Here is a 72,089-nt window from a genome sequence, read left to right as displayed (position 1 = left end):
AGCGGGACAGTCTTACTCTGGGCGGAGGAAGGGATACCCTACGCACAGCTCTCAATCCTCGAGCTGGGGGGTTCCGAGATGTTCGAGCCGCGGCAGCGCCAGCAGGGTTGCAAGGTGGTTCAGCGAAGTAGGCCGCGGCAGCGCCAGCAGGCTCTCAGATGGTTCGACAGGATAGGCCGCGGCAGCGCCAGCAGGCTCTCGGCAGGTTCAGCAAGGTAGGCCGCGGCAGCGCCAGCAGGCTCTCGGAAGGTTCAGCAAGGTAGGCCGCGGCAGCGCCAGCAGGCTCTCAGATGGTTCGACAGGATAGGCCGCGGCAGCGCCAGCAGGCTCTCGGAAGGTTCAGCAAGGTAGGCCGCGGCAGCGCCAGCAGGCTCTCGGATGGTTCAGCAAGATAGGCCGCGGCAGCGCCAGCAGGCTCTCGGAAGGTTCAGCAAGGTAGGCCGCGGCAGCGCCAGCAGGCTCTCAGAAGGTCGTCGGGTTACGGACGAGTTCGTCTGGTGTCGGCCGTGCCAGCGTCAGCAGGGCTTCCAGTCCAGGATACAACTGAAGTCTTAATCCAGGGTTGCCCCAGATATAGGTCTGGAGGTCTTTGAAGTCCGGACCCTCGCGCCTGGGGGCCAGAGGGGCCGGGATGATGGTGTCCAGACACCCAGCAGGGGGGGGGAGCCAGCGCCCAGGGAGGCCGGAGGGCGATCGATACCAGGCGTCCGGGGACGGCTGGAGGCCCATCGAAACTCCCCTTCCTCCGGGATCTGTCGAGTGGCTACTCGACCACCTGGGTGGATTTTGGTGCCTCGATGTCGGGGCTTCGCTGGGGCCTGGGCTGGGGCCGAGGCCACGTGGTTGTGACGTGGCGGGTCCAAGATGGAGTCGGGCACGGCCTCGTGCTGAGGTCGTGATGGGCCTACGCTGGGGTCAGGCCTGCGCTGGTGGACCGGGATGGTAGCCGGCCCTGTGGGGTTGGGGCGTGCAGGATCGGGCCGAAGGGGCCGCCCGAGGTCTGGTGGAGGGCGGATATCGTCCTGGGCCCGCCATGCGGGAGGGGTAGGACCACGCCATGAGGCCGGGTCCAACACGCGTCCCCCCCAGCTGAAGGCAGGGGAGAGTCACCCATCTTCTTGGGGATTCTCCTCGCAAAGGCGGAAGAATCTGGACAGGCCGTCAGCATTGGCGTGGTCGTTGCCGGGGCGATGCTCCACGGTGAAATCCATTCCCTGCAGCGAGATGGACCAGCGCAGCAGCTTCGGGTTTTCTCCCCGCATCTGCATCAACCAACGCAGGGGCTGGTGGTCGGTCTGGACCCGGAAGTGGGTGCCGAAGAGGTAGGGCCGGAGCTTCTTGAGGGCCCACACCACGGCGAAGGCTTCCCTCTCGATGGTGCTCCAGCGTTGCTCTATCGCCAGCAGGCGTCGGCTGATGAAGGCTACAGGTTGGTCGATTCCTTCGGGGTTGACTTGGGACAGGACCGCCCCGATGCCGTGCTCCGAGGCGTCGGTCTGGACTACAAACTCTCTGCTGTAGTCGGGGGCCCGGAGCACAGGGGCGGTGCACATGGCAGTCTTTAGAGTCTCAAAGGCCGTTTGGCACGCAGGGGTCCAGTGCACCCTCTTTGGTAGCTTCTTGGAGGTCAGTTCGGTCAGGGGCACCACAATGCTCCCGTAGTCTTTTATAAACCGCCAATAATATCCAGTGAGCCCCAGGAAGGCTCGGACTGCGGTCTGGGTGACTGGGGGCTCCCAGTCCCGGATGGCGTCGATCTTTGGTTGGAGGGGAGCCACGTGGCCGCTCCCCACTTGGTGTCCCAGATAGGTCACAGTCCCTTGGCCTAGCTGGCACTTACTGGCTTTGATGGTGAGTCCAGCCCGCCGAAGGGCCGTCAGGACCGTCCAGAGGTGGGTCAGGTGCTCACCCCAGTGAAGGCTGTACACAGCAATGTCATCGAGATAGGCAGCGCTGTACTCCTCTAGTCCGGCCAGCACCTGGTTCACGAGTCTCTGGAAGGTTGCTGGTGCGTTCTTCATGCCGAAGGGCATCACCTTGAAGTGATAGTGGCCATCGGGGGTCGAGAAGGCTGATCGTTCTTGTGCACCCGGGGTGAGGCCGATCTGCCAATACCCCGCCGTGAGATCGAAGGTGCTGAGGAATTTGGCAGCTCCTAAGCGATCGATTAGTTCATCTGCCCTGGGGATAGGATGGGCGTCGGTTCTGGTGACTGCATTCAGCCCCCGGTAATCAACACAAAACCGGAGCTCCGGAGCTGTCCCGGGGGCGGCGGCTTTAGGGACCAGGACAACGGGACTGGCCCAGGGACTGTTGGAGGGTTCGACTACCCCCAGAGCTAACATCTTGGCCACTTCTGTTTGGATGCAGGCCCGAACCCGGTCGGGTACTCGAAAAGCTCGGTGTTTCACGGGCGGGCTGTCTCCGGTGTCCACATCGTGGACACACCACCGGGTGACCCCCGGAGTGAGGGAAAACAGATCCGCAAACTGCCCCAGCAGCTTCCGGCAGTCTTGTTGCTGCTCTGGGGTCAGGGTAGAGGAGAGCCGGACCCCTTCGAAGGAGCTGTCTTTCTCGGAGGTGCTGAGGAGGTCTGGTAGTGGGTCGGAGTCGTCTTCCGCTCCGTCATCGGTCGCCAGCAGCAGACTTAGTTCAGTGCGTGCAAAGTGCGGCTTGAGTCGGTTAGCGTGGAGAACCCGGAGGGGGTTCCTGGGGGATTCCATGTCCACTAAGTAGGTGACGGGGCTCTTGCGCTCCACCACCTTGAAGGGCCCCGTCCACTTGTCCTGGAGGGCACAAGGTTCGACCGGGGACATGACCCAGACCTGCTGGCCCGGCTCGAATTCGATGGACGAGGCGTTCTGGTCATACCAGCGTTTCATCTCCTCCTGACTAGCCTCCAGGTTGGCCTCGGCAAGTTCCCGAAACTTCCGAGTCTGATTGCGTAGGGTCAGGAGGTACCGGTAGACATCAGGTGGGGCATCTCGGGCTGCCGTCTCCCAGCCTTCCTTGACCAGGCTGAGGGGGCCTCGGACCGGGTGCCCGTACAAGAGTTCGAAAGGGCTGAACCCCAGGGACTTCTGGGGTACCTCTCGGTAGGCGAACAGGAGGCAAGGCAGTAGGACATCCCATTTGCGCCGGAGGGGCTCCTCTAGGCCCTTGATCATCCCCTTCAGTGTCCTGTTGAATCGTTCGACTAGCCCATTTCCTTGGGGATGATACGGAGTGGTGAACTTATAGGCGACCCCGCACTGCTGCCAGAGGGACCGCATATGCTTCGAGATAAAGTTGGACCCCCGATCACTCACGACTTCCCGAGGGAAGCCGACTCGGGAGAAGATGCTCATGAGGGCTCGGCCCACCACGGGGGCCGTGATGGTTCGGAGGGGGATGGCCTCGGGATAGCGGGTAGCATGATCCACCAGGACGAGGATGAAGCGGTGCCCCTGCGAGGTGCGAGGATCCAGGGGCCCTACAATGTCGATCCCCACTCGCTCGAAGGGGGTGGTGACCACGGGAAAAGGTTGGAGCGGGGCCTTCACCTTCCCCCCGCTCTTTCCGCTGGCTTGACAGGTCGGGCAGGTCCTGCAGTGGTTATGCACATCGTTCCGCATTTTCGGCCAGTAGAAATGGGTCACCAGGCGGCTGTAAGTTTTGTCCTGCCCCAGGTGCCCGGCAAGGGGCACATCATGTGCTAAGTTTAGGAGGAAGTCTCTGAATCGGAGGGGCACGACCAGCACCCGGCTGGCCCCTAGTTCGGCAATCTTCTGTTCACTGTAGAGAAGGTCGTTGTCCCAATAGACCCAGTGGGACCCCGCGGGGTCTCCCGCGGCTTGAGTAGCGGCTTGCTGTCGGACCCCCTCAAGGGAGGGGCAGGTTTTCTGCTCCTGCCGGAACTGTTCGCGAGTGGGACCCCCTTCTTGGCGCCAATGCGCGAGTTCGGGGAGGTGTTGGAGTTCGGGGAGATTTTCTTGGTCGGGCTCTTGGGAGCCGTGTTCCAGGCCAGGGTCCTCGGGGATGACGGGTGGCGGCGGTGCGGGCCACTCCAGCTCTTCAGTCGAAGCTTCCCCCGCTGGGGTGGAGGCTCGGGCGGACATGGAACGGGTGGTCGCGCAGACCCACTCGGGAAGGCCTAGCATCCCTAGGTGCTCTCTTCTTTCGACGCCTGCCCAGGGGGAACTTTCCAGGTCGTTTCCAAGGAGGCAGTCCACGGGGGCATCGTCGCGGACAGTCACTTTTAGCATGCCCGACACTCCCCCCCACTCGAAGGGGATGCGGGCCATCTGGCACAAAGTCTCTGAGTTATCTGCGGACCGGACTGGGCACAGGACGTTAGGAAGGATCTGTTCGGAGGTCACCAAATGGCAGCGGACTGCTGTTATGCTGGCTCCAGTGTCACGGAGGGCTTCGGTTCGGCGACCATTGATGGTGACCCACTGGCAGTACTTCTGGGTGTTGCCGGGGATCGGACCTCGGGGGATTAGGTCGTGAGTCCCCAGGCAGGCTAAGGTCATGGCGGCGGGCTCCCACTCGGCCTGCTCGGGCCGTTGTCCTCTTCCTCACTACCTTCTTCACCCAGGGCCGCGGCCATTATCTGGCGGGCTGGGGGCCCGGTGGTGCCGGGTCGCTGATTCATCGGGCAGAGGGGGTCATTCGCGTAATGACCCTGTCGCTGGCATCTGTGGCACGTAACATTCGGCCGGGGCCCTGGTCTGGCTGGGGGGCCCCCTCTCTGGCCCCAGGGTGGCGACGTGGAGGCAGGGGATGACCCCTGGGGGGCGTCTCGTCCCCGGCTCTGGCCTACTCTGCCGCCTCGGGTCGGTGGTTTCCCAGAGATCCCCGGCCGGAGCCTCCCGTCGGACCCCGGCCGACTCGGGTGCTCGCCCATCTATCCGCCTCGACAGCGAGTTATCGTGGCTCAGTCAGTTTGCTGTCGAGGAGGTGTTGCCGGAGTTCGATGAAGCAGTTATTGGATAGATGTTCCCACAGAATGAGGTCGACCAACTGCTGGTAGGTGGTGACCTGACAGCCCCGAGTCCACCCCTCGAAGGCTCTGCTGTAATAGTTCACGTACTCCACCCATGTGGTACCGGGGATTTTTTTGCAGTCTCGGAATCGCTGCCGGTACATCTCGGGGGTGAGTCCGTAGCGAGTGAGGAGGGCGGTCTTCATGTGCTCGTACGAGGTCATCTCGGCGTCGGGGAGCTCTAGCAGGGCGTCTCTCCCTTCGTTGATAAACTTCCCCCACAGGCCGGCGCCCCAGTCCTTGAGGGGTACTCGATGGGCGGTCATGGCGACCTCGTAGGCTTTGAACCACTGTTGGATGTCGTCGTTCTTATAGTACTCTTTGACGACATCCTTAGGTATGTGAACCTTTGTGTCCCCCGGGGGAGGTGAGGTCTTCCCCCCGGAGCGATCAGTCTCGTTTGCCTTGGCTTTAAATTTCATTCCTTTGAGGACGCGCTCATGCTCGAGCAGGAGTTTCTTCTCCTCGAGGTCTCTTTGTCTTCGCCTTTCTTCTAGGTCTCCTTCTAGCCGTAGCTGCTCGAGGGCTAACTTACTTTCTGCCAGTTGGATCTCTCCTTCTTGTCTGAGTCGAACGAGCTCCAATTCGTGGAGCCGGTTCTTCTCTCGTTCTCTGGCATCTTCGTGGGAGAGGCCCGTGTCTGGGTTCGCGGGTCTCCCTCCCGCTGGGTTCGTCGCAGCCTCCGTGCCTCCGTTCGGGCCCGGGTTATCTTCCCTCTGGGGTGGCGCCTCGCCGGCGTCCACCCAGGCCTGCAGGGCCGATTTAAAGTCTTCTTTAGTACTTAAGCCAGTGGTAGCGATGCCTAAGTCCTTGCAGAATTGCTTTAGCTCCTTGTGACTGTAGTCTTCCATTTTCTCTTTCTGGAATTCTGTGCTCATGGTTGCAGTGTTTTTTTTCTTGGTAGTGAGCGAATTACTCTCTGTACGATCTGCGTGGGCTCGGATCCCAGCGCTTGCCACCAATGTTAGAAAGGCGTCCCCGGGGGAGGCAGAAGATGTCTGACTGACCACCCCTAGGTCCACCTCTCCGTCGAGGAGTAGCCGAGCGGTTGCTGAGAGGCCTCCTGAATGAGGGTCCTCTCCTAGGATCGTACAGCAGAGTAATCACAACACTACAGATGGACACCACACAAGAAGTTAAGTTCTCAAGCTTTTATAGGGAATAAACGGTTGCTGGTTCTTGGCAGTATGTACAAGCAGATCGAGGGATCTGGAAAGTCTCTTAAAGGGGGGTAAGGTAGCGGGACAGTCTTACTCTGGGCGGAGGAAGGGACACCCTACGCACAGCTCTCAATCCTCGAGCTGGGGGGTTCCGAGATGTTCGAGCCGCGGCAGCGCCAGCAGGCTTGCAAGGTGGTTCAGCGAAGTAGGCCGCGGCAGCGCCAGCAGGCTCTCAGATGGTTCGACAGGATAGGCTGCGGCAGCACCAGCAGGCTCTTGGCAGGTTCAGCAAGGTAGGCCGCGGCAGCGCCAGCAGGCTCTCAGATGATTCAGCAAGATAGGCCGCGGCAGCGCCAGCAGGCTCTCGGAAGGTTCAGCAAGGTAGGCCGCGGCAGCGCCAGCAGGCTCTCAGATGGTTCAGCAAGATAGGCCGCGGCAGTGCCAGCAGGCTCTCGGAAGGTTCAGCAAGGTAGGCCGCGGCAGCGCCAGCAGGCTCTCAGAAGGTCGTCGGGTTACGGACAAGTTCGTCTGGTGTCGGCCGTGACAGCGTCAGCAGGGCTTCCAGTCCAGGATACAACTGAAGTCTTAATCCAGGGTTGCCCCAGATATAGGTCTGGAGGTCTTTGAAGTCCGGACCCTCGCGCCTGGGGGCCAGAGGGGCCGGGATGATGGTGTCCAGACACCCAGCAGGGGGGTGGAGCCAGCGCCCAGGGAGGCCGGAGGGCGATCGATACCAGGCGTCTGGGGACGGCTGGAGGCCCATCGAAACTCCCCTTCCTCCGGGATCTGTCGAGTGGCTACTCGACCACCTGGGTGGATCTTGGTGCCTCGATGTCGGGGCTTCGCTGGGGCCTGGGCTGGGGCCGAGGCCACGTGGTTGTGACGTGGCGGGTCCAAGATGGAGTCGGGCACGGCCTCGTGCTGAGGTTGTGATGGGCCTACGCTGGGGTCAGGCCTGCGCTGGTGGACCGGGATGGTAGCCGGCCCTGTGGGGTTGGGGCGTGCAGGATCGGGCCGAAGGGGCCGCCCGAGGTCTGGTGGAGGGCGGATATCGTCCTGGGCCCGCCATGCGGGAGGGGTAGGACCACGCCATGAGGCCGGGTCCAACAGCAGGCAACCCAGATATGTGGGGCTACTCACACTCGGACAACCCAGATATGTGCAGAACCCACACTCAGCGCAGATATGCGTGAGATACACTCTCATACAGACAACTCAGGTATGTGTGGTACCCACACTCAGCTCAGATATGTGTGGTACCCACACTCAGCTCAGATATGTCCGGTACCCACACTTGGACAACCCAGATATGTGTGGTACCCACACTCAGCGGAGATATGTGTGGTACCCACACTCGGACAACCCAGATATGTGTGGTACCCACACTCAGCGGAGATATTTGTGGTACCCACACTCGGACAACCCAGATATGTGTGGTACCCACACTCAGCTCAGATATGTGTGGTACTCACACTCAGACAGACAACCCAGATGTGTGTGGTACCCACACTCAGCTCAGATATGTGTGGTACCCATACTTGGCCAACCCAGACATGTGTGGTACCCACACTCAGCTCAGATATGTGTGGTACCCACACTCAGCTCAGATATGTCCGGTACCCACACTTGGCCAACCCAGATATGTGTGGTACCCACACTCAGCGGAGATATGTGTGGTACTCACACTCAGACAGACAACCCCGATGTGTACGGTACCCACACTCAGCTCAGATATGTCTGGTACCCACACTCGGACAACGCAGATACGTACAGTACCCACACTCAGCTCAGATATGTGGGGTACCCACACTCAGACAACCCAGATGTGTGCGGTACCCACACTAAGATCAGATATATCTGGTACCCACACTCGGACAACGCAGATACGTACAGTACCCACACTCAGCACAGATATGGGTGGTTCACACACTCAGCTCAAATATGTGTTGTACCAACACGCAGGCAACCCAGATATGTGGGGCTACTCACACTCGGACAACCCAGATATGTGCAGAACCCACACTCAGCGCAGATATGCGTGAGATACACTCTCATAGAGACAACTCAGGTATGTGTGGTACCCGAACTCAGCTCAGATATGTGTGGTACCCACACTCAGCTCAGATATGTCCGGTACCCACACTTGGACAACCCAGATATGTGTGCTACCCACACTCAGCGGAGATATGTGTGGTACCCACACTCGGACAACCCAGGTATGTGTGGTACCCACACTCAGCGGAGATATTTGTGGTACCCACCCTCGGACAACCCAGATATGTGTGGTACCCACACTCAGCTCAGATATGTGTGGTACTCACACTCAGACAGACAACCCAGATGTGTGTGGTACCCACACTCAGCTCAGATATGTGTGGTACCCATACTTGGCCAACCCAGACATGTGTGGTACCCACACTCAGCTCAGATATGTGTGGTACCCACACTCAGCTCAGATATGTCCGGTACCCACACTTGGCCAACCCAGATATGTGTGGTACCCACACTCAGCGGAGATATTTGTGGTACTCACACTCAGACAGACAACCCCGATGTGTACGGTACCCACACTCAGCTCAGATATGTGTGGTACCCACACTCAGTTCAGATATGTGTGGTACTCACACCCAGTTCAGATATGTGTGGTACTCACACTCAGTTCAGATTTGTGTGGTACTCACACCCAGTTCAGATATGTGTGGTACTCACACCCAGTTCAGATATGTGTGGTACTCACACTCAGTTCAGATTTGTGTGGTCCTCACACACAGTTCAGATATGTGTGGTACCCACACTCAGTTCAGACATGTGTGGTACCAAAACTCAGCTCAGATACGTCTGGTACTCACATTCAGACAGATAATAATCAAGATATGTGCGGTACCCACACTCAGCCCGCATATACGTGGTACCCACACTCAGTTCAGATCTGTGCAGTACCCACACTCAGCTCAGATATGTGTGGTACTCACACTCAGTTCAGATATGTGTGGTACTCACACTCAGTTCAGATATGTGTGGTACTCACTCCCAGTTCAGATATGTGTGGTACTCACACTCAGTTCAGATATGTGTGACCAAAACTCAGCTCAGATACGTCTGGTACTCACATTCAGACAGATAATCTAGATATGTGCCATACCCACACTCAGCCCACATATACGTGGTACCCACACTCAGTTCAGATATGTGCAGTACCCACACTCAGCTCAGATATGTGCGGTACCCACACTTGGCCAACTCAGATATGTGTGGTACCCACACTCAGCTCAGATATGTGTGGTACTCACACTCAGTTCAGATATGGGTGGTACCAAAACTCAGCTCAGATACGTCTGGTACTCACATTCAGACAGATAATCTAGATATGTGCGGTACCCACACTCAGCCCACATATACGTGGTACCCACACTCAGTTCAGATATGTGCAGTACCCACACTCAGCTCAGATATGTGCGGTACCCACACTTAGCCAACTCAGATATGTGTGGTACCCACACTCAGCTCAGATATGTGTGGTACCCACACTTGGACAACCCAGATATGTGTGGTACCCACACTCAGCGGAGATATGTGTGGTACCCACACTCGGACAACCCAGATATGTGTGGTACCCACACTCAGCGGAGATATTTGTGGTACCCACACTCGGACAACCCAGATATGTGTGGTACCCACACTCAGCTCAGATATGTGTGGTACTCACACTCAGACAGACAACCCAGATGTGTGTGGTACCCACACTCAGCTCAGATATGTGTGGTACCCATACTTGGCCAACCCAGACATGTGTGGTACCCACACTCAGCTCAGATATGTGTGGTACCCACACTCAGCTCAGATATGTCCGGTACCCACACTTGGCCAACCCAGATATGTGTGGGACCCACACTCAGCGGAGATATGTGTGGTACTCACACTCAGACAGACAACCCCGATGTGTACGGTACCCACACTCAGCTCAGATATGTCTGGTACCCACACTCGGACAACGCAGATACGTACAGTACCCACACTCAGCTCAGATATGTGGGGTACCCACACTCAGACAACCCAGATGTGTGCGGTACCCACACTAAGATCAGATATATCTGGTACCCACACTCGGACAACGCAGATACGTACAGTACCCACACTCAGCACAGATATGGGTGGTTCACACACTCAGCTCAAATATGTGTTGTACCAACACGCAGGCAACCCAGATATGTGGGGCTACTCACACTCGGACAACCCAGATATGTGCAGAACCCACACTCAGCGCAGATATGCGTGAGATACACTCTCATAGAGACAACTCAGGTATGTGTGGTACCCGAACTCAGCTCAGATATGTGTGGTACCCACACTCAGCTCAGATATGTCCGGTACCCACACTTGGACAACCCAGATATGTGTGCTACCCACACTCAGCGGAGATATGTGTGGTACCCACACTCGGACAACCCAGGTATGTGTGGTACCCACACTCAGCGGAGATATTTGTGGTACCCACCCTCGGACAACCCAGATATGTGTGGTACCCACACTCAGCTCAGATATGTGTGGTACTCACACTCAGACAGACAACCCAGATGTGTGTGGTACCCACACTCAGCTCAGATATGTGTGGTACCCATACTTGGCCAACCCAGACATGTGTGGTACCCACACTCAGCTCAGATATGTGTGGTACCCACACTCAGCTCAGATATGTCCGGTACCCACACTTGGCCAACCCAGATACCCACACTCAGCGGAGATATTTGTGGTACTCACACTCAGACAGACAACCCCGATGTGTACGGTACCCACACTCAGCTCAGATATGTGTGGTACCCACACTCAGTTCAGATATGTGTGGTACTCACACCCAGTTCAGATATGTGTGGTACTCACACTCAGTTCAGATTTGTGTGGTACTCACACCCAGTTCAGATATGTGTGGTACTCACACCCAGTTCAGATATGTGTGGTACTCACACTCAGTTCAGATTTGTGTGGTCCTCACACACAGTTCAGATATGTGTGGTACTCACACTCAGTTCAGACATGTGTGGTACCAAAACTCAGCTCAGATACGTCTGGTACTCACATTCAGACAGATAATAATCAAGATATGTGCGGTACCCACACTCAGCCCGCATATACGTGGTACCCACACTCAGTTCAGATCTGTGCAGTACCCACACTCAGCTCAGATATGTGTGGTACTCACACTCAGTTCAGATATGTGTGGTACTCACACTCAGTTCAGATATGTGTGGTACTCACTCCCAGTTCAGATATGTGTGGTACTCACACTCAGTTCAGATATGTGTGACCAAAACTCAGCTCAGATACGTCTGGTACTCACATTCAGACAGATAATCTAGATATGTGCCATACCCACACTCAGCCCACATATACGTGGTACCCACACTCAGCCCACATATACGTGGTACCCACACTCAGTTCAGATATGTGCAGTACCCACACTCAGCTCAGATATGTGCGGTACCCACACTTGGCCAACTCAGATATGTGTGGTACCCACACTCAGCTCAGATATGTGTGGTACCCACACTCAGCTCAGATATATGTGGTCCTCACACTCAGTTCAGATATGGGTGGTACCAAAACTCAGCTCAGATACGTCTGGTACTCACATTCAGACAGATAATCTAGATATGTGCGGTACCCACACTCAGCCCACATATACGTGGTACCCACACTCAGTTCAGATATGTGCAGTACCCACACTCAGCTCAGATATGTGCGGTACCCACACTTAGCCAACTCAGATATGTGTGGTACCCACACTCAGCTCAGATATGTGTGGTACCCACACTCAGCTCAGATATGTGTGGTACTCACACTCAGTTCAGATATGTGTGGTACCAAAACTCAGCTCAGACACGTCTGGTACTCACATTCAGACAGATAATCTAGATATGTGCGGTACCCACACTCAGCCCACATATACGTGGTACCCACACTCAGTTCAGATATGTGCAGTACCCACACTCAGCTCAGATATGTGTGGTACTCACACTCAGTTCAGATATGTGTGGTACTCACACTCGGTTCAGAAATGTGTGGTACTCACACTCAGTTCAGATATGTGTGGTACTCACACTCAGCTCAGATATGTGCGGACACACACTGAGACAACCCAGATATATGCGGTCCCACACTCAGGGCCAGACAGGCCTTTTATTCCACTGGGCATTTCCCCGGTGGGCTGGATCCATTGGAGGCCGGTTTTGAAAGCCCAGGGCCGCTCCTGGGCGCCCTGGCACCTTCCCCGGTCTGAGCATTTTTGCCAGGGCTGCTTTTGTTTCCCAGTCCCGCCCGACACGCAACTGGCCTGAGTGTGCGTTGTGGTGTGGTATATAAATAAATAATACCGGATCTATTTTTGAATAAATGAATGAATAACAGATAGCTCAATAAAATAAGAGTCAAGATTCGAGGTAGTAGGAGTTTCTGCAGGTTTATTACAGCATAAGGACAGGATCAGGACAACCTGCATAGAATGACCCAGCAGCTGCTGGGGCTTGGTCTGGGATGAGCGCGCTAACTTTTAATAACAATACATCAACTTATATACATAGCGCAAACACATAGTATTACATTGCAGTAGGCGTAGCAGTGGGTGGAGCAGAAGGCGTGACGCGTAGCAGTCGCGAAAGATAACAGTGAAAAGAGGTGTAACTGGGCGTATACATAGACATGTGGTGCAAACGTAACAGAATATGTCATGAATGGGGCGGAAACATAGGAGGGGGCTACCTAAGGAGCCGGGACCTCTAACCTAATGGTGCGCGTAAACTGGCAATGACGTATTACTAGGAGAAGCTGGGGGCTATGAACTCTGTGCTAGGAGCAGAGACTAGAGTCTGGAGGGTCGGAGCGACATGTACCTAAACCCTATCTGGTATCTGATGTTTAGGGAACATGTTGATATAAACTAGAAGTCATGAGGGGAAAAGCTAACTTGATTCTAAGACTGGACCATGCATTATTCTACAGGTAGTGCGTGATGAAGAATATTAAATGACCAGTAAATGCAGTATTTCTCTAACATGGAGACGAGAAGGCTAGACAATGACGGAAACTATTGATGCAGTTCAGTAGCTTAGGAATGCAGAGAAGGAGGACTGAACTGATAGCTGGAACTATAACATACTTTTGGCAGACTCAGAGGCAGAGCCAAGCTGCACCGGGCACTGCGAGGCAGGAAGTAAGTGAAGGGTCGAGGATACAGGTGGGGGCTGTATCGCTCCTTAGCGAGGCTTTTCAGGAGACAGGAGCTGAATCTGATGTCCGGGCCCTTTTGAGGCCTGGAAACGGGGACTTTATAATGGAATAACGTGCACACTAAGAAACGTGGCAACATAACTTTACCTAGGCCTGATATTCGTAGTATTCACGAGGACTGGAAAACTGGCATACTAGAGGTGGACACAACTGGAATTGCGTCATTAATCGGACATGGGGAATAACATATGCATATTGGTCATGCACACATAACATATGATGGATGAGGCGTAGGGACACAGAACATGGCAAAATTTACTTTTCCACATTCCCTCCTTGTCACTACGTTTCCATCAGGAAACATCAATATTCATGATACCGTCTATCATTTCATACAGTACCATTTGCTCGTCTCGAATTGTCTTGGAACGGGATTTAGAACGGGGCTTAAGACTAGGAATACAAGAGGTAGCACACATGCTGCAAATCGCAGGGCCACATTGTATACAGAGGCAGCAGCTAAATATGATCGCTACTGCTATACTTAGAAAGGACAGGACTTTCCATCCCCATGCGGAAATTATATTCCAGAACCAACCGGACCATGTCCAGGTGCCTGGGTCTTGGTGTAACAGATGGGCGATTTTATGAAGTCTGGTTATAGCTGAATAAACAGACGGCGCGTTATTTGGAATGAAAATGCAGCAACTAGATCCGATGACTCTACAGGCCCCGCCCCTATCGGCCAGTATGACGTCGAGGACGAGACGATTTTGCAAAACGACAAATCTCATAGCAGATTGTTCTTCGGTTAGGTTACCTAGAGCAGAGGCAGTCTCATTTACTACAGCTTCAAGGGTTCTTGTTAACCTACGGATCAGTTTACTATTCTGGACAGGTCCTACAAAGAAGAAGAAACCTTTATTGAAATCTGTATACTGTTCTAGAGTAGTTTCAGTATAATCGACAATTGGGGACTCCCTTCTATGTCTAATGTGTACTAGATGTGTGTTTCTGTGATAATCAGATGGGGCTAGGAAAACAGGTGGTAGTAAGAAAGCAATGTAACAGGTTCCCTCCCAATCGAGGGGCAGACGGACATATGCAGTTTGACCACAAATAAAATAAGAATGACGTGAAGCTTTGAAAACAGATTTCCCACTGTCACTATACTGGATAACAGTAGTACAATCACTATGTCCTACGTGTACGGAACCATAACTACGGACACATAATTCGCCTTTGACAGGTAGTACTGAAATAGCAGGTAAGTCTGGAGTAGTATCAGACTGAACATTCAGGACCATGAAATTCGACGAATAATTACCTAAATTATAAACTTCATTTTCTAGATCTAAACCTGTTCTGTGGGGAAGACCTTGCTTGTCTGGAAAACATGTACTGTTAAGAAAAGACCTATCTGTTGAGGATGACGTTAACGTGGACCATGCTCCACACGAACCATTGTGTGAGAATGGATAAGGAAAGAGTGGCAGAACTCCCTTCGGTGTCTGGAAAGGGGGGAGTCGACCACACACCCAACAATTAGTGGCATTGCTGGTCTGGTGTGAATAATGTAACATACGGATGAAAGAATTGTTGCGCATAGCAAGGCGGTATGAATATTCGTGAGGAGGCAGATCACTAAACGTGTGCTCTACTGTAGCATTAGCAGACATATTTACATGAGGAACTAGAAAATACAGATAGAACGCATAGCTGATGCAGGAAATCATAATGCTGATGAATAATATGAAACTTAGAAAAACGATACATCTGATTGAACTTTGACTGACTCTCTCACTATGGGGGTCTATTTTATACATGTCAGAAACAGTCTAACCGTTTCACCTAGGGGAGGACTTATACAATCAAACTGACTGACTTATTTTACTAGACCTGAGCTTTAACTTATACTCCTGTTGCGGAGTTTTCTCTAACAGGGGAGGGGTTGTAATAATGTCTTGTGCGGGACAGTCCTTTAAAACAATGTTTTGACAGTTTTTGGAATCTTGGGAATCCTTGGAAATGTTCTTGGAGACTGGTTTCAATCCATTGAAAAGTTTTACATGAGAAAGATGGACCCACCCCTTCCTGCCTTCCAACTTGACGGCAGTACGGGTGGTCAAGAGGACCTGACGTGGCTCCTTCCAACGTGGTTCCAGCGGACTTGATCTGTCAAAATTTCTGATCATCACCAAGGAGCCTGGAACGATCTCGTGCGGTGCCACCTCGGTATTGTCTGGAAATGCGGCGGCAACCTGTGAACGACATGAGTTGAGGGCAGACATCAAGGAAGCTAGGTAATCTGTCAGCATATTACATGAAACATCGGTAATACTTCGGGGTCTAGGAGTACCCCACATGTTAGGGGGGCGGCCGAATACGACCTCATACGGGGACAGACCTGATCTGGAATGTGCGACCATGCGCATATAAAACAAAGCGACTGGCAGAGCTACTAACCAGTCCACACCTTTTTCTTTACAAACTTTGGCAATGCGGATTTTCAGAGTCTGATTATGTCTCTCTACGAGACCGGCTGCTTCAGGATGGCGTACACAATGGAACTTCCACTGGTACCCTAACAACAGGGAAACATGCTTCATTAACTCTGAGGAGAATGGCTGACCGTTATCGGAATATACGACTCTAGGGAGTCCGTATCTAGGGAAAAATTCACGAACCAACTGCTTGGCAGTGGTCGCGGCTGTGTAATCTGGGACTGGATATGCTTCTGTCCACCTGGACAAAGCGCATACTACTACAAGGACATACTTGAAACCTCGACATCGCTCCATTTGAATATAATCCATCTGGAGGACCTCAAAAGGGTGGTCAGGGGGCTGGAAACCACCTTGTTCCACCGGGACACTTTTACCTGGATTAAACTGACAACATATCATACAGGTACGGACTTTCTGTTTGGCTGCAGCTCGTAAATGCTTATTGAACCAAATATTCTGGATACTGTCTAACATAGCTTTTTCTCCTAAATGTGCTGGACTATGTGCGGTATTGATAATGACTTGAACCATAGAGTCGGGGAGAAACCATGTGGCTCTACCCTTCGTTAACCATCCTTGATCTGTCTGGACCCCTCCTTGTTCAGACCATTTCTTGATTTCATCAGGGGTAGCATGTAACTGGATATCTATGACATCTTGAGTAGGGTCCTTAACTGTCATGCATGTAGTCGGATCTGGAGTATGTGTCATGTTAACTGGAATGTCTGGAGTCTGTGCTGTAAGCTTGGCTGTGCGATCTGCTAGATCATTACCTTGGGAAATAATGTCAGTAATTTTCGTATGTGCTTTGCATTTCATGATAGCAATGGATGTCGGTAAATGTATGGCATCTAACAGGGCTTGAATAAGGAGACCATGCTGAATCTTGGTTCCATGAGAAGTCATGAAACCTCTCTCTTGCCAGAGCACTCCGAAGTCGTGTACAACTCCAAATGCGTAACGTGAATCTGTGTAAACATTAACTTTCAGGTTCTTGGCATGTATACAGGCTTGTGTCAGAGCGACTAGCTCTGCTGCTTGAGCGGACAGGGTATCAATACGGTGGGTTTCAATAACTTCAGTGTCAGTAGTCACTGCATACGCGGCGACTAGTTCTCCTGTACTAGTTCTCATACATGAACCATCCACATAAAGTGTCAGGTCAGGATCTTGTAACGGAATGTCTGTCAGGTCTTGTCTTGGCTTTGTCGTAATGTTAATTACTTCCACACAGTCATGTGGGTCAGAATTTGAACTAACTGATGGTAACAGTGTAGCAGGATTCAGGACGTTGCAGCGTCTAATTTCTATGTGTGGCTGGAACAGTGTCAATTCATAACCTGTTAAACGTGCAATTGTCAAGTGCTGAGTTTGTGTTCGGTTTAAAAGAACTTCTACTGAATGTGGAACTTGTACTGTCAGGGAATGTCCTAAAACTATGGAATCACTTTGTCTGATAGCTAGTGCTGTAGCTGCAACTGACTTGAGGCACACAGGCAACGCCTGGGCGACTGGATCTAATGTGCTAGAAAAATAAGCACAGGGCTTGTATTGTCCTGCTTGATCTTGTGTAAGAACAGATAATGCTGTACCTTCGCGTTCAGTAACGAAAAGTGTAAAAGGCTTACTGTAGTTCGGTGTAGCTAGAACTGGAGCTTGACATAGGGCTTTCTTTAACTCATTGAAACTAAGTGTGTGTTCAGATGTCCAAGGGAGGACAGTCGATACGGCTGCCTCCTGTGTCGTTAACTGTATCAGTGGCTTGGCTAGAAATGCATACTGGGGAATCCATTGTCTACAATAAGAAGTAAGGCCGATAAAGGCACGTACCTCCTTCTGGGTTCTGGGCTGGGGAAGACTCGCTATTAACTGGATACGGTCGGGTGTCAACTGCCTACCCCTCTTGGACAGCAAGTGTCCTAAGTATACCACTTGCTGAACACAGAATTGAAGCTTCGAAGGTGACACCTTGTGCCCCATCTCGGCTAGAAAATACAGAACTGTAAGGGATGCTCGCTCGCAAGCACGTTCAGAACGGGCTGTGATCAGTAGATCATCGACATACTGGAGCAGGGCAGTGTCAGTTGGCATGTGAATGTTGTCTAGTTATCTCTTAAGTGCTTGACTGTAAATACTAGGACTTTCTGTGAAACCTTGAGGAGCGCGTGTGAACATATAGCTCCTTCCATTTAAACAAAATCCGAAAAGAAACTGGCTGTCTGGATGAATTGGAACACTAAAAAATGCATTCTTAAGGTCTATGACAGTGAAAAACATGGCTTCGGAATCAATGGCTGTTAACAGGGAAGAGATATCTGGGACAACTGGGTACTGAGGAATAATACATTTGTTAAGCTCTCGTAAATCAATCACTAATCGATATACTGGGGGTGCATTTGGATCAGTACGTTTCATGACTGGAATGATCGGAGAATTGCATACATTGGAGTCAGTTTCTACAACTACTCCTTGAGCCATGAGCTCGTCAATAATTTTGGATAAGGCTGCTACAGCCTCAGGTGGCAATCTGTACTGTCTGATTCGGGGTAACACTACACCTGGCTTGAGAGTCACACGATGGGGTGTGATTTGCATATAACCTACATCAGTTGGACCTTGCGCCCATAAGTGCTGTGGAACATTAGACAATCTTGAATCAAAATCTCGTAATACATAGTGACCCTTAAAGTCACGTAGGAACAATCGTATTCCCTCTGGGGAACAGCAAATAACTGCACCTAATTCTTTCAGTGTTTTAATGCCTAATAAGTTTTCTGGACATGACTTAGTAAGTAACAGATCAGTAGTACGGGACAATGGACCTACTTCTAGAGTGACTGGCTTAGATATCTCATTAACTATTGGCTTTCCTGAAAATCCAAGGGAAACATTTCTTGAGCCTGAGAGCGGAGCCCCTGGAACTTCGGCGTGACTAATTGTGGTCCTACTTGCCCCTGTATCGATCAAAAACTTTCTGTCTTTCCCTAATACTTGACTGTGAACATAGGGACCTTCTTGATCTACAGGTATCTCGATGAGAGGCAAGCCTACCTCCCTCTCTAGGCTGTTTCATGAATACTGCTGGTACTCCGGATACTCAGACTGTGCATACTGGTACATCTGTGATGTGACATGCTGTGTTGCAGCAATAGGCTGCGGTACTGTAACTGTCTGCTGTGCATTCTGTGGCTGAGGAATCTGTGAAACTTGTTCTTGTCTAGGCGGACGTGGTCTTTCTTTAGTCTTACCAGTAGCTATGTTGTGTTTCAGAACTGCACACTCGTTTATAAAATGACCTGGCTGTTTACAATAATTGCAGTTCCCTTTAACGGGAGCTGCAGGATGACTGGCTTGATTCGGACCCCTCTTCTGACTGTCTTGAGGAACAGATTGTGCAACTAGCACTTTCATTTTCGTGTCTTTCATACGTTTTCTTTCGTGTTCTTGCTCTTCCCTGATTCTATTCTGGTGATACTGGAGCATCTGGAGCATCTGGGACGGGGTGTTTGCTTGCCAGGTGCTTTCGACTTTCAAAACTCGGTTTTTAATTTGTGGACTTGAATTCTCGACTAATTTAGTAACGAAAAGGTGAGGGTATGACTCACTACTTGTCTTGAGACCACTATTAATACTGAAACATTTTTCAAATCTAGAATAAAAATCACTAATATCTTCGTCTTGTTTCTGTTTACAGGCTGAGATTGCATCCCAGTCTTCTTTTCTCGTTGTCAATAATCTGGGTAAAACTTGAATCAGTAATTCTGGTAATTCTTTACATTTATCTCCAAGACCGGTACCTGGTACTCGTGCCTTGTCTTCAGCTTCTAGAGCTGCCCAATCGATCTTTTTCTCTCCCACCTCCCATTCCTTTTCCTTTAACTTTTCATACACCCCTGCGGGTAACAGGACCTTTAACATTTTAATGATGTCTGGGTAAGTGTATTCTCCCATACGGAGCATGTCTTTTAATTCTCTATGGAACCCTGCTGGATCTTTGTCATGACAGGGAATTAATTTCTTCATTTCAAGAAGTTCCATCTTTGATATTGGAGTGTATACGAACACTCGTTGCATTTCGCCACCCGTCCCTCTGACTGGGTGGACTTCTCGTAACGGATTCTGTCTGTCCATGTAAAATGATTTATTTTCTGGAGGTGAGACATGAACAAAATGCGGGTTCAGGAACGTTCTATATTTGTGGCGCTGTTCTAGAATGACACTAATTAAATCGGTACCTAGACCTCTCCATTTGTACTGGAGTAACTCGTTCAGAACATCATGTAACGGACCTGGATCAGAGTGTTGACCCTCATACAGAGTAATGAGGTGCTGAATCATATACATACCCACCAGTCGTTGTTCGGCTGGGGGCAGTTTCAGAAACATTTGTGCCACTATTTCGTCTGGAAAAGTGGTAGAATCAGTATTTTATTTATTTAGGAGATTTATAAAGCGCATGGTTACGCGCACCGGCGTGTCCCCGCGCTGAGAGTATACAGATGAGAAGAGAAGACAAGAGTTTACATCAATGCTTGACGGAAGAGATGGGTCTTAAGGGCTCTACGGAATTTGGTCTCAGAGGGTTCAAGCCGTAGTTCGGAGGGTAGCATATTCCAATTCTTGGCTGCAAGAAGCCGGAATGATCTGCCCCCCATTCGAGCTTTGTGTATTTTGGGGACAACAGCCAGACCCGTGCCAGAGGATCTGAGCATCCGCTCTGGTCTGTAAGGGGTGATAAGGCTGTTCAGAGGACTGGGTGCCCTACCTCCAAAGATGCGATGGCACGTGCATAGAGCTTTGAAAGTAATCCTTTCACGGATTGGAAGCCAGTGAAGGGACCTTAGCGCAGCTTTGGAGGGTGCTCTCCTGGGAAGCCTCAGCACCAGGCGGGCTGTGGCATTTTGCAGTACCTGGAGACGATTGAGATTTTTGGCTGTGATACCCAGGTAAAGTAGGTTGGCATAATCAAGTCTCGATGTGACCAAGGCATGCACAAGCGTTTGTCTGGCATCCACTGGAAGCATATCAAGCACTTTGCGTAGGCTTTTAAGTATCCCGAAACAGATTCCAACCACTCTGTTTACTTGAGGAGTAAAAGACAGGTCAGAATCAAATAGAACCCCCAGGTTTTTAGCCTGTTGACCTGGTACGGGATTAGGTCCGAGGCAGTCCGGCCACCATGCCGAGGTCCACACAGAAGGGCCCCCCCCCATCACAAGCACTTCCGTTTTGGAGCCGTTCAACTTCAGGCAGTTGTTAGACATCCAGGAGGCAAGCTCCTGCATGCAAGCACTGAAGTTGAGTGCCGCAATTTCGGGTGCCCGTGATAGAGAGATGACCAGTTGTGTGTCGTCGGCGTAAGATACCAGTTGGATGCCGTATCTTTCAACAATGGTGGCTACAGGGGAGGCGTAAAGGTTAAACAGGGTGGGGCTGAGGGCTGAGCCCTGAGGGACCCCTTGATCGAGATTGAACACCCGAGAGTAGTGTTCTCCCTGTTTAACCTGAAAACCCCTCTCAGTCAGAAAGGACTGCATCCAACTGAGTGCCATCCCCTTCACTCCACCACTGTTGAGACACTGTAGCAAGGTGGAATGTGCTACAGTGTCGAATGCGGCACTTAGGTCGAGTAGGACAAGAGCCATAGTATGCCCCTCATCTACCCCTTGCCTAATGGTTTCGGTGGCTAGAAGCATCGCAGACTCCGTAGAGTGTCGTGCCCGAAAACCAAATTGGGTGGGATGAAGAAGGTTGGCTTCCTCCACAAAAGTCATAAGTTGGCGATTGGCCACCTTTTCTGCCACCTTGGCCAAGTATGGAAGAAGGGAGATGGGCCGGAGATTGTCTAACCGCTCCCAGCTTAGATTAGGTTTTTTTTGGAGTGGGAGCGCAATCGCTTGTTTCCATTTTTTGGGTACTGTGCCAGTTGAAAAAGAAAGATCCAGAACATCTCTGATGTAGGGCTCAAGAATTTCTAAACTTCCTCCCAGAAGTTTAGGAGAGGCCGGATCACGGGGGGAGCCTGACTTGATCGAGCGACAGATCTGCTGAAGCTCATTAGATGGAGGAGTGACAAAGTTGCTAAGACTGTTAGCGCCCTTAACTAGAGATGGATTTTCACAGAACTCCATTGCCTTCTCCTTTCCCCCTATGAAGGCAGAATAGATCGTGGCCACTTTATCCGAAAAATAGGTGGCAATTCGGTTACAGGATTCCTCCGAAACCAAGGAGGGATCAACAGAGGAGCTACAGAGGGAAATTTCTTTATAAATTTTAAATAATTCCTTAGTGGAGTTGCGAGCATCTCCAATCCTGTCTGAAAAATAGTTGGTTTTGGCCCGCCTGATCAGATTATGATATTCCCTGCGTTTGCTAATATAACTCAGTTTGGCTTGATCAAAATAAGCTCTCCTCCATTGCCTTTCTAATTGCTTGCATTCAGTTTTCAATAGGCGAAGTTCCGCAGTAAACCAGGGGGCGGATTTGTGAGGTCTACTCCAGGGTTTCTTATGGCAGAGGGGGGCTATGCTGTCCAAGGCATTAATAATGCGCTCATCCAGTCTATCGGATGCTATAACAGCATCCTTCCCCCCAGGTCTGCCACCACTAGTGAGGGCGGAATCAAACCCTGCCTTAGAGAACGCCGTCCATTTGCGGCTCAAGTACTTCAAGTTGGAGAACTTTTGGGCATTACCGGCAGGAATTGTTATTGTAAAAGGAACTAAAAAGTGGTCAGACCAGGGGACCGGGACTGGGGACTGGACTTCTACCCCTGCCCAGTTGGAAAAAATAGGATCCAACAAATGACCCTTAAGATGGGTAGGGTTTTTAGATCCAATGGAGAGTTGAAGGGAGTGAAGTTGCTGATGGAAATCAGTGATATTTTTATCTGCTAGATTATCCAAGTGGATATTAAGATCTCCCAGCAGTAAAAACTTGTCCCTACGCAGGGCCGTCTCGGTAATAACTTCAGTCAGGCTGGTGATAAATTGGGTAGAGGGGCCAGGGGGACGATAAATCAATATGCCATTCATCGTATTCCCCGTATTAACCTTAATTGAGAATGCTCCTGCCTCACTGTCGGCAACAGCAAGAGATTCGATATGACAACTCAATGTCAGTTTGGATATTATCCCTATCCCCCCGCCTCTGCCTATAGGTCTATCCAAATGAGCTAGAGTATAGTCGGCAGGAAGAGAGGCGACTATGTCCGGCTCAGAGTTGGAGTCGAGCCATGTTTCCGTAAGAAACAGTAGGTCGAGTTTCATATCAGATAGCAGATCATATATATCCAGAGAGTGTTTCCTCATGGACCTGGTGTTAAGTAGGCCACACCTAAGTTTAGTGTGTTCAGCCCTGATAGGAGAACTACTCAGCCAGTTATAGTGGCATACCTTGCAGCTCATAGAATCTTCCACGTTCAAACTATGGAGGCAGGCTTTGGCATAATCGGGACATAGGTCATGGAGTTGTTGAGCACTCCATTGTATGCGAATCTCATTTTTGCCAGGGGTTGTAGCCCCTGGTCCCGGGCGGTCACGGACGGGCACAGACGGGCTTGCCTTTGGCGCGCCTTCGGCACGCCGCCGGCGCGCCCGCTGCGCCCGTCCGCTGCGCCTCCGGTGTGAGTGCTCCATTTTGTATAGGTCCGGTCGTGAGGTGGGGAGGGGCTTAGCCCGAATCTGCTTCCCCTCACCTTCCTCCTCACCTAAGATGGCGGGACCTTTAACCAGCGTCTACTCAGCTGGAAAAGGCAAAATCAAGGCAGGACTCACGATAGAGTGGGCGGGCCGGAGTCTGCAGCAGAGGGGGAGACACGCTGTGTCAGGCGACCGACATTTGGTAGGTTTTAAAAAAATATTAAAACCAATCGGCGCTAAAAATACAGTATTCACAAGTGACAGAATAAAAATTACAGTTTTTAAAAAACGAAGCTTTCACACAGTAAGTCCCGGCTTTCCGCCTCAGGACATCAGCAAACACGCACCTCTCACAATAGTACTCATTGGGGGGGGGGCATGCACTGTGGGGCTTTTGTATAGGTCCGGTCGTGAGGTGGGGAGGGGCTTAGCCCGAATCTGCTTCCCCTCACCTTCCTCCTCACCTAAGATGGCGGGACCTTTAACCAGCGTCTACTCAGCTGGAAAAGGCAAAATCAAGGCAGGACTCACGATAGAGTGGGCGGGCCGGAGTCTGCAGCAGAGGGGGAGACACGCTGTGTCAGGCGACCGACATTTGGTAGGTTTTAAAAAAATATTAAAACCAATCGGCGCTAAAAATACAGTATTCACAAGTGACAGAATAAAAATTACAGTTTTTAAAAAACGAAGCTTTCACACAGTAAGTCCCGGCTTTCCGCCTCAGGACATCAGCAAACACGCACCTCTCACAATAGTACTCATAGTAATCCATCGGACTGCTGATCGGGCTAGTTCTTGTTCATGCATAGTACTTAATTCGCTATAACCGATTCGTGATTTCAGAATGTGATCGGTAGCTTGAAATACTTGCTCTAGAGAACCTTGTTCTGGTGCTGAATGATGAAAAATAGACTTGTGTTCTAGGCGTAAATGACGATCTGGAAATCTAGATTTTCCTACATACGCTATTCTGGCGGAATTCTCGTCTTCCTCTTCAGGATCAGAGATACTTTCTTTCTCGCTTACTTGTGCTGCTTTACGCTGGTCGTGTAACCTTATTATTTCTTTACGAATTTTCTTGTACATACTCTCCATGGCACTGACGGTCTTGTGCTTACCCTCGGCTATATTATCACTCCACTTTGTCAGGATTCTCATTTCGGCGGGATCTTTAGACGGGTAATCTTGTTCTCTTATTAGACAATTGATCAGGAACTTTAATATCATGAGCTGGATCTCGGCTTTCCTTTGAGACATAATCTCGCCAATACTTTCTGGATCATCCCCTGTACGGATGAAACGATATATTCTGTCTAGATCTTCTTTCATATTCGGTAAGGTGACTAGATACTCGGTCACTCTCCTTACACGTACGGAATATAAAACCATATTATACTCGCCTGGAACTGCGTCATAGACACATTCGCCAAGGGCTTGTCTGATTTCTGTGACAGACTTATTACTTTTAGGAGTACGCTGTGATGCTTGAGCATGTAATTCGAGTGCCGATAAACGCTTGTGTGGCGGCGGGGTTTGAGGAGTAGCTCCTCCTGCGGCCCCTAGACTGGAGTCGTCTACTGAGGCTCTACGTCCTGGCAGAGTGGGAAATGGAACTGTAGGCTGGACTTGTATGGCGGGCTGGACCGGGGGTACCGTAACAGGTACTCCGGTGTCTGGAGGAGCGGGAAGTGCCTGATTTATAGGGACTGGCGGAGCGCGAACAGGATTTGCATATTCGGGGACTGTGTCGTCCAAATAGGACGAAATAAAAATATCAGCTGCGGTCGGTTTGTGACGTAGCTTGGTCGGAACTAATGGTGGCGGGAAATTACTGGATGCCTCTGGGGTTGCTTTTGGCAAGCCTTCGGCAAGCAGAGGATACATACCCTTAATAAGGGCATGCCTCTGTCTGTCTGACTGTTCGGCTTTGACTTGTTCACCTATCTCGATTAATTCTCTTTCTTGGGCTCGTTCTTGGGATTCTCTACTTAACTCTGACTTTCTGACTTCCTTTTCCGTTCTTCTATGCGCTTCTTTACGCCATAACTCGATGGCATCTTTCTGTGACTGTCTGGCTTTCTTTTTCCATAATGCTTCTTCTACTCGCATGATACATTCGGCATCCCATGTACCCGATACGGGCCATCTATACTTTTCTTCTAACTGTTTGGTATACTCTACCCATAAATCTAGATACAATATGGCGCTTATGCCATGTTTCTGATACATAAAATGACCTGGACTGTCCCTAGGCGGGACAGGAACTGCTTCTTCCAGCAGACCCTTTCTAGTTTTTAACTGACGTAACTTGGAAAAGAGCGGCATGACTGAACTGTAATCTGGACACAATACAATACACAATGAAAACACAAAATCACGTCGCACTCATACCACAACAGTAAAATACATGAAAAACATTATAAATAACAGTTCGAACAGAATTTTACCTGAAATACTGAGAACAGAAATACAAGAATTTTTCTCGAGAACGGAACAGACTAGAGTTACTGGATGCACTGCTATAACAGTACGGAACATACCGGTCCCATAAAGGGACACATCAAGACCCGTATCCACCTAGGTGAACACTTCGTTTGTGAGTCTGGGCACCACCAACCCACGGACCAGGAGTCAATTTAGATTGGTCCTGTCTAGATACTACCCCAGCAATGGTACTCACCGGGCAGCACGGAACGGAAGGCCTTGGACGGGACTGGACTGCTACGACGACGAACTTCGGACTTCAGTTACGGGTGGGCCTCCGGATACCTCGGACCTTGGACTCTCGGCTTGGGCTCTGGTCGGGACTCGCCGCGTTCCTCCACCGTCTCGTTTGGATGCTGGACCGCCTCCTCCGTCTCCTCCGTGGGCCTGAGGGATACTTGGAGCAGAAATATCTGCACGTGGCCGGTATGGTTCCGTCACGGCTGCAGAGGGTCAGGGGGTCGGCGTGGCTTCACCGACGCGTGGGGAAAGGGCAAGTCCCTATTCGGGCGCCATTATGTGGTATATAAATAAATAATACCGGATCTATTTTTGAATAAATGAATGAATAACAGATAGCTCAATAAAATAAGAGTCAAGATTCGAGGTAGTAGGAGTTTCTGCAGGTTTATTACAGCATAAGGACAGGATCAGGACAACCTGCATAGAATGACCCAGCAGCTGCTGGGGCTTGGTCTGGGATGAGCGCGCTAACTTTTAATAACAATACATCAACTTATATACATAGCGCAAACACATAGTATTACATTGCAGTAGGCGTAGCAGTGGGTGGAGCAGAAGGCGTGACGCGTAGCAGTCGCGAAAGATAACAGTGAAAAGAGGTGTAACTGGGCGTATACATAGACATGTGGTGCAAACGTAACAGAATATGTCATGAATGGGGCGGAAACATAGGAGGGGGCTACCTAAGGAGCCGGGACCTCTAACCTAATGGTGCGCGTAAACTGGCAATGACGTATTACTAGGAGAAGCTGGGGGCTATGAACTCTGTGCTAGGAGCAGAGACTAGAGTCTGGAGGGTCGGAGCGACATGTACCTAAACCCTATCTGGTATCTGATGTTTAGGGAACATGTTGATATAAACTAGAAGTCATGAGGGGAAAAGCTAACTTGATTCTAAGACTGGACCATGCATTATTCTACAGGTAGTGCGTGATGAAGAATATTAAATGACCAGTAAATGCAGTATTTCTCTAACATGGAGACGAGAAGGCTAGACAATGACGGAAACTATTGATGCAGTTCAGTAGCTTAGGAATGCAGAGAAGGAGGACTGAACTGATAGCTGGAACTATAACATACTTTTGGCAGACTCAGAGGCAGAGCCAAGCTGCACCGGGCACTGCGAGGCAGGAAGTAAGTGAAGGGTCGAGGATACAGGTGGGGGCTGTATCGCTCCTTAGCGAGGCTTTTCAGGAGACAGGAGCTGAATCTGATGTCCGGGCCCTTTTGAGGCCTGGAAACGGGGACTTTATAATGGAATAACGTGCACACTAAGAAACGTGGCAACATAACTTTACCTAGGCCTGATATTCGTAGTATTCACGAGGACTGGAAAACTGGCATACTAGAGGTGGACACAACTGGAATTGCGTCATTAATCGGACATGGGGAATAACATATGCATATTGGTCATGCACACATAACATATGATGGATGAGGCGTAGGGACACAGAACATGGCAAAATTTACTTTTCCACAGTGGCACAGTAACTGGTCTGAGAATGCGTCACTACCAGTAGCGGCCAGCAACATAAAAAAATGGTGAGGCACGATGCCCAAAAAACTCACCGTATGTATGTTTCTGGCCACAGTCTCGGGTCGCCATCTCTCGTTCCGGCGCTCTCCTCGGATTCGGGCAGAAAGGAGGGACTACCTCCCTTGTGTCACGCGAATCCAACCAACCCTGGAGCTGGATTGGTTGGGGCAGACTAACCCAGCGCTCATTTTGAGGCTGGGGTCCGGCGGCTGCAATCCCTCAGCTGTTTCTCAGCCTTGGGATTGCAGGCTTTGAAGTGGGCAGGTCAGATTGGTCGGCTGTAGAGAGCCGGCCAACCTTTCGTGCGCACTGGCAGGGGGCTGGCATAAGTGCACTTGCACTAATCAGTCCCGCCCCCTACCCTCGCGCTGAAGCAGCACGAGCCTGCCACACATAAATGTGTGTGTCTGCTGCGCTGGCAGCAGGCAGGGCGACGCTCTCCGCCATAATGGAGGAGCCGCCGCTGGTCGCTACACACAGAACTGGACTGAGTGTGCGTTGTGGCATAGTAACTGGTCTGAGAGTGCTTTGCTGCACACAGAACTGGTCTGAGAGTGCGTCGCTACACACAGAACTGGTCTGAGAGAGCGTCGCTGCACACAGAACTGGACTGAGTGTGCGTTGTGGCACAATAACTGGACTGAGTGTGCGTTGTGGCACAATAACTGGACTGAGTGTGCGTTGTGGCACAATAACTGGACTGAGTGTGTGTTGTGGCACAATAACTGGACTGAGTTTGCGTTGTGGCACAATAACTGGACTGAGTGTGCATTGTGGCACAATAACTGGACTGAGTGTGCGTTTGTTAGAAATGGGATTTCCGGTTGGCTAAGGCTTGCGCCAAAGCCAGGCAGAAACCACCACTCTAGTCAGGGCAAGGGAGTTACACGCCAAAGATAACCCCTGCTCACCCTCTAGGCAACGTGACACGAGCAGTAAGGCTTATCCCGGAGGCAATGTGAATTAAGTGTTTGCGCACGCACCCAGCAACAACACCCAAGGCCCACCACAAAGGAAACTCCACACAAGGTTATATATAAAAATAGCCTTTGTATTATACCAAACACATTAGATAAGAAACACACACTTTACAATGTGCCATAGGCACAGGCGGAATTTACAGGGGATTATGTACATGGGACAGGGCCACATGGACCACTGTCAGGAATAAGCACTTGGTAGAACTAGCACTTAGAACATAGAACAATTGTAGCACCAAATAACAAATGTAGCACACAACCAGTAATTACTGGTAGAAGGTAAGTACCACCTACGCAATCCTAACCACCTTAGGAAAATCTTACGCAGGGAACCATGAGCTCACTAGCATCACCTATACTAGGAAAAACAACCTCCTAAGCATAACAATACATTCAGAGGTATAGGCACAAAGGCATTATACATGATGCAGAAATGACATTAGACAGGTAATCACAATTGTGCAAAGATCACCTGAGGCCAAACATGTACCCCACGCAAGGGTACAACACATGAACTGTCCCCAGGCCAACTTGGCCTCTCAAGGGCTGAAATGCCCTGTGTCCAGCAAAGTCAGGGCAGGCTGCGCGGGCACCCAAAGAAGGATGCACAAGGGGGGGCAATCCTAAACGTAGCAGCTTCCCATGAAGTGCTGGGCAGCTGGGGATAGGAATGTGGCTGGGCTCTCAGTAGCCCCGTGAATAAATTGCGCCACGTTGGAGCCCTCTGGCTCGAGAAACAAGATGCCCCTTGGAGCCTCGTGGGCTCGAGAAGAACTGTGTGTCCTGGAGCCTCATGGGCTCAGAAAAAACAATTTGGGCCGCAGGAGCCTTGTGGCTCTAAATAAACAAATGCCCTCGCGTTGGAGGAGCGGCCTGCTGCCAGCCGGGGCTGCTCTACCACCAAAACTGCCCCCTAAATTATGTGGGAGTCCCGCTCGGGGGACTCAAAGAACAATGGCCCCCAGATCAGCTTTGGAGCCCGCAGGCTCTAAGTAAACTGTTGCCCCTGTCGTTGGAGCCTTTCGGGCTCTGAATCAGCAGCTGCCCCCTTTCGTCGGAGCGGCCCACTATCAAGTGGGGCCGCTCAAGGAATCTGCCCAGGCCCACACGGGGCCTTTAAAGATCAATTCACCCAACAATGACGTTTAGCAGCCGCATGAGAGGGCGGGCACCGTCAATGTGCCCCGACGCCCCCTCGGACTACAATGGCACCTGGAGCTTCCCCCTGGCCCATCAACACTTACCGGGCTCTGTTGCGGGGACGCTCCGACGTCGCGGCGGCTCTTTGCTGGGTGCGGGGCTCTCCTCACCTTATGGGAGCTCCGCTTTGCTTCCGTTCTGCCCGTGAGCCTCGCTTCTCTCCCCCGGAGCTCGGGGCAGGCTTTCCTTGGCTTCCGGTCTCCTGGTGGTCCCGCCCACGTCCTCGGTGGGGCTGCCTGACTTCCTGCGGCCGGCCTGGGATCCTCTTGGGCAAAGAAAACACGAGGTAGGCTCCCGTTACAGTTAAATATGAAGTCCCTGGCGGGGTGGGCGCCCGTATGTGGAGGGGCAAACTGGGCAAGGTCGCGGGGTGGCACCCGCTCCAATAAACAAGGAAACGGGTGGGCACCCGTATTAAGGCACAAACAATACCCAAGTCGCAGGGTGGGCACCTGCGCTGAATCAAAAGCAAAAAAAGGGGGGGATCCCCACGCCGGGAAATCCCTCGAGGTAGGGAGCACGGCTCCAGCGGTGCCAATGTGCTGTTTGTGAGGGGGAGGCCAGCGCCCTCCAGGTGCTGGCAGGCCACCCCCCGTCCCAAGGGTGCAGGGACAAGAACCAAGGAGAAATGCAGGAGAGGGGGGCAAGGGCTGGGCCCAGGGGCCAGCTCACAGGGTCCTCCTAGGCAGGGAGGCAGTCCCAGTGGAGGTTCCTCCTGGCACCCAGCAGCAGCAGCAGGCCCCCCTCAAATTAGGCTGAAGAGAAGAACCTTTTGTAAGGGGACACAGCCCCTTTTTATACACAGAAACCCTTTGTCTGGCTTCAGGGTGAGGGGAAAAACCAGTCGCAGCTGGTTTTGGAGCACTCTGTTGTGCTCAGCCACTCTTCCTATTCACTAGTCAAGCTAGGGTCATCAGTCGCACCACAGGGGGTGGAGCCAGCATTGTGTGGGGAAAGCCCAGCCCTATTCAGGTCCCAGGGGCACCCCTCCCTCACATTAACATGCAGATCTCCCATTCACCACCGGGACAGACCCATCCTGACTCCTGGAGCCTGGCACACCAGCCAGCTCCAGCCAATCACAAGCCAGGCAGCCAATTTACCTTTATAACACCGACATGCCAACTTCTAGAGGTGGCACTTCCACACTAGACACATTTATGCCACACACATCATCGCGCAGCATTTAATCACACGAGTCCACACATACCAAACTCGACCTTGCACTCCCCACACATCAGGAACTACCAGGGACACATACATTCCCCAAGCATTCCTATGGGAGGGCAGGCCAACCTCACTACACGCACGCACTTTACCCTGGGACACAGTGGTAAAGTGCGCAGAAGCAAAAAAATCACTAACACCATGTCACAATTAAAAGCAAAAAGTTTAGGGGTGAACCTGCCAGAAGGGCAAGGTCCAACAGTGTTGTGGCACAATAACTGGTCTGAGTGTGCGTTGTGGCACAGTAACTGGTCTGAGAGTATGTTGCTGCTCACAGAACTGGTTTGAGAGTGTGTTGCTGCACACAGAACTGGTCTGACAGTGCGTCGCTGCAAACATAACTGGTCTGAGTGTGCATTGCTGCACACGTAACTGGTCTGAGAGTGCGTTGCTGCACACATAACTGGTCTGAGAGTGTGTCAATATACACATAACTGTACCAAGTGTGCATTGTGGCACACACAGTAACTGGTCTGAGAGTACGTTGCTGCTCACAGAACTGGTCTGAGAGTGCATCGCTGCAAACACAACTGGTCTGAGTGTACATTGCTGCACATGTAACTAGTCTGAGAGTGCGTTGCTGCACTCAGAACTGGTCTGAGAGTGCGTTGCTGCAAACATAACTGGCCTGAGGGTGCATTGCGGCACAGTAATTGGTCTGGAAGTACATTGCTGCACAAGTAACTGATCTGAGAGTGCGTTGCTACACACATAACTGGACTGAGAGTGTGTTGCTGCACACATAAGTGGTCTGAGAGTGCGCTGCAGCATACGTAACTGGTCTGGGTGCACAGTGCAGCACAGTAACTTGTCTGAGAGTGCATTGCTACAAACATAACTGGTCTCAGTGTGCACTGCAGAACAGTAACTAGTCTGAATGTACATTGCTGCACAGTAACTAGTCTGAGAGTGGATTGCTACACACATAACTGGTCCCAGTGTGCATTGCTGCACATTTTGGAGCTTCTGAGTGAGTGTGCCGCACGTATCTGGCTGAGTGTTCCTTGCTCCAACTATCTGGCTCTGTGAGTGTGAGTACCACAGGTATCTGGGCCCAGTGTGTGTACTGTATGTATCTGAGCTGCCTGAGTGTGGGCAGAGCAGACCTGTGGAATCAAAAGAAGCCTGTAGAAATGCTCAAACCAGTCCCTCACCCTTCATTTCCTCACACAACCTCTCTCTTTACGTCCATCTATTCTTTCTCTCCTCTCTTTCTTCCCCACCCCGCTGTGTCTTACTAGTCTAAGATTCACAAGGGCTAGCACGGAAACACCCCTTCCTCTGCTGAGTCTCACTACTCAAAGATCCACAAGGGGTAGCACGGAAACACCCCTTCCTCTGCTGAGTCTCACTACTCAAAGGTTCACAAGGGGTAGCATGGAAACACCCCTTCCTCTGCTGAGTCTCACTACTCAAAGATCCACAAGGGGTAGCACGGAAACACCCCTTCCTCTGCTGAGTCTCACTACTCAAAGATCCACAAGGGGTAGCACGGAAACACCCCTTCCTCTGCTGAGTCTCACTACTCAAAGGTTCACAAGGGGTAGCATGGAAACACCCCTTCCTCCGCTGAGTCTCACTACTCAAAGGTTCACAAGGGGTAGCATGGAAACACCCCTTCCTCCGCTGAGTCTCACTGCTCAAAGGTCCACAAGGGGTAGCATGGAAACACCCCTTCCTCCGCTGAGTCTCACTGCTCAAAGGTCCACAAGGGGTAGCTCGGAAACACCCCTTCCTCCGCTGAGTCTCACTACTCAAAGATTCACAAGGGGTAGCATGGAAACACCCCTTCCTCCGCTGAGTCTCACTGCTCAAAGGTTCACAAGGGGTAGCATGGAAACACCCCTTCCTCTGCTGAGTCTCACTACTCAAAGATTCACAAGGGGTAGCATGGAAACACCCCTTCCTCCGCTGAGTCTCACTACTCAAAGATTCACAAGGGGTAGCATGGAAACACCCCTTCCTCCGCTGAGTCTCACTACTCAAAGGTTCACAAGGGGTAGCATGGAAACACCCCTTCCTCTGCTGAGTCTCACTACTCAAAGATTCACAAGGGGTAGCATGGAAACACCCCTTCCTCCGCTGAGTCTCACTACTCAAAGGTTCACAAGGGGTAGCATGGAAACACCCCTTTCTCTGCTGAGTCTCACTACTCAAAGGTTCACAAGGGGTAGCATGGAAACACCCCTTCCTCCGCTGAGTCTCACTGCTCAAAGGTCCACAAGGGGTAGCTCGGAAACACCCCTTCCTCCGCTGAGTCTCACTACTCAAAGATTCACAAGGGGTAGCATGGAAACACCCCTTCCTCCGCTGAGTCTCACTACTCAAAGACCCACAAGGGGTAGCATGGAAACACCCCTTCCTCCGCTGAGTCTCACTGCTCAAAGGTCCACAAGGGGTAGCACGGAAACACCCCTTCCTCCGCTGAGTCTCACTACTCAAAGACCCACAAGGGGTAGCATGGAAACACCCCTTCCTCCGCTGAGTCTCACTACTCAAAGGTTCACATGGGGTAGTACGGAAACAACCCTTCCTCTGCTGAGTCTCACTACTCAAAGGTTCACAAGGGGTAGTATGGAAACACCCCTTCCTCCGCTGAGTCTCACTGCTCAAAGGTCCACAAGGGGTAGCTCGGAAACACCCCTTCCTCCGCTGAGTCTCACTACTCAAAGACCCACAAGGGGTAGCATGGAAACACCCCTTCCTCCGCTGAGTCTCACTACTCAAAGATCCACAAGGGGTAGCATGGAAACACCCCTTCCTCCGCTGAGTCTCACTGCTCAAAGGTCCACAAGGGGTAGCTCGGAAACACCCCTTCCTCCGCTGAGTCTCACTACTCAAAGATTCACAAGGGCTAGCACGGAAACACCCCTTCCTCTGCTGAGTCTCACTACTCAAAGATTCACAAGGGGTAGCATGGAAACACCCCTTCCTCCGCTGAGTCTCACTACTCAAAGATTCACAAGGGGTAGCATGGAAACACCCCTTCCTCCGCTGAGTCTCACTGCTCAAAGGTCCACAAGGGGTAGCACGGAAACACCCCTTCCTCCGCTGAGTCTCACTACTCAAAGACCCACAAGGGGTAGCATGGAAATACCCCTTCCTCCGCTGAGTCTCACTACTCAAAGGTCCACAAGGGGTAGCACGGAAACACCCCTTCCTCCGCTGAGTCTCACTGCTCAAAGGTTCACAAGGGGTAGCACGGAAACACCCCTTCCTCCGCTGAGTCTCACTGCTCAAAGGTCCACAAGGGGTAGCACGGAAACACCCCTTCCTCCGCTGAGTCTCACTACTCAAAGATCCACAAGAGGTAGCACGGAAGCACCCCTTCCTCCCCTGAGTCTCACTACTCAACGATCCACAAGGGGTAGCACGGAAACACCCCTTCCTCCGCTGAGTCTCACTACTCAAAGATCCACAAGAGGTAGCACGGAAGCACCCCTTCCTCCCCTGAGTCTCACTACTCAACGATCCACAAGGGGTAGCACGGAAACACCCCCATCCGCCACCGAGTCCCACTAATCAAGTATTCACCAGGAGTAATACTTCCTTCCCAGCCGAGTCTTAATACTTAAATACTTACTCGGGGTAACAAGGAGACACCTCCTGCCCCGCCGAGTCTCACTACTCAAAGATCCAGCAGGGGTAACGAGGAGATACTTCTCCTCTGCTGAGATTCATTACTGAAAGATTCTCCAGGGATAGCAAGGAATAGTATGCATACAACGTGCGATTTGCCCACTACTCAACCCTCCCCACAATCATGCCTCGAAGAGTGACAACACCGCTATAATAATAATAATAATAATCCACATTTGTAAAGCGCACAATCACCCGTAAGGGTCTCTAGGCGCTGGGGGCCGTCGGGAAGATTAAGCGAGCTATTGCCCAGAGTCACATGGTGCTGGAGGGTCAGCCACGCCTTAGTCCTTTATTCGCAATAACTTTGGTCATTAAGCAAGCGTAGGCATTATCAAGAATGTTCTTAAAGTCAGATGAAGGACAATCAGATGCAATCGAGAGCCAGAAGCTTACATTAGGCGACAGAACGTATTTACATTATATACATTGCAGCAATCATCAAGAACCCATACAATGTGGTGAAATCTTCTGTGTTCATTGTGCCAGCAGGCCCCAACTTGCACCGACCACCGAGTTCCACCCAGGGCATCCCACCCGGGGCATCCCTCCCAGGGCATCCCACCCAGGACATCCCACCCAGGGCATCCCACCCAGGGCATCCCACCCGGGGCATCCCACCCAGGGCATCCCACCCAGGGCATCCCAACCAGGGCATCCCTCCCAGGGCAAACCCTGCATCATCAATGGAACACATGGACCACGAGTCAATGGCAGCAACTTTTCCAAACCCTCCTTGCTGGAGGGAACTACCAAACCAGGGCACTGCATCACGCATCGGCCCGCCGGGGTACCTGAACACAGACGCAGCCCCCAAAGTTCTAACTTGGGCATCTGAGGTAAGGCAGGAGAATCCATGCTTCTCCGTTGTCCTCGTCTTCCCACAGCAATGATCCAGGAGTTCCCGAACTTCCACAACTCCACGACAAAATGATATTCCATTCAGAAAGTTTGCTAAAATGCCAAATCTTACCATTGCTAAGCTTGGCTGAACAAGAATACACCTAACCCACTTTGAACGGTTCAGAAAAGTAACTGTTATCCTTCTTACACTTCTATCCAGCCTAACCTGAACCAATTCACCGTCTTTAAGAATGGCGTCCCTAACACTATTCTTCTTGCCATATTACTTTTCGTAAGATTGGCATGCATTTTATAAGTTTGGTTTAACCACTTCAGGTGACCATTTACTCTGAATTCCTTGAGACATCCAACCAGAATTGTCTTTAGTAAATGGATCAAGTCCCTTCAAAATCTTTAAAGGGCTATAACCCATTAAGATAGGAGTTATGCGGTATGCCCACACCAATTTGTCAAGCTCTAGCTCCCAGTTTTTCCTTGCATTAATGGCAGCCTGAATATCGCCCATGATCATTCTGTTGAACATCTCCACAGCACCATTACTTGCAGGGTGGTAGACTGGTGTCTTTTTTTCTATGAACACACAAGGGGGAGTAGTGTGTATGGGTCTCTAGATTAGAGGTGGCACGTGCTCTGATGAAGGCTTTATGGACCTGAAATTGTAGACATTTAAAAAGCAGCCGAAACATGTCCACAATTTGGCAGTAAGGAGGGGTTTAGGAACTCCTAATACTTTCCTATCACCACCATCCTTTTTGGTTTTTAATCCTAGTCGGTGGATCTAGGAATAACATTACTTCTAAGAGATACCACTGAATTAGTTTTAATTCTCACTGCACCTTTTTCTTTCAGTGATCCCAGGGTCCTTCCCGTATTTTATTATTTATATGTGTTTGTATTGTCTTTCTCTCCCTTTTACTCCACCCCAGGCGTTGGTCGGCGCAGGGGTGTATTGAAGCAAGCCTGATGATGAAGCATGTCACAATTATGTGAGTGAAGGCAGTATTTTTTCATAGAGCACGTGCCACCGCCACCGCTAATCTAGAGACCCATACACACTACTCCCACTTGTGTGTTCATAGTGTGGCTGGGGAGGCCGGAGTAAAATGTAAATGTAAATGTAGTTACTTGTAAAGCGCACAGCTGCCCCAGCAACGGGGCGTCCCGGCGCTGTATAACTCTGGGGAACCCGTCCTGGCTTTCCCTGTGGGATGGTCCCTTGCTGGGAGTCCCCAAGGTGGAGCCAGGCATCCCCGGAATTGGTGGGGCCGTTGTGGAGATTAGGCAAGCTAATGCCCAGAGTTGCCGAGCGGAACCTCTGATTAGAGTAAGCACCGAAGCGAGAATTATCGAGTCCGCAGACCAAGGTCCACGGCCCTGCCGCGTCGGGAATTGAACCCTGGTCCCAGGCTGACTTCTGCTCTCAGGCCTGCTGCCTCTAACCAGTGAGCCACACTACTCCAAGTAGTGGCTCCGTCGTGCCTCTCCCCCTTCATGTGTGAGAGAAAGTCTTTTTTCTTCAACACCATTTTTTAATAGGAATTAAGTACATTTTTCAGCTGAAAATTGGGGACCATTATCACTCAATAGTGACTTGGGAATCACTTCTCTCAGGAACATGACTGTACATGCTGCATCTGCACATTCACACACCACCAACTAAGGTCACTTGGAGTATGTGTCCAACAATACAATCATGTTCTTGGAAACCCCCTTCCCATCCAAAATCGACTCTAGATTATCAATTGTTAAAACTTGAATTTGAATTTGAATTTAAAATATTTATATAGCGCTACGTTCACCGCACGGTTTCTTGGCGCTGAAACTTCCCATGGATATTTCACAAAGACCACGGGCGGTCTAAAAACTATCCCAGTCTTATCCGCATTGGCACAGTGCTCCCAATTTCTCACAAATTTCTCCATTCCCAAATCAATTCCAGGCCACCAATAGGAATCCTTAGTCTTGTGTTTGGATTTAACAATTCCCAAATGCACTTTGTGCATTAAACCTAGAATATTTTGATGGAGATAGTGTGGGGGGACTATTTTATTCACTCTGAAAAGAAACCCTGAGTTAGAGATTGGTAATTCCTCCTTAAGATCCAAAAACTTCTTGCATTCTTCAAAGATGTTTCCTTTATCAGACCAACACTGCAATAGATATTCCTTCACCTTACCCAAACTAAGGGGCACATTAGGATGGCGTGCGGACTTTGTCCGCCCGCCATCCTGTTGTAATAAGGTTCCACCCGCCATAAGGGTGGGGGTCCCGTGGGGGCCATTAGGATGTGCCCGCCACAGTGGCGGGTGCATCCTGCATTCCTAACATTGTGGCGGGCGGTGCACTCAGCACCGTCCGCCACAATGCCAGGAAGGCATGTCGTACACTTCCATGCACAACATGGCAGGCAGCGCGCGGTGCCTGCCATGTTGTGCATGAAACTGCAGGGGAGTACCTTAGGTACCCCCATGTGCACCCCGAGCCCCCAAAGACCCCGGGGGCCTGCAATGGGCCCCCACAAGCAATTTCTGCATGCCCTTCCATGGCAGCATTTGTTTCCGCCCCCATGGTAATATGGCTGGTGGTGTCTAACAGACACCGCCACCATATTAAACTCTTTTCTGCCTGGTCGACTTGTTGACTGGGCGGAAAAGCGGTGGACGGTCTTTTCATCCACCGCGTCCCCCCCGCCATAGTAATATGGCTGGGGAAATGGTTGCCGGGCGGGGACGGATCTCTTTCAGATCGCTACCGCCATCCGGGCAGTGGCGATCCGCCCGACATACTAATGGACCCCTAAGTCTTCATCATAACCAGCTTTCCATTCACTCTCAGAGACGGCTCCAGTTTCAGAATCCACACTAGCCACACTATAACCATCCCACTCGCTGGTTTCTTTTTCTTCCCCTTGTACAGGTGATCTGCTAAGATAGTCTCCTACCTTATTCTTCTTGCCTGTTAAGTACTCAACATTATATGCATAGTCAAGCAGACGAAGAAACATTCTGGCTATACGAGGTGGGGCTTTAGCTGAGCCATCAGTAGTTAAAACATTTACCAATGGTTTAGGATCCATTCACAGAGTGAACTCAGTAACTCATAAAAACTGTCTAAATTTTTCTGTTGCCCACACGTATGCTAGCATTTTCCATTCAATACCGGAGTACTTCTCTTCAGGTGATGTCAGGGAACGAGCAGCAAAGTATACTGCACTCTCTTTGCCATTACTTGTAATTTGGGACAACACAGCCCATAATCCCTTTACATTGTCATCCGTGGTCAAGACAGTTCAAGCCTTGGGATCAAACTCTTGAAATGGAATAGCTGCATATATGTTATCCTTAGTTCTCTCAAACTCCATTTTCAGCATCTCATTCACTTGAAGCTCTGCCGAGTTTTCAACAACTGTCTTATATGGTATGTTTTCTCCGCAGAATTCTTCACAAATTTTGAGTACAACTCAGCGAGTCCTAAAAATGACCTTATTTCCTCCTTAGATGTGGGTGGCTGATTGACTGTATGATCTTCCTCTTTGGAGAGATTCCCTTCTCACTGACCTCGTGTCCTAAATATGTCACGTATTGCCTACAGAATTTGCACTTATCTGATTCTGCAGTTAATCCATATTTCTTGAGCTTTTCTTGTACCTTGTATAATGTGCAATCATGTTTGTTTTTGCTTCTTCCCATGATCAAAATGTCATCTTGGAACTAAGCTACCCCAGGAAGATCTTTCAAGAGTTTGTGCATCAGCCTTTGGGAGACAGCAGTGGATGATGCCAAACCAAAGGGTATGCAGATGAATTGGAAACAAACCATAGGTGTTATAAAGGTGGTCAGGTTCCTACTCTCAGAATGTAGGGTCGTGTGGTGGTAGGCTGAAGTCAAGTCAATCATGGAAAACCATGTGACTCCCTTTGTCTTGGCAAGCAATTTGCCACCCTCAGGCAAGGGAAATATGTATGCTATAATGTTTTTGTTAAGATCTCTAAGGTCTACACATACCCTTATTTTTCTATTTGCTTTCCTAGCCACCACCAATGGTGCAAGCCACTCTGCACTCTCTATTAGTTTGATGCCTTTTCATTTTGTAGATTCCATCTAATTAGCAACCTCATCCCTGACACTTATTGGGATGTTCCTGACCTTGTGGCAAATATGTACCGCACCTTCCTTCAACACTATTTAGCGAACAAGGTTCTACAGTCTTCAAACCTGCCCAGAAAACGCCTCAGGAAAATATCTCTTTAATTTTCCAACAAGTGTCTGTTTGGATTCTTCCAATAAAAGTACTTGATCCACACTATTAGGATTCAACAATATATACAGAGCCCTTCGGTCCACCCATCCTAAAATAGACGACCCTGCCTCAGCAACATACAATTTGTTTTCCTACCTTTAAACTCAAAAAGTAATACACTGTACCCCAGCAAGGGAATTTTCTCGCCTGTGAATGTGACCGGATGAGTGTCTGTGTCCCTCAAGTTTTCAACTAATACATCAATTAATTTTTCCTTCCACACTTTTTTATTAATGATAGAGTAGGGTGAGCCTGAATCAGCTAAAATAGCATTACTAATCCCACCAATGGTTATATTGCACCCTGATTTGTTCTTAGGTACTATATCCACATTTAGTACATGGCATTTCACACATAACACTCCTTCAATGTCATTTCCATTATCTTCAATTGACTGTTCAGACACCGAATTCTCTGAAATCAATTTCACACTCTGTGACTTCTTGTTTTTCTTCCTACAGACCTTCGCATAATTTGAAATTGAACCTGTGAATCGCTACACAAATAGCAGGTTGATAATAAATATCAAGGTCATTAAGGAATACATCATGTTCCCCCCCCGCAGACCTGGTTTTCTTTTCCATCTGGTTAAATACTGGTTATCTTTCCGGGCCAAAGCTGTGTAAAAAAATCTTCTTCTTCTTCTTGGAAGCAGAAAATTCTTCCGACCCCTCTTCCTCAATGGCTGATATGTAATTTAAGAAATACTCTTTCCAGTCTGGCCATTTCATTTGGTTTTCACCCGGGCAAGGCGGAAATGGAAGGGGAGAAGTAAGGGGAAATGTTTGGGTACACATGACAGCAAATGTAATCCAATGCAGACACAAGATAGATAGCTTCAGTAACTAGCTATATTGCACAATGAAGAATTAGTACTGTTCACCTTAGTACTTCATAATAATTAATTATACAATCCAGAAGCATATACACACACTTTTAAGCAAATTCTAGATATAGTAAAATGTTTATGATTTCCTGCTGGGTATCAGTTAAAGACCTTGACTCCTAAAAAAATATATAATCAAATACTAACTTTTATGTAACAGTTTACATGTCACTGCTGACGTTATGAAAACAGTAACAATATCTCAACTGGTATCATTAGGTAGGACAGTTAGACACGCATGTGCAATATATTACATGAAAGAAAGGGAGACTCATGGCCTGTGTTTTTAGACTGTGCACATGGCATCATATATTGGAGTACAAATTATAAGAAGAAATACAGTTGTGACAGCACAATGGGCAAGAAATGCAAAAAACAACCGGAATTGGGCTTGGTGCTCGATTGTGTACGTGACACAAAAAGTGGTGACACAAGTGACAATGTGTTATCAGCAAGGAATGGCGCAAGGTGCAAAAGTGAAAAGATAGAACAGTGAATATGGTGGTTCCAGTCAATAATTTACTATCTTATTTGACAATTTGATAACAGTTTCTGTTGAACCACGACAAGGGTGCGCCATCAATTGCGCTGACATTCGATGACGTTTCGATCCAATTATTTAGGATCATCTTCAGGACTGGGTTGAAAGGATTAGACGGTGCTGATAGGAATAGGTGAGGAAATCCTTTTTAGGAGGACATCAGCGGGGTGGAGCAATCTCAATGAGTAATAGGCGCTCTGAATCTGGGGAGAAACAAGCGACGGATCAAGGTGGTAAAGAGGACACTGAGGAAACAAGTGTGACAGTGGTTGGAAAAGGAGCAAGGGTTACCTGATGAGCGATTGGTTTGGAGCCGTGTCCGTGGGGACATCGACGGGGCCGCGGGTATCAGGGTCACAGAGGGATTGTGTGCGCTCAGGATCTGTGGCTTGGAAGTCTCTGGCGTGGGACGGCGAGTGAATCGACTGTGTACCACCACGATCTCGTGCGGTAGGAAGGGCGGTGGAGAGGCTGACTGCTGACGTTATGACACACTCTATTAGGTGTGGGCATCACCATTGAACGAAAACGGCACACTCAATAGGTGCGAAGGTCATAGGGACAATAGATGGTGTATACACTGCTTGATTGCTAAGTGCACTGTTCTGAGGTTGCAGTGTAAGTGAGGAAACAAGAAAAAAGGCTGCTGCATACCTTTGATGCGACACACGGTACAAGGTGTGTGTGTCACCGTAAGCTGTACCGCTAACTCCAAATTATGCAAAGACACGCTTTATGGTGTATGTGTGTCACCTTTGCTCTACATCAGTGTTTCCCAAACTGGGGTCCGCGGACCCCCAGGGGTCCGTGACACATTCCCAGGGGGTCCGCAGGCAGCATTTTTAAAAGCTCTGCAAAGTTTCTTGTATAATTAGCAGAGTTCGAGCAACAATAAAAGGGTCAAGATAGTGGCAGTAATTAATGTACCTGCTGGAGGGAGTTGAGAGTTTTGTTCAGTGGCAGCTTTGACTTAACTAATGCAGCACAGAGGGTTAATAAGCCTACTGCAAAGAATGTGTAACATGCATTTTAAAAAAGCAGTATTTTATGTGCATAAGTCCGTGGTTACTGCTTTTGTCACAGAGATTCTTTTGTTACTGTGCACTTCATAAGTGACAATCGTACTCTAGCAGAGGGACCTATAAACTGTCATCAAAGAGCTGCTTTCAATCTGATTGGTACCAGTTAGTTACTTATGCTTTTTCACTGTCATTCGTTATCCTGATGCTGCTAAAAAGCATTGTACTGTGAAATAAAAAAAACAATTTAAATGTTAGTCATGGAGATGCAGCACCAACCTTCCCATTATATTTTTTCCTTTTTTGCAAAGTCCTTCAATACAAAATACTAAGGGCCAGATGTATGACCCGTTTTTATATGCGCAAAAGGGTTTGTGAACCCATTTGCGCATGCAAATACCTATTGGGCCATGTACATAGCCTATTTCGCGATTCTCCAGTTTTTTTGCGTCTCGCTAAATAGGTTTTGTGACTTGCTATTTGGAAGGGGCATTCCCTTCCAAATAGCGAGTCTCAAAACCATGTACAAATGTTTTGCAACCGAAATTGCGGTCACAAAATACTCGCAATTACCACCTACTTCAACTAGATGATAATGCATTTGCAAATAGTAGGGGTCCCCAGGGGACCCCTTCCCCTTTGCAAATGCATGCAAAATTATTTGTTAAGGGAAGGCAGTGGTCCCAGGACCACCGCCTGCCCTTAAAAAATCAAATAAAACTAATGCATGGAAAACGGGCTGCATTAAAAAAAAACTGCTTTATTTAAAAGCAGTCTCAGACATAGTGGTCTGCTGAGCCCAGCAGGCCACCATCCCTGGGAGGGCAGCATTCCCAATGGGCTTGCAAATTGCGAGAGGCACATTAATATTAATGAGCCTCGCAATTTGCAACCCCATTGGTTAAACACACTGTTGTACATTTCATTTAGCGACTCGCAATTTGCCGCTCGCAGTGTGTCGCCAATTGTGAGGCGCTAAATGAAATGGTCGTTCATATGGCCCCAAAATCCTTAGTAATTTGAGTATTTGTTTTGTGTGCACACATGTGTTTTTTTTAATTACTGTTTTAATATTTGAAATTTAAATCATACAAATTGCTTGGGGGTCCCCGGCTTCGAGTGGTGACTCAATGGGGGTCCTCAGGAGTCAAAAGTTTGGGAACCACTGCTCTACATAGTTAAGTATTAAGATCCTTAAGATGGCCGCCGACCGCCTCGAACAAGTCATACAAGGCTCGGGGAGAGCCCCTTTGCCTCCAAGCGACATGCTCCTGTACTGTCGTGGCTCGTGCTCGCTAGTGCTTGTAATAGCACCTGCTAGGACTGCGAGACCCAACTTTATGAAATGTCTCACAATCTTGGATTGTGAGTTCTCCATTTTTTTAGAAATGTCTCACCAGCTGTTCAGCCTGTTCTCCCCCGATGTCACCAGCATAGGTCCAGGGTGGTCCTCAGCTCGTCGCCAATTTGTATTGACGAGGTCTCACAACTCTTGAAAGATTTAAGTACGTTTATTCGTAATGATGGGGAGAGCGAGCGTGTACGTCCTTCCTAGACAAAGTCCGCACCCACTATCACCTACAACCAGAGACGTTTTAAGGCATGGGCAAAGTGGGCTCCGGCGCAGGGCCCCAGCCTTTCAGGGGGGGCCACTGATAGAGCCAGCTCTGTTCTGCAGAGAGTCTTACCCGGATGACCTTGAGTGATTCTTAAACAGATAGTTTTAAATTCTGTTTCCCTTTGATTTATTTTTAATGTGAGTGATGTGTGAGAGTCGATTAAAAATTTTGCAGAGAAATATTGTGTTTATCAATCATCAATAATCGATATAAACTTTATTCGGATACAAATGCGTAACCGTAAAAGTACAGACAAACAGCAACACATTCAAACATTGTGTTTTTGTTTATGTAACATCCATAAAAAAGTGTGTTTTAGATCAAAACAGGAGCTTACATTTGAGAAATGAGAAGGGTGTCACAGAGAGGCATGAGAGACCTGAAATTGGACCATAAATTCAAAGCTATTCCAAACAGGGGCCCCCAAATGACATGCGGCCTGGGCCCCCAAAATCCCTAAGATGTCCCTGCCTGCACCTGTCACCACCCCACATTCCATGTACAGAACCATAATGTCATCAACTATGACAAACCTCACACTTTGCAACTTTTTACCTGGGAACACCTCTACCTCTCTCCCCTCCCTGCTCCCCAAGGTTATTTGCTGCAGGCATTGGGGATTCAAGAGAGGGAGAGAGTGGGTTATCAGAGACAGAGAAGCGAGGGATGGGCCCTAGTCTGGGGGTGCATCTTTGCAGCTCTAGCAGGACTGTTTCTATGTATATGGTTAATTCTCTTCTTTAAATGCAGACAAACTAAGAACCGACCAGCAATGCCTTCAAAGCAGAGCTTCACTCCAGCATTCCACTGGCCCTATCTGTGCTGTGATGGAGAGGCTGCAGTTTGCACTCTCCCTGATTCTCTGGCACCCCCACCAGGCCCCTCCCCCTCGAGGGGCGCCTTGATGCCGCTAATTACCGCTCCTCGCCTGGGCCACACGTCCGACGGATCTGCCGGAAGCCGCCATCTTAAATCATCTTAAATGCGTCTTTAGGGCCTAAGTGTCTGCAGAGATCAGTTTCAAGAGAGGTGTCAATTGTGCAACCAGACAGGGCCTTAATGAGCGGCTGATTAACGTACCCCGGGGGCACGAGAGGAAAGAGAGCAGCAGCGAGGAGGAGCACGGCCGAGTACAGCATCTGAGAGGATGTGGCCTCATGGCTAGAGCTGCCGACTTTGGAGCTGGGGAACCAAGCTTCGAGCCTCTGGGTTGCGTCCACATCCTGTGATTCTGGGCAAATCACTTAGGGGTAGATGTATCAAGATTCTATTTTGCGATTTTTAAGGAATCGCTATTTAGAAATCGCAAAATGGAATGTATGTAGAAAATCGCAATTTTTTAGCGATTTCTTAGTCTTCCTTATTTGCGAATTCGTAATTTGCGAATTCGCAACTAAGGAATAATTTCCCATGCATTCCTATGGGCCAGGAGGCCCATAGGAATAATTGTGAAATAATTCTCAATTTGCGATTCGCAATTTGCTAATCGCAAATTGAGAATAATTTCAAGGGTGCAGGGGTGTCTCAAAGACACCCTGCTGCACCCCTGAAATTTACATGTGTGTGCATATGGCGCTGTGCGTCACATGCCACCTTCACAAATACCAAATAGGGCATTTTTAAAAGAAATCGCAAATTACCACCAAGTACAAGTTGGTGGTAATTTGCGATTTCTTAACACAAATTCGCAATTTCTAATACTTACATTCATCGCAATTCAGGAATACCAACATTTGCGATTCCTTAAATGCTTAAGCAAAATAAGGAATCGCAAATTTTTGCGATTCCTTATTTTGCGATTTTTTTATACATATCAAAAAATGCAAAAAAGCCTTTTGCGATTCGCAAAGGCCGAAATTCGCAGAATTCCGGCCTTTGCAAATCGCAAAAGGCTTGATACATCTACCCCTAATCTCCCCGTGCCTGCCATAAAACTGAGAGCATGCCAAGGGCACGAGAGAGCACAGAGTGAAAGAGAGCGAAGGAGCATGGAAGAGCACAGCAACTGAGAGCACAGCAAGGACACGGGAGAGCACAGAGTGAAAGGGAGCGCAGGAGTAGCATGGAAGAGCACAGCAACTGAGAGCACAGCAAGAGCGCGAAAGAGCACAGAGTGAAAGAGAGCGCAGGAGCAGCATGGAAGAGCACAGCAACTGAGAGCACAGCAAGGACACGGGAGAGCACAGAGTGAAAGAGAGCGCAGGAGCAGCATGGAAGAGCGCAGCAACTGAGAGCACAGCAAGGGCACGGGAGAGCACAGAGTGAAAGAGAGCGCAGGAGCAGCATGGAAGAGCACAGCAACTGAGAGCACAGCAAGGGCACGGGAGAGCACAGAGTGAAAGAGAGCGCAGGAGCAGCATGGAAGAGCACAGCAACTGAGAGCACAGCAAGAGCGTGAAAGAGCACAGAGTGAAAGAGAGCGCAGGAGCAGCATGGAAGAGCACAGCAACTGAGAGCACAGCAAGGGCACGGGAGAGCACAGAGTGAAAGAGAGCGCAGGAGCAGCATGGAAGAGCACAGCAACTGAGAGCACAGCAAGGACACGGGAGAGCACAGAGTGAAAGAGAGCGCAGGAGCAGCATGGAAGAGCACAGCAACTGAGAGCACAGCGGAATGTGGAACAATTCAAATATTCACCCCCAGTCACAGATCTGGGTTAAATCCATCATTTCTTTGCTTACTACGTGACCCCAGTTTACACCTGGCCATATGCAAATCAGTCTTGACCCTGCTCCTCATGGGAACAGTCCAGCCCAAACTGTCAAGTCAGGTCCTCCCTGGACCAGAAACAAGCATTCTAGAACTAGTTTCGGGGTAACATCCCTCCTCAGGCAGGCTAGCTTGAATCCAGTGAGCCCGGAACATACCCGGCGCACTTAGGACAATAAAGCAAGAGACACTCAAGTGATGGACGGAATGCAGAACAAAACAAAACATTCACCCCCGCCCCCAGTAGGACATCTGAGTTAAATTCCTCATTCTTTTGCTCACCATGCCACCCCAGTTTAGACCCAGCCATATGCAAATCTGTCTTGATCCTGCTCCTCATGGGAACAGTCTAGCCTGAACTGCCAAGTCAGATCCTCCCTGGACCAGAAACAAGCATCCTAGGACAGGTTTTGGGGTCATCACCCCTCATCAGGCAGGCCGGGAGTGCACAGAGCCGCCGGTTTCAGATACCGCCCGGTGCGGCTCGTTGGCGGCCTGAGTTACAACATAACAAGAAGCCCCCTGTCCCAGGACATGGACAAGTAGTACTCTGTAAATCAGTGCAAAGAAACTCCCTGGGGCCTGCAACAAAGAAATAAAAGATACAATTAAATAACAAAAAAATATCAACAACATAGCGCAGCTTACCTCAGGACGGGCGGGGGGAGGAGCATTCATTCTTTTTCCAATAGAAATAGAAAAAAAATTCAATCTGTTGTGACTGGAGATCCCTGGGGTGGTGAACCTCTATCAGGCAGAGTCGCCTCACAAGGACTGGGATGAGGAGGACAGAGATGAGGGGGTAATGTTTCCATCTCTGCAAGACCAAGGCTGGCCATACTGTGTGCAGCAGCCCAGACCCCTTAGGCGGTGAAACACTACTGTCACAGTCGTGCATTTCTCCACACTTCCATGCTCCATCAGTGTATAGGTCTTTCTGTGCCTTTCACGCTTACTTTATTGACCTCGAACCATCTCAGAAGTGGTACGCTTCTTTAATGTACAACACAAGTGAGACTGTTCCACTTTTCACGAGGCTGGAATCAGAAAAGATTCAGGATGGACTCTACACTGAATACTCCTGGGGGCTGGCGACCTACTTGGGTGAGGATCCCTAGAGACTTTCAGACTGGCAGAGATTTCCTAGTACGTTCCCCTGCCTCTAGACTCAGACTTAAGAATACCCAGTGACAGTTCCCAGAGATTTTTGACTCCAGCAGACAGACTCAGAATGTGTACATCCCTTGGACCCATGCGTAAGGGTCCCTCCTTCTTCCTCACCTCCTACTTTCTCGACCCCTCATCGGTTGCTGGGACTGGCCTTTGAACCAACCATTAATAGGGCTTGCCTGACATCACCACATCTGCAACACCTCTGGTTCTGCCATAGCGCACCCTGGCGGTGCTTTCTATGCAGGACTGGTAAACAGGCTGGTCCTATCATCCCTCCAGTTCCTCCATGGACTCAGCCACCTGGTACTATAGGACACTGGAGAAGGTGTCTGCAAGCTTTGGTGTGCTCAAGGGTGCCCAGTTGGGTTCCTCCATGGACTCAGACACCTGGTACTATAAGACACTGGAGCAGGTGTTAGCAAGCTTCGGTGTGCTCAAGGGCGCCCAGTTGGGTTCCTCCATGGATTCATCCACTGCTGGTACTATAAGACACTGGAGTAGGTGTTTGCAAGCTTCGGTGTGCTCAAGGGCGCCCAGTTGGGTTCCTCCATGGTCTCAGCCACCTGGTACTATAAGACACTGGAGCTGGTGTTAGCAAGCTTCGGTGTGCTCAAGGGCGCCCAGTTGGGTTCCTCCATGGACTCAGCCGCCTGGTACTATAAGACACTGGAGCAGGTGTTTGCAAGCTTCGGTGTGCTCAAGGGCGCCCAGTTGGGTTCCTCCATGGACTCAGACACCTGGTACTATAAGACACTGGAGCAGGTGTTTGCAAGCTTCGGTGTGCTCAAGGGCGCCCAGTTGGGTTCCTCCATGGATTCATCCACTGCTGGTACTATAAGACACTGGAGTAGGTGTTTGCAAGCTTCGGTGTGCTCAAGGGCGCCCAGTTGGGTTCCTCCATGGACTCAGTCACCTGGTACTATAAGACACTGGAGCAGGTGTTAGCAAGCTTCGGTGTGCTCAAGGGCGCCCAGTTGGGTTCCTCCATGGACTCAGTCACCTGCTACTATAAGACACTGGAGTAGGTGTTTGCAAGCTTCGGTGTGCTCAAGGGCGCCCAGTTGGGTTCCTCCATGGACTCAGTCACCTGGTACTATAAGACACTGGAGCAGGTGTTAGCAAGCTTCGGCGTGCTCAAGGGCGCCCAGTTGGGTTCCTCCATGGACTCAGCCACCTGCTACTATAAAACACTGTTGCAGGTATTAGCAAGCTTTGGTGTGCTCAAGGGCGCCCAGTTGGGTTCCTCCATGGACTCAGCCACCTGCTACTATAAGACACTGGAGCTGGTGTTAGCAAGCTTCGGTGTGCTCAAGGTCGCCCAGTTGGGTTCCTCCATGGACTCAGCCGCCTGGTCCTATAAGACACTGGAGCAGGTGTTTGCAAGCTTCTGTGTGCTCAAGGGCGCCCAGTTGGGTTCCTCCATGGACTCAGGCACTGCTGGTACTATAAGACACTGGAGCAGGTGTTTGCAAGCTTCGGTGTGCTCAAGGGCGCCCAGTTGGGTTCCTCCGTGGACTCAGACACTGCTGGTACTATAAGACACTGGAGCAGGTGTCTGCAAGCTTTGGTGTGCTCAAGGGCGCCCAGTTGGGTTCCTCCATGGACTCATCCACTGCTGGTACTATAAGACACTGGAGCTGGTGTTAGCAAGCTTCGGTGTGCTCAAGGACGTCCAGTTGGGTTCCTCCATGGACTCAGTCACCTGGTACTATAAGACACTGTAGCAGGTGTCTGCATGCTTCGATGTCCTCAAGGGCGCCCAGTTGGGTTCCTCCATGGACTCAGCCGCCTGTACTATAAGACACTGGAGCAGGTGTTTGCAAACTTCGGTGTGCTCATGGGCCCCCAGTTGGGTTCCTCCATGGACTCATTCACTGCTGGTACTATAAGACACTGGAGCAGGTGTCTGTAAGCTTTGGTGTGTTCAAGGGCCCCCAGTTGGGTTCCTCCATGGACTCATTCACTGCTGGAACTATAAGACACTGGAGCAGGTGTTTGCAAGCTTCAGTGTTCTCAAGGGCGCCCAGTTGGGTTCCTCCATGGACTCAGCCACCTGGTACTATAAGACACTGGAGCAGGTGTTTGCAAGCTTCGGTCTGCTCAAGGGCGTCCAGTTGGGTTCCTCCATGGACTCAGCTGCCTGGTACTATAGGACACTGTAGCAGGTGTTTGTAAGCTTCGGTGTGCTCAAGGGCGACCAGTTGGGTTCCTCCATGGATTCATCCACTGCTGGTACTATAAGACACTGGAGCTGGTGTTAGCAAGCTTCGGTGTGCTCAAGGGCGCCCAGTTGGGTTCCTCCATGGTCTCAGCCACCTGGTACTATAAGACACTGGAGCTGGTGTTAGCAAGCTTCGGTGTGCTCAAGGGCGCCCAGTTGGGTTCCTCCATGGTCTCAGCCACCTGGTACTATAAGACACTGGAGCAGGTGTTTGCAAGCTTCGGTGTGCTCAAGGGCGACCAGTTGGGTTCCTCCATGGATTCATCCACTGCTGGTACTATAAGACACTGGAGCTGGTGTTAGCAAGCTTCGGTGTGCTCAAGGGCGCCCAGTTGGGTTCCTCCATGGTCTCAGCCACCTGGTACTATAAGACACTGGAGCAGGTGTTTGCAAGCTTCGGTGCGCTCAAGGGCGCTCAGTTTGGTTTCTCCATAGACTCATCCACTGCTGGTGGCCTCAAACTTCACAACCTACCGTAGACTCAATCAATACCTCTAAGACACTACGGGTCATATTTATGAGACGCTTGCGTCACATTCTGCAGCACACATAGATAGAGCAAAACACTCAGGGTTGTTTTTGTGCAGATTCCTGTACAAACACACTCCTGCATGCAACAGAGGCTCCCTTGTACCATGGTGCAAGGGTGCCTGCATTGGTGGTAGGCTGCTGAATCTGACCCGGTGCAGGAAGAAAGGACGGAAATGCACCATATTGCATAAATACAGTGCATTCCATCCCTTTCACTTTGGCGTAGGGCAGCGCAACGCAGCAAGGTGTCCCGCTGCGCTGCCCTATGCCACAATCCCATCAATGAGTGCCTGTACCTTTCTACTACAAAACAAAGGGGAGAGCAAGGGATGGTGTCCACCTATGGTGAACGGAGAATACTCCTATTCCCCTGGTCAAGGACTGAGTTAAACAAGTAGAGGAGTATCAACCGAAGTAAAGCTGAAGGTTTCCTAGACGGGGGTTTCTATTTACCAAAGGTAAGGATTCATCCTTTTGTAAAAAAACCCTCACTCACCAACCTAGTGGTGACATGCTTCATCATCGGGGTCCACCCTGGTGGCCTAGCGTCACCAGGGTGTGCTTCGACACCTGTAATACAGTGGAGCAGGTTGTGAATGTAGGTGCAAAAAAAGAAATGTTAAAAATTGTCCTGGTTTGAACTTGTAAAAATATAAGTTTTATTTTAAAGCAAATGGACAATGTTAAAAGAGAGAGGCGAGATACTGGGAGGTAGGTTATGCCCCAAGTGTCTCTATATGTGTAGTGGTAGGTCGGTCAACATGTTTCTACCAAATGGGTTAGTACCCGGTATTCATCAGGACCATATACAAGGAGATGGACGGTGTGGGCCCTCTAAAAGGCGCACCCTATCCTAAATCCTCGTATACCTCTTGGCAAAAATTGCCAGTGGTAAAATGCTCAATCAAAATTGGATGAGCATGTGTGTTTAAAAGAGAAGAAAAAAACCTGTGGAGAAGAAAGAGAGTAAACAGTTGTCAGGCATGATCATTCTTACTAGCCTGTTACGTCGTGCTGTGTCTCTGTGCTTTCATACTTCATGCCACGGTGGTTGGAAAACTTCTTGTGATCAACATTGTGATAATCAGGTGTCCGTGGAGGGCTTATTGTAGTGCCAGGACAGGTATACGTATCAATAAGTGCAAATATACGTATCATTAAGTGCGTGCTCTATCGCATGCATGCATTATATTTATTTTTATCGCAGATCCACACTGTCTTGTAAATACAAAAAACCGCGCAATATCAGTTTCTGTATATCAGACTATGGTGGTCAGGAGAATCACAGTGCAAAATTGCCCGTAATGCAAAAATGACGCACAAGGACTCACAAACATGTAACATAAAGAGGCACACAGTTACTGTATGGAGGGGGAGAGAGGCTTACTTTTTTAAGTGCTGTCAAATGCTTCAACGGGCAGGGGGTGGGTTCATCACGCGGTGGAACATATTCTGTAATAATATGGAATATGTGCCAGTAGTGAAAGGCGTGTCCACTGAATTTCGAGGAGCGAGGGGAATGCTCGCCTCGGTTAAATAATCTGCGGTAAAATGCCAGACTAAGTATGAACGGTTCTGTGGAGAGAGAAGTCTACTTACAGTTTACCGGTGGAAAGATCGGCCATTAACCTACTTTTACCTTCCGCTGCTCGGCTAGTAGTGCCGTGCAAGTTGGAATCAGTATTGAAGCTCCCGGGCTGGGCGCGGTCACGTACTGACGACGTCATGGTCCCGGGGGAGGTTACTGAAAGCCGGAAGGGCGGCTGTTGTTAAGCGTATCCATGGTGATGGGGAAAGTCCGAGCGTTGCGGGTCCGCAGGCTCGGATATGCTGAATGTTTAGTGCAATGCAGCATAACAGTGGGATGGAGATAAATCGAAAGCGAAAAGACTATGCCCTTGGAAAATATTCCGAGTGAAGCAAAGCAGCATTATCAGTATGGGGTAGAATGCATACTTATTGCATTGCAATAAAGAAAAACGTGGAAATTGAATAGGAAAGCTAAGTCCTGGAAACATGGTAATTGTAAATTAAAATTGTTGTTTTTTATTTTTAAAGGGGCTGTAAGGGATATCCTGATGTAAGGCTGGTAGTTCTGTCGGGTTCAGGAATAAAGTCACCCCACAGTGGGGATGTCTCTAGCGTATGTTTTTGATCTGGAAATTCAATATTACTTGAAGACAGAGGCCCATGGAATATTATCATTAAGGCCTATCTTGTGGGTTGAAAGCCTATAGATCCATCGTTGCTCCTTCTCGAAGAGGCGGGATTGTGCATTGGGACCTGGTGGTATCTGCTCGATCACGGTCCATTTCATGTCGTTGGGGGTGTGTTGTACCGTCAAGAAGTGGTCCGTGAGTCTGGTTGCATTTTTCTTACACCGGATGGTGCTACGGTGCTCACAGATACGTTGCTTTATCTTGCGTGTGGTCATTCCAATAAAGGGTTTACCACATGTGCATTTGATCAAGTATATCACATTACTGCTATTGCAGTTAGTGTGTGATCCTTGTTCTCAAACTTTGCCTTCTTCGAGATTAAGAGTCTTGGTATTGTCGGTGAGGTGGCATACACTGCAATCTCCACATCTTGAGTGTCCGGTAACAGGTGGGAGTCCCCAAATCTGTGTGATGCTGGGGTTGTTGATGGATGCTGTGATCTTTGGTCTGGTATTTACCAAGATGTCTTTTAAGCTTTGTGCTTTTTTGTATGAGAAAAGTGGCTTGTCCCATTTCGAATTGCCTGAATTGAGTATGGACCAATGTTTGTTTATGCTTTTGCTTACTTGATTCGATATAGCATTGTAGGTGGTGACACAAGTCAGAGGTATTGTTTCGCTGTTTTTGGTTTTCTCCTCCAGTAATGCTTGTCTGGGTTGGTTTCTTGCTCTCTTCTGGCATTTGTTGATGATTTTGGACGGGTAGTCCCGGTTTCTCAGTTTCTTGGTGAGATCTTCTGCCTGGTTTTTGTAGTCTTCCAGCTTACTACAGTTTCTTCGGAGACGAAGATATTGACCATAGGGCAGGTTTTCCTTCAGTGGACGAGGGTGAAAACTCTCATACCGCAACAGGTTGTTTTTGGCTGAGGGCTTAAAATGGGTTTTCGTTATAAGGCTGTCATTTTCTCTTTGAATTTCAATGTCCAGAAAAACCATTTTGTTCTTGTCTGTGCTGTGTGTGAAGTGCAGGTTTGGGTCACAGTTGTTGAGCCACGTTATGAACGACATTAATGTTTCATTTGGGCCTTGCCAGACTGTTAGCACATCGTCTATATATCTTCGCCAGAATTTGATGTGGCCAAAATAGGGATTGTGCGGTGATAAGATGTATTTTTGCTCAAAGTCGAACACGTAGAGCCCCGCTACACTGGGGGCAAAAACACTGCCCATTGAGGTCCCTCCTATCTGAAGGTAAGTTTTCTAAGAGTACTAGTAGACTCTTGGTGTTCCTCAGGTATGTAGATGTTCCCTGCACAATCGTTTTGAGAAAATAATCGCAGAACCTAGATAGGGGTTCTATTAATTAACCTATTCCTGATACGATCGGTCTACCAGGGGGTGGCAATTTGCCTTTGTGCATTTTTGGTACCATGTAAAAATACGGGATTTTACCTTCAGTCTTGCTCAAATAGTCAGCCTCTTGTTTTGAGATGTGGCCTGCAGCTTCCGCTGTTTCTACTAAGTTTATGATTTCAGTACGTAGGTACTGAAATCATTGTGCAGGGAACATCTACATACCTGAGGGACACCAAGAGTCTACTAGTTCTCTTAGAAAACATTCAAATGGAGGAAGACACTATTCTTGTGAGCTTTGACATCGAAAGCCTCTATACAAACATACCACAGGATGCAACCATAAATGTTTTAAAGAGAACCCTGGAAGAAGCCACCTGGGACCACCGCACACCGAAACACTTCATCATAGAGTGTGCAACACTTGCCCTCAAGAGAAACTTTTTTGAATATGAAGGGTCTCTGTACCTTCAGATAGGAGGGACCTCAATGGGCAGTGTTTTTGCCCCCAGTGTAGCGGGGATCTACGTGTTAGACTTTGAGCAAAAATACATCGTATCACCGAACAATCCCTATTTTGGCCACATCAAATTCTGGCGAAGATATATAGACGATGTGCTAACAGTCTGGCAAGGCCCAAATGAAACATTAATGTCGTTCATAACGTGGCTCAACAACTGTGTCCCAAACCTGCACTTCACACACAGCACAGACAAGAACAAAATGGTTTTTCTGGACATTGAAATTCAAAGAGAAAATGACAGCCTTATAACGAAAACCCATTTTAAGCCCTCAGCCAAAAACAACCTGTTGCGGTATGAGAGTTTTCACCCTCGTCCACTGAAGGAAAACCTGCCCTATGGTCAATATCTTCGTCTCCGAAGAAACTGTAGTAAGCTGGAAGACTACAAAAACCAGGCGGAAGATCTCACCAAGAAACTGAGAAACCGGGGCTACCCGTCCAAAATCATCAACAAATGCCAGAAGAGAGCAAGAAACCAACCCAGACAAGCATTACTGGAGGAGAAAAACAAAAACAGCGAAACAATACCTCTGACTTGTGCCACCACCTACAATGCTATATCGAATCAAGTAAGCAAAAGCATAAACAAACATTGGTCCATACTCAATTCAGGCAATTCGAAATGGGACAAGCCACTTTTCTCATACAAAAAAGCACAAAGCTTAAAAGACATCTTGGTAAATACCAGACCAAAGATCACAGCATCCATCAACAACCCCAGCATCACACAGATTTGGGGACTCCCACCTGTTACCGGACACTCAAGATGTGGAGATTGCAGTGTATGCCACCTCACCGACAATACCAAGACTCTTAATCTCGAAGAAGGCAAAGTTTGGGAACAAGGATCACACACTAACTGCAATAGCAGTAATGTGATATACTTGATCAAATGCACATGTGGTAAACCCTTTATTGGAATGACCACACGCAAGATAAAGCAATGTATCTGTGAGCACCGTAGCACCATCCGGTGTACGAAAAATGCAACCAGACTCACGGACCACTTCTTGACGGTACAACACACCCCCAACGACATGAAGTGGACAGTGATCGAACAGATACCACCAGGTCCCAATGCACAATCCCGCCTCTTCGAGAAGGAGCAACGATGGATCTATAGGCTTTCAACCCACAAGATAGGCCTTAATGATAATATTTCATGGGCCTCTGTCTTCAAGTAATATTGAATTTCCAGATCTAAAACATACGCTAGAGACATCCCCACTGTGGGGTGACTTTATCCCTGAACCCCGACAGAACTACCAGCCTTACATCAGGATATCCCATACAGCCCCTTTAAAAATAAAAAACAAAAAATTTAATTTACAATTACCATGTTTCCAGGACTTAGCTTTCCTATTCAATTTCCACGTTTTTCTTTATTGCAATGCAATAAGTATGCATTCTACCCCATACTGATAATGCTGCTTTGCTTCACTCGGAATATTTTCCAAGGGCATAGTCTTTTCGCTTTCGATTTATCTCCATCCCACTGTTATGCTGCATTGCACTAAACATTCAGCATATCCGAGCCTGCGGACCCGCAACGCTCGGACTTTCCCCATCACCATGGATACGCTTAACAACAGCCGCCCTTCCGGCTTTCAGTAACCTCCCCCGGGACCATGACGTTGTCAGTACGTGACCGCGCCCAGCCCGGAAGCTTTAATACTGATTCCAACTTGCACGGCACTACTAGCCGAGCAGCGGAAGGTAGAAGTAGGTTAATGGCCGATCTTTCCACCGGTAAACTGTAAGTAGACTTCTCTCTCCACAGAACCGTTCATACTTAGTCTGGCATTTTACCGCGGATTATTTAATCGAGGCGAGCATTCCCCTCGCTCCTCGACATTCAGTGGACACGCCTTTCACTACTGGCACATATTCCATATTATTACAGAATATGTTCCACCACGTGATGAACCCACCCCCTGCCCGTTGAAGCATTTGACAGCACTTAAAAAAGTAAGCCTCTCTCCCCCGCCATACAGTAACTGTGTGCCTCTTTATGTTACATGTTTGTGAGTCCTTGTGCGTCATTTTTGCATTACGGGCAATTTTGCACTGTGATTCTCCTGACCACCATAGTCTGATATACAGAAACTGATATTGCGCCGTTTTTTGTATTTACAAGACAGTGTGGATCTGCGATAACAATAAATATAATGCATGCATGCGATAGAGCACGCACTTAATGATACGTATATTTGCACTTATTGATACGTATACCTGTCCTGGCACTACAATAAGCCCCCCACGGACACCTGATTATCACAATGTTGATCACAAGAAGTTTTCCAACCACCGTGGCATGAAGTATGAAAGCACAGAGACACAGCACGACGTAACAGGCTAGTAAGAATGATCATGCCTGACAACTGTTTACTCTCTTTCTTCTCCACAGGTTTTTTTCTTCTCTTTTAAACACACATGCTCATCCAATTTTGATTGAGCATTTTACCACTGGCAATTTTTGCCAAGAGGTATACGAGGATTTAGGATAGGGTGCGCCTTTTAGAGGGCCCACACCGTCCATCTCCTTGTATATGGTCCTGATGAATACCGGGTACTAACCCATTTGGTAGAAACATGTTGACCGACCCACCACTACACATATAGAGACACTTGGGGCATAACCTCCCTCCCAGTATCTCGCCTCTCTCTTTTAACATTGTCCATTTGCTTTAAAATAAAACTTATATTTTTACAAGTTCAAACCAGGACAATGTTTAACATTTCTTTTTTTGCACCTACATTCACAACCTGCTCCACTGTATTACAGGTGTCGAAGCACACCCTGGTGACGCTAGGCCACCAGGGTGGACCCCGATGATGAAGCATGTCACCACTAGGTTGGTGATTGAGGGTTTTTTTACAAAAGGATGAATCCTTACCTTTGGTAAATAGAAACCCCCGTCTAGGAAACCTTCAGCTTTACTTCGGTTGATACTCCTCTACTTGTTTAACTCAGGCCTGTACCTTTCTACAAGGGACCAAGCTCTGGTCTCACTTTTGGGAAGAAACCAAGTAAATAGGGTCCAGTTTTGGGATTCTATATGTAGTTTATGCTACTGTTGCACTAACCTTAGCGGCGCACCAGTGGACTGTAATATAGCCCTTGTTCTGTTGGTTTCATCCATGGGTGAGAGGGTCACCACCTTTCCAAGGGAAATCCACCAGCCAGCTTGTTGTAAGTGTCTGCAAAGGCCCAGGTGTGATACTAAATAGGACTTAAAAAATCGAATGTATTCATATATAACATTCATTTTCTACCCTCATTTCCTTTAATTATTAGTCAGGGATTGTTAACTTAGCTCCAGAACACATTTAAAAGTGCCTCCTATTGAAACATTATCTTTGGCAGCGAAGCGCACTCTTGTGACACACACTAACCCATCATTTCACCAGAATATTATCTTTGGCGGTGAAGCCCACTCTTGTGACACACACGCTAGCTCATCATTTCACTGGAATATTATCTTTAGTGGCAAAGCGCACTCTTGTAACACACGCTAGTCCATTTTTTCACCAGAACATTATCTTTGGCGGTGAAACACACTCTTGTGACACACGCTAGCCCATCATTTAACCAGAACATTATCTTTGGCGGTGAAGCGCACTCTTGTGACACACGCTAGCCCATCATTTAACCAGAACATTATCTTTGGCGGTGAAGCACACTCTTGTGACAGCTGCTAGCCCATCATTTAACCAGAACATTATCTTTGACGGTGAAGCGCACTCTTGTGACACACGCTAGCCCATCATTTAACCAGAACATTATCTTTGGCGGTGAAGCGGACTCTTGTGACACACGCTAGTCCATTTTTTTCACCAGAAGATTATCTTTGGCGGTGAAGCACGCTCTTGTGACGCACGCTCTTGTGACACACGCTGGCCCATCATTTCACCAGAACGTTATCTTTGACGGTGAAGCGCTCTCTTGTGACACACGCTAGCCCATCATTTAACCAGAACATTATCTTTGACGGTGAAGCACACTCTTGTGACACATGCTAGCCCATCATTTCACCAGAACATTATCTTTGACGGTGAAGCGCACTCTTGTGACACACGCTGGCCCATCATTTAACCAGAAAATTATCTTTCGCGGTGAAGCACACTCTTGTGACACACGCTAGCCCTTCATTTAACCAGAACATTATCTTTGACGGTGAAGCACACTCTTGTGACACATGCTAGCCCATCATTTCACCAGAACATTATCTTTGACGGTGAAGCACACTCTTGTGACACACGCTGGCCCATCATTTAACCAGAAAATTATCTTTCGCGGTGAAGCACACTCTTGTGACACACGCTAGCCCTTCATTTAACCAGAACATTATCTTTGACGGTGAAGCACACTCTTGTGACACACGCTAACCCATCATTTCACCAGAACATTATCTTTGACGGTGAAGCACACTCTTGTGACACACGCTAACCCATCATTTCACCAGAACATTATCTTTGACGGTGAAGCACACTCTTGTGACACACGCTAGCCCATCATTTCACCAGAACATTATCTTTGACGGTGAAGCACACTCTTGTGACACACGCTAGCCCATCATTTCACCAGAACATTATCTTTGACGGTGAAGCACACTCTTGTGACACACGCTGGCCCATCATTTAACCAGAAAATTATCTTTCGCGGTGAAGCACACTCTTGTGACACACGCTAGCCCATCATTTAACCAGAACATTATCTTTGGTGGCAATGTGCACTCTTGTGACACACGCTAGCTCATCATTTTACTGGAATATTATCTTTAATGGCAAAGAGCACTCTTGTGACACACGCTAGTCCATTTTTTTACCTGCACATTATCTTTGGCGGTGAAACACACCCTCTTGATACACTCTAGCCTATCATTTCACCAGAACATTATCTTTGGCAGCAAAGCGCACTCTTGTGACACACGCTAGCCCATCATTTCACTGGGATGTTATCTTTATATTATATATATATATATATATATATATATAGATCGATAGATATAGATATATATATATATATTCCACATTTGTAAAGCGCACAATCACCCGTAAGGGTCTCTAGGCGCTGGGGGCCGTCGGGAAGATTAAGCAAGCTATTGCCCAGAGTCACATGGTGCTGGGATAATCTGCTGCCGGTGCCCGGGATCGAACCGTGATCCCCAGATTCCGGAGTCAGTCACCCTAGCCGCGGCGCCACACCTCTTCTTTGGAGGCAAAGCGCACTCTTGTGACACATTCTAGTCCATTTTTTCACCAGAACATTATCTTTGGCAGTGAAGCACACTCTTGTGACACACGCTAGCCCAACATTTCACCGGAATATTATCTTTGGCAGAGAAGCTCACTTTTGTGACACACACTAGCACATCATTTCACCGGAATATTATCTTTGGCAGAGAAGCGCACTTTTGTGACACATACTAGCACATCATTTCACCGGAATATTATCTTTGGCAGAGAAGCGCACTTTTGTGACACACACTAGCACATCATTTCACCGGATTATTATCTTTGGTGGCGAAGCGCACTCCTGTGACACATGCTAGCCCATCATTTCACCAGAACATTATCTTTGCTGGTGAAGCGCACTCTTGTGACACATGCTAGCCCATCATTTCATCGGAATATTATCTTTGGCGGAGAAGCACACTCCTGTGACACACAGGAGCACATCATTCCACCAGAACATTATTGTTAGAATTGGGGGTCTCTGGTTGGCACAGGTAGGTACTTGTGCCAAGCAGGGACCCTCTCCTCTAGTCAGGGCAACGGAATTACCCTCTTAGAATAACCCCTGCTCACCCTGGCGCGAGCAGTCAAAGCTAGTTCAGAGGCGATGTAAGTTAAGCATTTGTGACTACATACAGTAACCCAGTGACAACACTACAAATGGACACCACACAAGGTTTTGTATCAAAAATAAGTTATACTTTATATAGGGTTACCACAAGACCAATAAACGACAAAAAGAATCCACAGTACTATCAAATTTCAAGAGTTCTGGTTAAAAACGGTGTAAATCAAAGTTCTGTGCGAGTCAGTAGCCTTGTCCGGCTACAGCGTGCTGAAAGAACACAGAGTCTAACAAATTCAGCAGACCACGGCGGTCGGGGCCCACTCAAATGTCGACAAACTCAAACACAGTACCTTTTCCTTGGGGCAGCCGGCACGGATGTGCGAGCCAGTTCTGGTGATCGTCGTGGTGCAGGAAAAGAAAGTGTTGCAGGTTACGGAGTCTCTTCCGTCGCGGTGCATCCTACGGATCGTTGACGGCGTCGTCGAGCTCAGAGCTTCAGATTTTCAGGGTGGACGTTGCTCGTTGCGGTGCTTCCGGCTTTACGGGCCGGCGTTCGAGCTGGAGTTCAGGAGCTGGCGTCGGTCAGTCCGGACAGAGGTGTGAGTTGGGTGGTGCGTCGCGAAGTGTGCGAGGCGGTGCCTAACTCCGGTGCTGTCACAGGACTCGAAGTCAGCAGCAGTGACCGCGTCGGTCAGACCAGTGCGATTCGGTGTAGCGAGGCATTGCACGTTGCTGTGTCCTTCCAGTCACAGTGCAGGCTATGGCTCGTTGACGGCATCAAGACTGAGTCGGTGAGCGAGGAGCTTGCGTTGTTCGAGGCAGACGTTGCTCAGTGCGGTGCCAACAGGACACCGGGCCGGGCGTGAGAGTCGGTCACAACTCCCTGCCTCTGTAGCCACTGGAATAGTAGCAATTCACAAAGGCTGGTGAAGTCCACTGGTCCTGGGACTTCGGTCAGGGGGCAAGCTCTCTTCCAAGCCTTGGAGATCTTTTTAGCACAAGTTGAAAAGCAAAGGTAAAATCCACAAAGTCCTTTCTCCTCTCTAGGCAGCCAGGCAACCACTGCAGGCCAATCCCCCAAGCAGCACTTCAGCTTGGGAATAGTCTTTCCTCAGTTTCTTCAGGTTCTTTCTCCTCAGCAGAGGTTTCTTCTTGTCAGTTCCAGGAGTGATCTAATTTCATGGGCTCAGGGTCCCAATACTTATACCCCAAAATCCTTTGTTCTCTGAGGGGAGAGGGGTCAGTGCCCAGTTCAAGTCAGTTCTGAAGCACTCTGTTTACCAGACTTCTCCTTTACTTTCACAGCACAGGGCAGGCACATCAGACGCCCCACAGGAGGTGGAGCCAGCATTGTGGAAGGCAATTACAGTCCAAGAGCACTTTGTTGACAGTCTTTCTTCTCTTCTTTCAGTGTGCAGGGCAGAGACATCAGACACACTACAGGGGGTGGAGCCAGCATTGTAAAGGGAAGGCCCAGTCCTATTCAGGTATCAGGTGCGACTCCTCCCTCCCATCTAGATGCAGATCTCCCTATTCACCACCGGGCAGCCCCAGCCTGTCTCCTGGAATTCCCCAGTCCCGTTACACACAAACCCAGACAAGGACTACACAACCTAGTACAGGCGGGCTCAAATGGTTAGGGAAGCAAATACCTACTTTCTAAAAGGGGTATTTGCAAACACAGAATATTAAAATAAATTTTACTAAAAGATGTATTTTATTATTCTGAGTCCAGGCATACTAAACTCAAATTTTTACCATGTTCTCTGAGTCTGTTAGGATTATAAACATGTAATAATCTAGCAGCCCATTCTGGCCTATAGAGAACAGGTAGCTTTGCAATAGTGAAAAACGAAAATGGCTGTAATTCACTATTAGGACATGCCACACACATCAGGGCTTGTCCTACCTTATACTTACAATGCACCCTGCCCTTGGGCCTACTATAGGGGTGACTGATATGAAGTCAAGGGAAGGTTTAGGGACTGGCAAGTGGGTGCACTTGCCCAGTCAGCATGACAGTACCAGACTGCACGCAGGCTCTGCAATGGCAGACTTTAGACACATTTTACAAGGCTGCTTCTGTGGGAGGCACAACCAGTGCTGCAAACCCACCAGCAGCATTTGGATTACACGCCCCTGGCACACTCAGTGCACTGTACTAGGGTCTGACAAGTAAACCAAACATCCAATCATGGGCTCACTAATCAATACATCAATTTACAGCAGGGAGCACTCGCACGGTGGCACTGGACAGCAGTGGCACAGTGTCCAAAGCATCTAACACCAGCAAAACACATAAGGCAACAGCAAAAATGAAAGGGAGACCCACGCCAATGGTGCCAGGTCTAACAATTATCTTTGCTGGTGAAGCGCACTCCTGTGTCACACTAGCCCATCATTTCACCGGAATATTATCTTAGGCAGAGAAGCACACTCTTATGACACACACGCTAGCCCATCATTTCACCAGAATATTATCTTTGGCGGTGAAGCGCACTCCTGTGACACATGCTAGTCCATTTCTTTATCAGAACAATTATCTTTTGCGGTGAAGCACACTCTTGTGAGACACGCTGCCTATCATTTCACCAGAACATTATCTTTTCTGGCAAAGCGCACTCTAGTGACCCTCTAGCCCATCATTTCACCAAAATATTATCTTTGGCGGCGTAGCACACTCTTGTTAAATATCGTACACCAATTTGGAGAGCTTTGCGCCAACTCCCAGGAGGAGCTATCCTGTGCCATTCTCCAGGACTCAGGCCTCCACTCCTCACCAGCCCAAGCCCCCGCTGGGAGGTGCCCCCAACAGTGACAGGCCCTCCCGGCACCCCGGAGCACCCCGAAGCTTGCAAACACCTGCTCCAGCATCTCATGGTACCAGAAGGAGCAGAAACAGACAAACACGAGAAACACACTGTGAGAAGTTAGCCTGGTATATGATGTCCACTATTCTAGTGGGCACCTTGCACCAGTCTAAACGACCCTTATTGATGGTGGTTGTAAAGTCAACCTTTTAGACACGCTATCCTAGTGGTAGCATGGACCAGCAGTCTAAGGCTAAAACTTCAGAGAGCATGTAAAGCAAGCTGTTTTACCAATTATAATCCCTTGAGTACCAAAGGAAAGGACACCACACAACGTATATATCAAATATATATGTATTTATTTCTAACACAACCCCTTTGCACTCTTTATGAGGTCAGAGATCGAAGTACATCACATGTTACTCAATTAGCATACGATAAGTTGCACAAATACAGTTATGCCCTAGGGGCCTCGCAAACCATATACTAAGTAAGTGGTATAAGGACCACCACAGAAAGAGTGAATAGGCCTAGGGCCTAGGGAATTGCTGGGGCTATACTAAACAACCAAAGGTTAGGAAGTAGGAGACCCACGGGAGATGCGTGCAGTGTCTAAACACAGTCGCGAGTTACCATTGACTTATAATGGAGAACGAAGAAGTTACAAAGTTACTGTTTACGGGTACTTCCGGATGGACTACGACAAAACCCCTTTAGACTAGGACACTTTGAGAGTCAAGACCCATGGGAGCACCAGAGTACTCGTGTTACCTCACCCAGGGAAGCCGGGTGCATAGGTGCCTTTTGGTTTCGGGTTTCGTCGATACTTTCAATGGAGATCTGCAAAAGAAGTGTTGCAGGCGGCCAGAGGAAGAGTTTCCGGGTGTTTCCAAGGGTGGATCAAAGAACTGAAGAACCTGAAAGCAGAGGGTACAGAGTCTGGGTCACTAGCCAGTGACCAGGAAGGAACCAGGAAGGAAACTGGCGATGTCGCGATTGTCTCAGGTGAAAAGGTGAAGCTTGTTTCTGCAGCCACGAGGACCAGGAGGTGTTGACAACAACCAGAAGCTGGATTCGAGCTGTCCCATAAAGGATCTAGTTGACTACAGTATCGGTATCCAGACTGGACCCAACAAGCCTTGGCAAACACAATCCATGCAGGAAGTGAAGATGGGCTTCAGGTCAGACCAGCAAGGTCTGGGGAGTTTCTCCTTTGCAGAGAAGCTAGAGCAAGCCTGGAGCAACCAGGAAAGCAGTCTGGTTTTAAAGGTTTGTCTTCAATGAGCTCACTAGCCAGCGGGCTAGCAACCGGGAAGACGCATTGAGCTGAAATGCAAGAGCGGGCCCTACGTGGCACTCGTGTACAAATAGCGCTCGGGTCTGGGGCTTCACGTATCCCAATGCACAACTGTGAGTTACCTCAGGAGTCGATGCAGTTAGCAGAATTCAGGACGTCCAGGGTATCCAGTCCCGCATCTCTCGTGTCTGCCACGGGTCTCAGCTTTGCTGTGGATGTGGGTCGGAGTCAGAAAAGTCTGAGAGTCTAGTTCCTGAGTTGGTGAGTCTTCGGGTTCCGTCAAGAGCAGCGACAAAGCAGACCGGCAAGTTACTGGTGGTGCCTGTTTGCACAGTGTGGTCACTCCTTGACCACAAGGGAGATGTCTTCAGTCTTCTAGTCAGATTAGAACGTTGAAGGCTTAGAGTTTCGTATCAGAGTTTCGTTCCAGGATAATCTAAAGTCCTGGGGACACAGCACCTATCTTTATACTAAGAAAATGGTCTGGATTACCTGCTAGGTCCCTCCTATGGGTGGACCTGGGAAGGGGGTGGTTACACCCCTTTCCATTTGTCCAGTTTCGAGCCAGTACGGGGCTGGAGTGCCTCAGCAACTGGTTTGAACTGGGCTATGCATGGAGCACCTTGTGTGCCCCAGGTCGTGTCTGGAAAAGCATCTTTCCATTCAACTCACCCTGCCCCAATACACTACAGGCTGTCTGGGGAGGTGCAGGAACCTCCCTCGACAGGAAACCTATTGTCCAGGCCTCTCTTGCTGGAGTTTCCCCCAGCAGCAGGAGGTCTCGTGTCTGTGGAAGCAGCATCCATTTTGTGATGCTGAGGCTCTGTTTAACTTTAACCGGGAAAAGCAGTAACATACATGTCTTCTCCCTCTAGAAGGGTGGAATGCTACCCCACCGCCAGAATTGGCGGGGGGGGGGTAGTATTCCAAAGGGTTTGACACCTTACACGGCATGTTTTGATAAAGCCAAACCAAAGTTAGCATTAACCGCGAGGATTATAATGCACTTAAGAGTATATGGTATGGCTATATCATAGAAAAGCTATAAGGAGATGGTTCCAAAAGCTGCAGAGGGGCTCAGCTCATGCTAGGGCACCCTCTCACATAAAACCAAGCACTCTGCCTCCAGGATTGTCGAGGCCTACCATAGGAGCTACTTATAGGTGCATATGTGTCTATATTTAAAGGTAGATATAGGTATACTATATCTAAGTAAGGGGTGATTACACCACCTTACCCAAGCTGAGTGATCAGCCTGTGGTGTCAGTTTGGATGGCCAGCCAGGGGTGGCATAATACATGCTGCAGCCCCTGGTAGGCCTTGGATGCACCTATGCCCTGGGTACCTATGGTACACCATACACGGGCTCACAGAGGTGACCCAATAACCAATCAGGTATATACCTAAAGTACATGGTATCAATTTAGAAAGAGAACAGCTGGGCTGTGGGTATGATAAGCAGGCCCACAGCCACACTAAAGTCGAAAAACCAGAAAATCACAGCAAAAAGTGTGGGGTGACCATAGGAAGCAGACCCTACTCTCCTACACACACAACAACCAAAGGATGGATACTTTAAAGGGGGGCCAGAGGCCCCTCCGCACGTACCTGCCTGTCTAACCGGCAGGTAGGCCGCCTGCCTTGGCTCATTACTGGGAGAATAGCACAAAGGCTTCCCCATGGCAGGCTGGGCCCCTGCCGCCATTTTCCAATTAACAGCAGAAGAGGCCATCCCTGCGTGGGCCGCGTGGGCCTAATTACCGACCGCTTCACCCGGCCTCCTCCGCCACTTCAGCCTGAGCCCCCCCTCTCCATCCAAGCGCCTGGGCCGCGCTTCCAGGCGGGACTAATTGACAAGCCAAGTTTAATTATTATTTTTTGCTGCCTCTGGAGTGGGCTGATAGTAGCTGTCCGCAGGGGGGCGCCTGACTCGCTCTGCTGTGCCAGGTGATGGGCAGCTATCTCTTATCACATTTCCTGCCAGAAAGGGATGGGGCGGTGGGAGGTGCTGCAAGTGTGCAGAGGTGGACCGAGCCTTTTGGGAGATCTATGGACAAGGCTATGCCTGTTTTAAATAAGCATTGGCAAAGACAATAGGTCTCGCCTATGCAGGAGCTATTGCCTTTGGCAATGTGCTTTTACCATGATGTTCACCAGTGTGTAGCATGTTCAGCATGGCTAAAAGTTAGTGGTGTGAAGTGTCCTGGAGCGGAGTGTGGCGAGTAGAGGGCCAAAGACTGCATTAGTTGGAGATGAGTGTAGTAGAGTGGACTAGGGGGAGTAGAGTGGAGAAGAGTTAAGTAGAGAAAAGTAGAGTTCAGTGGTTCAGTGGCAGAGTATGTGGTGGTGTGTAGTGTCATAGAGTGCCGTGTCATAGAGTTGAGTGGCGTGGAGTTGGGTGGAATAGGGTGCAGTGGGTTGGAGTGGACTGAGGTTGTGGGGTGGATTGGATTACAGTCGACTGGTTTGGATTGGATTGGAGTAGAATGGCTTGGTATGGAATGTGTAGATTGGATCGGAGTGAAGTGGATTGGATTGGGATAGATTGGAGTTGGGTGGATTGGAGTGGGGTTGGGTGGGGTGGTTTAGATTGGTTTTGGGTGAATGGATAGGATTGGAGTGATAGGACTGGAGAGGGTGGATTAGATTGGGGTAGAGAGGGGTGGATTAGAGCAGAGTGTGGTGGATTGAACTGCGGTGGAGTGGGTGGATTTGACTGGATTTGATTATATTAAAGTGGGGTGGATTTAAATAATTTGGGGTGGAGTGGGTTGGATGGCATGAGGTGGATGAGTGGGGTGGATTGGAGTGGGTGGATTGCATTGGTGTAGGGAGGGGAGGGTTGGATTGAGGGAGATGGGTGGATTGCATTGAGGTGGGATGGATTTGAGTGGGGAGAAATTAATTGAATGGGGTGGATTGGAGTGGGGCAGACTGGAGTGGAGTGGAAAGGAGTGAGGTGGGATAGAGTGGGGTAGGCTGTAGTGGGGTGGAATGGAGTGAGGTGGAATGTAGTGGGGTGGAATGCAGCGGGGAGAATTGGGGTGGGGTGGATTGGAGTGGAGTAGATTGGATTGCAGGGAGGTGGATTGGATTGGAGCGAAGTTGATTTGATTGAGTGGGATGGAGTGGTTTGGGATGGATTGGGCTGGGTAGGGCAGGGTGGGTGAGGAGTAGTATTTTATTGAGGTGGGGTGAACTGGATGGGGGTGGATTGGATTAAGATGGATTGGTTGTGGTAGATTGGGTTTGCCTAGATTGTATTGTAGTGGGGTCGTTTGTATTGGGGTGAGGTGGATTGTATTGGAGTGGGGTGGGCTGGAATTGTGTGGACTGGAGTTGGGGGGATTGCTTTAGATTGGAGTGGGACAGACTGGATTGGGGCAGAGTGAATTGGATTAGATTGGGGCAGAGTGGAGTGGGGCAGATTATTTTGGTGCGGAGTGGGGTGGATTATGGTGGATTGGGGAGGGAGTGAGGTCAATTGGGGAGGGAGTGAGGTCTATTGGAATGGGGTAAAGTGGAGTGGATTGAAGTGGGTGAGATTGGATTGGGCTGAATTGGTGTGGGGGATTGGATTGGTGATGGGTGGATTGTTTTAGATTCGAGTGGGGCAGATTGTTTTAGATTTTAGATGGGCAGATTGTTTTAGATCGGAGTGGGCAGATTGTTTTGGATTGGAGTAGGGCAGATTGGAATGGGGCAGATTGTTTTGGACTGGAGTGGAGCAGATTGGAGAGGTGGATTGTTCTGGATTGGAGTGGGGTGGGTTGGGGAGTGAGTAGAGTGGATTGGATTGGGGAGTGAGTGGGGACCATTGGATTGGGGTGAGGTGAGGTGGATTGGATTGGAGTGGGGTAGGTTGGATTGGGGTGTATTGGTGTGGGGAGAATTTTATTGAAATGGAGTGGATTGTGGTGGATGAGAGTGGGGTGAATTGAGATGGAGTGGGTGGATTGCGGTGAGGTGGATTAGTACAGTGATTTGATTTACCCTAATCACAGGGTGTTGTTTCTATTTGCCCCAGCCCCATTGGCAATATCAGAAGGCAGTCGGTGTATTGTTTTGCTTTTTCTGTGTCATCCCAGCCCAGAGAGACTGGCGTCAGTCAGGTCCAGCATAAAGAAAGCGGATCCCTGCACCACAAGGGAGGAAAACTGGTTAAGGTGGACGAAGAACTTAAGCACCTTTGTGCCCACCAGACAGCGCCTGTGGTGCATTTTGTAGTTTTTTTCTCTCCCCTCTCGGACTGACGTGAATTCAGCTGTCCAAGGCAACTTGACGTGTGATTGGCTGAAGGTATTGTCAATCCATCATGTGACTATCTGGTGTGCATGTTTGAATGAAAAGGTGTTCTTTGAGGTGGTTGTGTTGTAGTTTAGCCAGTGTTGTCGCTTAGTGAGTGAGCAGCATCAAGCTTTCTGATCTGTGTTCTGTGAAAAGTGGCCGCTGTTGCTCTCAGCAGCAGCAGCTATGCCGCTGTGAAGATTAGTTTGCTTTCTCTTTATTTAGGCAGGTTCACCACTTATTTATCCACACTGTGTATCGTCACTGGCAGCTTGAAGCCGGAGTGGCAAAGAAATGTTTGAATCTTATCATTCATTCATTCAGTTGACATGAGTGTGCTCGCCAGGTAGGCCCTCACCATGCACTGCTTATGACCTCGCATATTACATCACTCATAACATGTTAAATGAAGTAATTAGTGACATGACGGATGTCATCTCATATGACCTCATTGATGACATACAAGTCTACACTTTTGAGTAACTTTCCACTCGGATTTTGTGAAAAAACAAAAGTGGTAAAGTTACTAACAAGCATTTACAATGTAACGTTCTCGCCTTTGCAAAAGTTAGACCTATTGGCATTGTAAATGACAATTTTTGTATTTATGTGTTGGTTTTGAAAACTGATAAATAAATGACATTGTCATTTACAATGCCAATAGCTTAATCTCTCGCAAATGCGAGACCTATTGCCTTTGCAGCCACACACACACACAAACACACAGAGCCACACACACATAGATGTGGTGGTGGTGAATCTGGTGGATGTGGTGGTGGTGGGTGTGGTGGTGGATGTGGTGGTGGATGTGGTGGTGGATGAGGTGGTGGATGTGGTGGTTTCGGATGTGGTGGTGGTGGATGTTGTGGTGGTGGATGTGGTGGTGGATGTGGTGGATGTGTTGGTGGTGGTGGATGTGGGGGTGGTGGATGTGGTGGTGATGGTGGATGTGGTGGTGTTGGTGAAGGTGGGGGTGGATGTGGTGGTGGATTGTGGTGGTGGTGGATGTGGTGGTGGATGTGGATGTGGTGGTGGATGTGGATGTGGTGGTGGTGGATGTGATAGATGTGGTGGTGGATGTGATAGATCTGGTGGTGGGGGTGGATGTGGTGGTAGATGTGGTGGTGGGTGTGGTGGTGGTAGATGTGGTGGTGGGTGTGATGGATGTGGTGGTGGTTGTGGTGGTGGTGATGTGGTGGTGGATGTGGTGGTGGTGGAAGTGGTGGATGTGGTGTTGGTGAATGTGGTGGTGGTGGATGTGGTCAATGTGGTGGTGGTCAATGTGGTGGTGGTCGATGTGGTGGTGATGGTGAATGTGGTGGTGGTGGTGGATGTGGTGGTGGATGTGGTGGATGTGGTGGTGGATGTGGTGGATGTGGTTGTGGTGGATGTGGGGGTGATGGTGGATGTGGTGGTGGATGTGGTGGTGGATGTGGTGAATGTGGTGGTGATGGTGGATGTGGTGGTGATGGTGGATGTGGTGGTGGTGGTGGATGTGGTGGTGGATGTGGTGGTGGTGGATTTGATGGTGGTGGATGTGGTGGTAATGGTGGATGTGGTGGTGGTGGATGTGGTGGTGATGGTGAATGTGGTGGTGGATGTAGTGGTGATGTGGTGGTGATGGTGGATGTGGTGGTGGATGTGAATGTGGTGGTGGGATGTGGTGGTGGATGTGGTGGTGGTGGATTTGATGGTGGTGGATGTGGTGGTAATGGTGGATGTGGTGGTGATGGTGGATGTGGTGGTGTTGGTGAAGGTGGGGGTGGATGTGGTGGTGGATTGTGGTGGTGGTGGATGTGGTGGTGGATGTGGATGTGGTGGTGGATGTGGATGTGGTGGTGGTGGATGTGATAGATGTGGTGGTGGATGTGATAGATCTGGTGGTGGGGGTGGATGTGGTGGTAGATGTGGTGGTGGGTGTGGTGGTGGTAGATGTGGTGGTGGGTGTGATGGATGTGGTGGTGGTTGTGGTGGTGGTGATGTGGTGGTGGATGTGGTGGTGGTGGAAGTGGTGGATGTGGTGTTGGTGAATGTGGTGGTGGTGGATGTGGTGGTGGTCAATGTGGTGGTGGTCAATGTGGTGGTGGTCGATGTGGTGGTGGTCGATGTGGTGGTGATGGTGAATGTGGTGGTGGTGGTGGATGTGGTGGTGGATGTGGTGGATGTGGTGGTGGATGTGGTGGATGTGGTTGTGGTGGATGTGGGGGTGATGGTGGATGTGGTGGTGGATGTGGTGGTGGTGGTGGTGATGGTGGATGTGGTGGTGGTGGTGGGTGTGGTGGATGTGGTGGTGGGTGTGGTGGATGTGGTGGTGGTGGAAGTGGTGGATGTGGTGGTGGTGGATGTGGTGGTGGTGGATGTGGTGGTGGATGTGGTGGTGGTGGTGGAGGTTGTGGTGGTGGTGTATGTGGTGGTGGATGTGTTGGTGGTGGGTGTGATGGATGTGGTGGTGGTGATGGTGGTGGTGATGTGGTGGTGGATGTGGTAGTGGTGGAAGTGGTGGAGGTGGTGGATGTGGTGGATGTGGTGGTAGTGGATGTGGTGGTGGATGTGGTGGATGTAGTGGTGGTGGTGGATGTGGTGGTGGTGGGTGTGATGGATGTGGTGGTGGTGGGTGTGATGGATGTGGTGGTGGTGGTGGTGATGGTGGATGTGGTGGTGGTGGTGGGTGTGGTGGATGTGGTGGTGGGTGTGGTGGATGTGGTGGTGGTGGAAGTGGTGGATGTGGTGGTGGTGGATGTGGTGGTGGTGGATGTGGTGGTGGATGTGGTGGTGGTGGTGGAGGTTGTGGTGGTGGTGTATGTGGTGGTGGATGTGTTGGTGGTGGGTGTGATGGATGTGGTGGTGGTGATGGTGGTGGTGATGTGGTGGTGGATGTGGTAGTGGTGGAAGTGGTGGATGTGGTGGTGGTGGATGTGGTGGTGGATGTGGTGGTGGATGTTTTGGTGGTGGGTGTGATGAATGTGGTGGTGGTTGTGGTGATGTAGTGGTGGATGTGGTGGTGGATGTGGTGGATGTAGTGGTGGTGGTGGATGTGGTGGTGGTGGGTGTGATGGATGTGGTGGTGGTGATGGTGGATGTGGTGGTGGTGGTGATGGTGGTGGATGTGGTGGTGGGTGTGGTGGATGT

Source organism: Lissotriton helveticus, chromosome 9, assembly GCF_964261635.1.
Source record: "Lissotriton helveticus chromosome 9, aLisHel1.1, whole genome shotgun sequence".
In the NCBI taxonomy this organism is placed as follows: domain Eukaryota; kingdom Metazoa; phylum Chordata; class Amphibia; order Caudata; family Salamandridae; genus Lissotriton; species Lissotriton helveticus.
This window is presented reverse-complemented; position numbering follows the sequence as displayed.